The 55,074-nt window shown below is 39.7% G+C and overlaps 1 protein-coding gene across 1 annotated transcript; it reads right to left on the bottom strand.

Annotated features, from left to right (window-relative positions):
- Positions 1–13,311: 13,311 nt before the first annotated feature.
- Positions 13,312–35,713, bottom strand: LOC131293629 (lachesin). The gene is made up of 10 exons (XM_058321706.1): positions 35,659–35,713; positions 27,640–27,743; positions 27,041–27,248; positions 25,085–25,243; positions 21,762–21,890; positions 21,522–21,659; positions 18,671–18,820; positions 17,192–17,245; positions 13,603–13,683; positions 13,312–13,472 (listed from the first exon to the last, which is right to left on the bottom strand). Exons 1-10 carry the CDS (start codon positions 35,711–35,713, stop codon positions 13,312–13,314), a joined length of 1,239 nt encoding a protein of 412 aa, XP_058177689.1.
- Positions 35,714–55,074: the final 19,361 nt, after the last annotated feature.

The raw sequence follows: 55,074 nt of genomic DNA, 5'->3' as shown, positions 1-55,074 counted from the left end.
GTGTCTTTTTGGGCTAAGAAAGCTTTTAAAAGATTAAATCAAATATCATGGATTTGGAATAGTATAGAATATTATTACTCATGCATCAGTCTTTCTTAATTGACTATTACAATTTGCAAGCTACTACTATTTACTTAGAGAAACTGGTTTGAAATCGCGATCATTTTATGTTTGACAAACTTATAGAGAAATTGTAAAATTCGTCTCTTCTTATAAATCATGGAAGGAAAAACTGTTCGTTGTTTATTAATTTTCGTTCAAAAGGTTTAGTTTGACAAATGCTTATCAATTTGCTTTTAATGAATGTTACCATCATTTAAAATGATCCTATTTTAAAAGGGTGAAATTGAATTCATTAATTCATTTTCTATTGAAACAATCAATCAATTAAATGTTATTATTGACGGGGTTGTTTAAACTAATCCAGGTGCCACATAAAAAAAACTGAGCCATTACGTAAATACTAAACAAACGTCCAACGCAGGAAGAAATTTTTTTTGAATTTTTATATACACTTTTTGGAACGTTCGATACTAGCCAAGAATGTAACTACAAGGAAATTGAAATGGTAATTAAGGAGTTAGAAACCGATATACTTTTTCAACCATACGCACCACCCTGTGGCAAAGCGTTGAGGCGTTGTTTTGAAATGCGGGGCCATTTAATTGGCTAATTAAAACAACAAAATCTAAATGGGATAAATAATCAATCACCCTCGCGTGCACCCCTGCCCGAGCCACGTTGCATGCGATGCGTGGCACAATTAACGTTTACCCTTTTCGCAGGCCTTCGTGCTTCCTTCTCGTCTACACGAAAGAGCGAGTTGGGGTGTGTGAAAACGAGAACAACTACTTTACGTTTCATCGCGTTGTACGATCAGTCATGCACCGTTGTCCTCGCATTAGCGTGGCGGCCGTGACGACCTGGGGTAGGATTTAGGGGCGGAAGGTGGGCTTATTCTTCCACCGCACCTAGTGTCACAATTCACACGTGGTTCCCGTTCGTAAACGATTTTACCCGCGCTTGAGACAACAAACAACGTGGTCCGTTCGGTGCAGCTAAGCGAAATCAGACGGTGTGGAGGGAATTGAGAATGAGAGGTGGGAGGTGGGAGGGAGGAGGGAGGAATTCCACCCGAGAGGATCGCTTAGGATCGCGCAAAGGTCAGCGATACCCAGCGGTTGCACCACAGCGAGCGAACCCCAATCCGGTGTAATGCTAATGAAATTAATTAATCACAGCGTGACAGTGGAAATAATTTAAAATTCCACTTGATTTTATCAATGCTGCCCGTTTTGCTTTGGCTCTCGTGCTTCAATGTCGGGGGAATGGCGATAACGGGGCGTCTGCGGTGGTACGTGGTTTTCTACCGGCTGTACTGGAATTGGTTCTATGTTGAGACCAATAACACACACTCACATTCAGCCAGCACACGGCCAAGCGGAAGAGGGTAAAATTTATCCTTCGAGGTGCAACCTCGTTTATCCATGGTAATTTCCATGCAATACGGCACCTGCGAAGCAACGCCCTCGCAACTCACACTTTCCCAGACGTATTGGCGTGTGGCTAATGCGCGAATGTGTCGGCACTAGGGCCATTTTCAAAACAAGGTAATTTATCTTCAGCCAAAATCTACCCTCTATCTGTAGAAGCTTCTTAAAGGTGCTTAAAAGGTGTACATAAAACAATTTAAATGAGAAATGTTTGAACGTTGCTGACGAAGCCAACCATACTTGACCGATGCGTTTCCGATCTATCCATCTCGAACACATCGTTGAGCTAACCCGTCGCACATCACTTCCGTTGAATTGAACAAAGATGATTCTATGATATTCATGTTCATAGCCATTGGATCTTCTCGTCGAGGGTCCGATAATCGGTTCAAACACAGCCTTCCACTGTCACCTTTCGGAAGCGGATATTGGATAAAGATATTTATCGCACTTCACAAAAGATTCCCTTAGTAACACCTCCGACCTAGACACCAATCGATTCTCGGTCACGCCAACCATCGTACACGTCACAGATGAAACGAAATAACTCATCAAATAAACTTTCACATTAATTCACACTCCCACCCGTCGTTCCCTTCCACGGACGCCATTTTGCCATGTCGCATTTCTGTCCTCGTCCTCGCTGGCATTGGATCAGTGTTGACAAAGCTATCCACCAGACCACGTTCCTGCCGAGGGACTACTATGCGGTTTGTTTTGCATACGAGTGATAAGCCGGGCGAGTGATACGGTTTAGTACGAGCACTACAGTGAAACAGTTCGTTTGTTCTACAACACGGCAAACACCATGTGTTGTGGTACGCCTGACAATAGTAACATCGGGGCGCGTGATAATCTCACATCTTTTGCGCCGTGGAGCACAATACCTACCTCACGTTGGGTTAATCGGATTGTTTAACTGGCCAAATTATTAATAACAGTTACTGTTTACAGGTTCGATATTTTTCATAAGTTTATCAGTGATACTGCACGAGTTAATTTTGAAATGAGTGCTAAATTCTGTCCCATATTATTATTTGTTTTTTTTTATGGATTCTATTTACCTCTTTTACTTGGCAACGTAAATATTTTTTTTAGTGCTAAACGTATATTCCACATTATAATCAGTTTACCTTTGAATTTCATTCCCTTGTAAATAAAACAAGTTTGCTTTGGCTAATGTTCTAAGTGTTATACATGTTTCGTTTAGATACAATTCTACCGTGGTTGGTGTTTTGCAGCTGAAAATAAATTTAAAATAAATATGTTATGTGTTTTCGTTGTTTATCATCTAACAATAAGTCTTGATAGATATATATGGTCCAAATATGTTGATTTTATATTTCATTCCACTGTTTAATATAAACACACATTTAGCCTAATGAACCGTTGACACTTGCTTTCCCATCTTGTTAGTTCTATTTAAACTGATTAAATTATTAACATAAAGTTTTATTCGGACCAACAACAATTCCGCTGTGCTTTTAAAGTAAACATTCACCCGGTTTGTTCATTTAGGAACCGTCCGTTGTAACACTGCTTTTTGTACCATTTTTGGTAGCTATTGCTGAAACTGGGACATGGCCCAGAACAGGTACACCGACTCTGTACCATGGTGCTCCACTAGTGTTTTGCGTTATCAGTGCTGATCAATATTCCTATAAAGTTCTCAACGATGACTGGGATTCGCACTGATTATTTTGATTAGTATTTCAGAATTACGTTGAGTCCCGACTCAACTCAGTCCAACTAAGCGTCGAACCGGATTAAAGCCAATCAATCGCAAATATGAACAAATACAATGGTCTTGAGGAACGATGATGTGCGATGAATGTGAAAATAACGCAATCCCCTAACAACTGCTCCGACCGAGCCGAAGACGTGACGCCACGTAAGCGTTCGAGGTGTGTGTTTCGGCGCGAAAACTTTTCCGAGTGCCGACCATAGGACCCACCGCAGGCCTCCGGATGCGATGCCCGCCGGAAAGCGGTTCTCGGTGGTTCCGAAAAGATGCCGCTCGCACATTGCGCACACATTGCGTCTTGGGCTTTGAGAAGGTCTTGGTAAGCGGCCCCGGGAGAGGGGGGACACGCAGTAGCAGCTGCGGGAAATGAAATTAATTTTATCGGTTTCTGATACTGTGTTGCGGAACTGCTCCGGGCGTTTCGGGGGATGGGGATGCAAACATGCCCACCGAGGCCCACCTTCAGAGGGGAAGGGTATGTCCGACCGACGATCCGTTTGCGCATCGAAGTTAGCGCGACTCCCGGCGGCAATAGACAGCATCGGAGGTAACTTCGGAGGCCGCAATGGCGGTGCAGCAGTGTCGACAGAAGTTGGGCAGCCGCCCAAACTGGTGGCCGCTCGCGCGGAGGAGCAGCGGTAAATAACTAGCAACGCCACCGGAAATTGGATTCTCATAATGAAAGCAGCTCGAAGACAAAGTTCGTGGAAGTTGAATTACCGACGCGCAAACGAGCTAATTTGCTTAACAGTGCGGCTTGATATTTCGCTCGGAGCCGACAACAGATCCGATCCGATGGTTGGATGGATGGATACGTCCCGTTTCGTGACTTTGACGAGCAGCGTATGCTCGCTTGTTTACTCACTCCGCTGGTCGCGTTTTCCCATCCTCCAAACCTTGGACCCTGATTCGGGACTTCCCCATGATGCCGTTGTCTTTTACTCTTGGCAGCGAATTGATATGCTGACATGAGGATACGTTGTACGCCAACGTGCGTAGCCAACTGCCAATTACACTTTTACACAAACGTCAATCGCTGAACTGCATCTTAACATTATCATTTTGCTTCCCCGGCGTTGGCTGTAATCGATATACTACTGTGGGCCCATTAACGGTTTATTAGAATAGTCTTATTCAGTTTAGGATTCGGCTATGCTTGATGAACCATAAAACGATCAAAAGTATCCTACGGATTGTGCATAGAGCACCACGAAGTACCGATTTGTGGTCGATAGTTTATTTTCCATTGATTTTATGAGTTACGTTGGTATTTTATCAGTTCATTCCTGAGGGTACCTAAACTGTAAAAAATAAGCTGAATGCAACATAAGGCTTCTGGAGGGTAGATGGCAATGCTACGCTAACTTAAACAGTTAAAGGATTTGGATGTATTTGAATTTTATTATCATCAAAATCATCAAGAAACTTCTTCATGAAAGATCTGATCTTTCTCCGAGGAGAGATTATGTGGCCTGCAATGCCCATAACCTGCTATTCAGGTAGTACCAGTTCCTTCGGAAAGACTCAAGATCAGGATGTGGATTAACGATTTTTATCTCAGTGTGGTGTCTTCCTACCAATCAAAGAATTGATTGTAATGAACTAACAATTGCAAAATGCTGCCCAAAACATGAACGATAATAAGTTTTGACAGACTTTTCTCCGACAAAACGCAGCTAAACGAATATATTACACAAAAAATGTGGATTTTAAGTATATTAATAAGATAAGGATAGAAAAAATAAGTCGTATATCGACAACACAATTTAAAGAAGAGGTTAATTAAAATAGTAAACATTCCTCAGAATTGAAATATGGTGTAGTTTAACTGAGATGAGAAAGTGTTTAAAAAGCCCATTAGGAACAGCGGAACAACTTACTCTAGACTCTAGAGTATCCGTAGTTAAGTATAAAATATATAGTTATGATGACAACATTATGCTGACGCAAGGAAACATTCCAACGCAGCGCACCCACGGTCAACGCAACATGATCTGCCTTCATGTTGCGCTACCCCCAATACCAGCTCTAGTACCAGCTCCGGCATCTTCAACACCGAAACATTAATCAGTTAGTTACCGTCTGCAACAGAAGATAGTTCTAATTCCAAATAAACTTATAATTATATATCAATGATCAATGTATGTTTTATACATGAAAATAATTGATAACATAAATATCCAGCACCCAAAACCATAACATTTTGTTGCACTAAATTAGTGTATGGAATTTGCACTGCTTTGCCCGGGTCTGATTCGGGCAGTTTTTTGTCGCACGTTTTATTTTTACTTTTATTACTCGTTGTTTATTTCGAGTGTACCTGCTTCGAAAACTCGTTCTTAGATGTTTGTATACTTTTATTATTTTATTTATTGAACCAAATTTTTGCTTATTATCGACAAATTAAAGCTAGTCACAATCACAAATAATGTGTGTGCAAACTGATCATCATTTAATAAAATTTTTCGAAAATATGCAGGAAAACATAATTTTTTCTTTGTTCTTTCATAAAAAACTATACAAAAATGCAAAAAAAACAGTGTGACAAGTTTTTGAGCCGTTTTCTCAGCTTGACTGGATTGTGAAGGGGTTAAAGACTAAGCTTCGTGATTCTCATTTCAATTGAAGTAATTCAAACGTAATATCGTTCAAGGAAGATATTATCAGAGCCAAGAAAAATGTCCTTGAATCCTGCTCACCGGTAACCGTACATTGTAACACAAATTGACTTATCAACGTATATATGCAGAAACTTTGTTTTGTATTAATTGAGTAATTTGATTTGTTATTACTGACGGAAAAGCAGCAACAATCTAGCTGGGCCCTTAAGCATAGGAACAAGAAACGAAGCGCGTATCTATCGAATACTTTTTCACTAACCAATCCCGGTCGGGAAGAGGGCCAAGGGATTTTAGTGGTCACACGGCTACCTGCAGTAAACTCCCTGAATATGCGGGAAGGCCGTACCTTAGGGTTTCGAAGCGATGCGCTTGGGGTGCCAATTTTCCCACTGGCCCAGCGTTGCTCACCAAAGCTACAACCATTTCCATTCAACCACAACCATGAGCGTTATTTCGAGCTGCACTTACTTACGAGCAATCGTTTCATTTCCCCCTCGCATCACGGAACGCGCCGAATCGGTCGGGCACACTCCCACGAACGAGGAAGGTTCCGAGTTCATGGAAAATTCAGCACCATCTTCTAGCCATAAAAATAAAATGCTCCTTCCACCAGTGTCCAGGCTCCGAGCGCGTGTTAAACTGAACGATATCGAACTTTCATTGCCTGGTTGGCCGGTCTCCGCCAACGGTCTTTGGCCAAATTGATCCCACCGAGGGCTTCCGCACACCGTATCGGGAATAAAGTGCTCAAACACTTGCCACACTTTCGCGAGGCGTCACCCGGGGGGAGACGAAACCTAAACGTATGCCACAACCTGCGGAACTGCAAAATAGAAATAGTGGCCTGAAATATGTAGTATGTTCCGGGGGAAAAAAAAACCTGCAACAGAAAAAGAAAACACAAAGAGACGAAAAACCTCCGAAAGATGGAGCATAAATAAATAATGCATTTAAACCGTTCCTAACGACAATCGCCAACTACCATTGCTTTGGACAACAACCGAAGAACGGAGGTTTAAGTTTTTCCCGCTTTTTTCCGCCAACTACGAACTGTCACCTCTATCGGTGCATATTTTCTTCTTCTCTTAAGCTGCAAATATGTCTCTTATCTCGAAATCAATCGTCCTTAGGAATGAGTTTTTTCGTCTGCTCGTTCGTTTTCGTTCTCCCATTTCCGGTAGTATGGAATGCAAACTGGGATCTATCGGAGGAGTCGAAGGAGAATGGCCCTTTTTTATGTGTTATCCTGCCATATACTGGTATTTTGTCTTATTTTTCGCTCTTTTTAATACTTTTCGTTCTGTGGCGATTCGTTCCGGTAGGTATCCAATGTATTATCAGCACCGACTGCAGTGGCGCAAAATGCAGTGTAATGTAGTAGAAGCATCGGGCGGTACAAGCCTTACCTTTGCGTTTCTTACCGTGAAGATTGTTTTTAAATTGTTTTGAAAGACGATTCCATTTCATTTTCGTAGTTTATATTTTTCGCCGATTGCTTTTTGACGATTTGATTCAATCTTCTATCATCACATTCTTAGTCCTGTCTTATTGCAAGTTGCTGAAATTCTTGTGGATAATTATCCACTATAAACAATGTGATGCAAGTTGCGATCAACACAAATATTTTGTGAAAGTGAAAAACAATACTTTCGAAATTTACTTTAAATTTCATCTAGTCGATTCAACAGCCTTTTGCTAAATTTGCTTGCGTTGAGAAACAAAAGGTTGATTGGAACTGGATATATTTTAATAAGTGGCACTCTTTTTGTTCATTTCGTCTGATTTACCCATTGTCTGCTTTCACAATTACGTCTATAAATATTTTTTATTTGTTATTGTTTTACTTTATTGTTACTGTACTTGTGGTTATTTGACTGTTACGGTTTTACCACAGAAAAGATCAGTATGCATATGAGGAAGTAATTGATTCTGTGCGTAGACTACAGTAATAACAATCAATGTTTTAAAGACTGCTTGTTATGTAGTGTAGTGAATTTTTCGAAACAACTACTGAATTTAGGGAAAAGTATGGGAAACAATTTGCTAATTTGTAAACCTGATCATCTTCTTTTATGATTAATTACATGATGTCAATTAAGCGACCATTATAGAGAAGTAGAAGAGCAAACTAATTAGGTAAAGTCTTTTTTCAGCCAAATAGAATATCGATTTTACATCAAAATGGTCCGACAAAGATTCAGAGATGCCGCTTCAAACATGTGAGGTCTGCATGCAATGCAGGATTAGCCAGATATTTAGTAGACTCTTGTACAAGATAATGACAAATAATGAGTACATGAGAACAAATTAACAAATCAACAAATATGATTCAGAAGGGTATATTTAATGAGTAACTGACACTGTAAGCGGAATGGAAGCAAATACACTTGTTGCAAATTGTATGTCAAACATTGGTTAAATAAATTTTGAAGTGCTTATCAATGTTAGTTTGTTGTAAAACACGAAGCAGTAAAAATATGGTTGACAATTTTTAACACAATTTTTCAAATTAGCACACACAATTTATAAATTATGTATCAATTGTTATATATACCGATAGCGTGATGCTATTCTTAAAACATATGTATTGCTTAACGACGTTATTTTTCACAATATATGTTACTGACGTCTCTGGAACACATATTTCTCATTTGACATAATTTGACAAATTATAATAACTCAACTTGAACGAATTACTGAGACACTTTATCTTGATTGATAAATGGTTTCCATGGTACGTGCGATTATCAAGTTTTTTGTTCCAGTACTTCCTTTCCTTCGATCTATCAATTGGTAGATAATTTGGAAAATTTGGGAATAACAATTGGAATATTAGGAATTTATTGTAAGATTTATTTACAAATAATGTACATAATACTTTTTTTATCTGACACAATATTTTAATACTAATTCCGTGGCTCTTACGATATTAATTTGATACTTATCTTGTAAAATTCTAAAGATCGCATTTTCTCTTTCAGATCCCCCGAATCGTGCAAAAAGGGCCTCCTGACCTTTCCAGATAGAAAATGACAAACCAAACCTGGTGAGGCCCACAATTTTCCAGAAGTGATTAAAAATATATGTTTTCCTCCGTAGATCTATCGTCGGAATCAGAACCGAAACCTGCCAATGTAACACGTGTTGACAGAGAGGAAAGCGTAACATTGGCATTCATAGTTCCTGGAACAAGCAAATCTTCTGCAAAATGTCAAAACATACACTACGGTAGAAAAGGGGAACGCCATGCACAGCGAAGACAGATGGAAAATCATTTCATAACACCAACTTAATATATTCATTCGCATCAGCGAAAAGAAGCAGACGAATCGCGAAGCAGACCGGGCATGAAATGCGTTATGAATAAATGAAAAAAAGACCCCATGAAGGCGAGGTCGGTTCGAGGCGGGAACGGATAGAGAAAGAGTTAAAAAAGTATGTTTTTATCGTGAATTTCATGCCAAACAATCAAAAAACGAGTAACGACAAAAGTTGCTACGAAGTGTGTTTACGCAAAACAATGCGGAAAAAACTATATTTACTGGAATCAATTCCGTAGAGTCAATCAGTTAGAGCAAACAGGCACGTCCACGGCAGCCTCCCTAGAGGTGTCAGAATGGAATTACTCAGATATTTCTGGCGAAATTAGCTGGTCATCGTGCTGGTGGGAATGTTTATCCAGCCAGTGCGTTTTAATTAATCGTGCATTGAGCACGACATCAATTTTGTCCTCCATAATGCTTAGTTTTTTGTGCTGTCAGTTCATATTCGGTATTTTCAATAAATGAGTCCACCCGTCCATGAAATAATTCAATCAGCAATATGCTGAACTTCCTCCACCGGGAAACTTTGCATTCCCCCAAAGTCCCCGATTCTCCCGTTTCCACCCAGCATCATTTCCTCTCAATGATGTCCCGGGTCCGAGCCTAACAGGATCCAAACACTTTGCACTGCATAAAAGAGAATACTGTGTGAATTTCAGTGAATATATTCTCCCAACGCAACTTGGGAGTTGGCAGCCTGTTGAACGATCACGACTCTGTTTGATTTTCCATCGCCATTCTTTCACCGTCACTCCCTTCATTCCTCAAATCAGCAGTAAGTGTATTTTTTATCCAGCCATCCTACTGCACAATATTCATCTGAACCACTTTTTTGCCGGTTGTTTTGCATTACCATTTTCTATGTATGGATATTTGTGTACACTGACCACGCACATAATAAAAAAGTATGTTCTACGAGCAAATGATAAACGGATGCTGGTCGTCCGGGTCGCCATCGGGCTGGGATGGTGGAAGGGTTTTGCTGCTAACTCGTTTTTCAATGGGTGATTTTCACGAAAAATCCGATGGTGGATAAAAAAACAACCACAAACAAATGGTTGTCAGTGCAAGGTACCGAAAAAATCTTACTGAATACTGCGGGATTGTTCGATCGTTGAGTGAATAATTGATGATTTAGTTAGCAAAATCCGTGGGCTTCTTCCTGCGTTATTTATAGGATCGGCTGCTTTTTTCTATGTTTTTATTTCTTTCGTCCTTCTTCCATGCATTGCACACTTTTGGCGGTAATTTACATTACTCGCAGCCATTCGTAACTGACTTGCTTGTATGGCTATATTAGCAGCATCCGTTGCGAATTCATGTTGATCTGTGACCGGATACACCGCCCCGAAAAAAACCGGACAGCATGTGTATTGCGATGTCATGCAGAGTGATTAATGTGTTTTATTATCAATGCCAAGCATGGGTTTCGTTTTTTACCAAAATACTTGGTTTGCTGAAAACATTTGTTATGAAGGTGTCTTCACTAAGGTCAATAAAAAGTTACTTCCCTACAGAATTTGTTTAGTGCGATATCCCCAGTTATGATAACTTTTCTGTTAAAACGGTTCACCATGCAATATAAAGAATAATCAACTTTAATTTATTAACAATTATGGTGTATGCTTCCAATCAATTTCTTTTGATGTGTAGAACAACACATCTGCTCATTCAAATCAGTCAATTTAATGTTTTGTTTTTGTCACTGAATCTGATCGGCTGGTTTAAGAATGGAATATCGATAAATTCAGTTAAATTTGTTCTTCATATTTTGTCAATATCTTTGGCGACAAAATTGGCTGTATATTACCATTAAAAGCCTCCACAACAAGTAAAAATATTATTGCTCGCGGCATTGATCTTATGATCAATGAATGATGAATTCAATGATGATTAAATATTCTCAGAAACATAACTAATCTATGATGAAAGCTTAAATTTGTTAAAGAAAGATTTCATTGCGTGTGCCTTCAACAGAACCTCGTGGCAAAACAACGTTATTCATATTAACAATCCCTGAAGTGGATGAATGCTTTGGTTCTAAGCTGGGACACAATTTTAGCTGGCTCTCATTTTAAAAACAAATATATATTCAAAACAATCGTTCCGTCTCATTCCAAAGTTATCATCCGACTAGCGCTTGGTTATCTATCATATAGAAAATATGTTATAGATAAACTAGGATAAAACTAAAAACAATTCTGCCTATTCCGGTTTTGCTGATCTTTTTGATAGTGAACTAATAAAGCGTTGACAGCCAATGACCCAAATAGTGGATGACTGGCAATTCGGAACTTGCTATGAAACTCTTATTGTATTGAACGAATAGTAGGGAATATAGTAGTGGTAGTAGTAGTTGTTGAAGATTGGCCTAAAGAATAATGCTTAAAAACAAGTGTTAGCATTGGTTTAGTAAACAAGTTTTATCAAAAGTTGTTGTACTGCAACTGTTCTTAAAATGCTTCGCAATCAGCGTGTTAATCATGTTCTTGGTAACAACGACATTATCGTTGAACATCTTTCCTTAAGTAAAAACTATCGAAGATATAGAAACTATTGAGTTATTTCACAAAATCAACACATTTTGAAAAACATCCACAAATTAGGCTTCAAAAATGGAGCCCCGTTATTAGGAAAAGAAAGGTAAGTGTGTTGTAGAACAGCTTCTAGCTGCTAGAATGTTAGTTTTGCTTTTTCTTTTAAACATAAGACTTTGTTTTAAACAAAATTGAAGCATGAAAAGTGTTGGTTTAATTGACATATGCTATCATTTAACTGGCCTATAATGAAGAAGCAAGGTGAATGCACCATTATGGAGGCGCCTAGTCTTTCACTCTATCGGATAAAAACGACGAAGTTGGTTTTGTATTTTCGGTAATTTATTCTTATTTTTATAAGAATCTAAAATGAATGCACCTAATTTTTCAATGACAGATATACTTGTTGGAGTAATAGTTATTTCAATATCCCAACATGCTCTGAAATTATGGGTGTTTTAGTGAGAAACACCCTAATGCCCTAATTATCATTAAAAAAAAAGAACACTTCAAACCAAGAACAAACACATCTATGTTCAATATTAGATTAATTGGAAAAGAATTGCATAACTAACTGCCTCTTAGAACTAATTACGTCAACTTAAGTTGTTCTTACCAACTACATAAGGCTTGTATAAGTCATATTTAGTTTGTTCAACATCGAGAAATTATACTTTAAGCATTAACAAATGTGTTAGATAACGTTTACGGTGTACCTCAAAAAAATAAAACACCAATGAACAAATTGCAAGAAAGTAAAATCTATTTACCTTTGAATTATACTATTACGAATCAGAGTTAACGGAGAGCTACACACAGAGCAAGAATCATGCCGGTAATCTAAATGAACATTTATAAACAATTCACAAAACTTATTTCGAAGTAATGTTGAAAAGCAATTGAATCTATTGTTTTATTCCAATAATTCACAGTTCTATCCAATATAGCTATCTTTGTTAAGCATTTATATTCCAAATTTCACTCTGTCGATGTAGTTTTTCAGATTCTTTATTCCCAATAATGTTTCTTTACATATTACACCTGACCTGATAAGCGTTGTCGAACACTTACATTGTTTTCAGTTCTTAAAGCTAATGAATCCTTAACAATACTCATAGTCGTGCAGTTTTGTAATCTGCCAATCTCAGATTATCTGATACAGTCATCCAAGCATGTTTAAATTATTTAATTCTATTTAAATCAGAACTAAACTGTTTCCTCTTTACATTTAATATTTTTCTGATCTCTTTATATTATCTAAGGATATGTATCGATGTTGTTTTTGTGGTTTGTATTGGAATAATGCTACTATGTATAGCAGTATATGTACATTTATTGGATATTTGTACCGTTTAGCGCTTTTTTCCCTTTCATATGCTTTTTATTGACTACATCAGATAACGCACACCTTTTCATACGTGAGTCGTTACATACAAAAACCAAAACACAGGCGCTTACGAAAAGTTACACTACAAGTAAAACATGTTCAACATAACAACAACCGCAGCGAAGCACAGAATAAGTGACCTTTGCTATATGATCGAAGAAACATGGCTTCTCTTCGCCGACAAGTCTATCTAACTATTATATGCGTCATGCTGACAATATTCCGAGTATGGAGCTCATCAAAACAGGCGTTATCACTATCCACAGAACGGAGCAGTGCAGTATCGTTGGAACTGAGGTTGCCATATTCAATCCTGTTGCAGATATTTCATAGCTGTCATCATTTCTGCTGCCACCGAGTATTAAATCTGCCAATTGATGTTAGCAAACCATTGTCAAAATGTTATTGCCGAAGTCGTGCAGACAGGAACATGAAATGAAAGATAAAAAGAAATTGATATTTATTTCATAATTTTCATAATTTAAAATAAGTCTTACCTTTCCTTTTGCTAGATCCATCCATATCATCATCCATGAAGTCGTTACTCTCGTGAAAATTACTCCCTTTTCTTGATTTGGCTACAATAAAATGAAAATATTAAATTATGTTTCATTTACAAAAATGCGTTGTATGAAATTAGTTATTTATATTCAAAATAATAATTTCTAAAACATTTGAACATTGCATGAACACAAAGTTAAAAGAACCACTAACCAACCAAAAACAATACACCGACCAGCCTTCAAGGATAACCTTCTAGGCAAGCCAATTGGATTTGCTTCAGTTTTCACGACCATTTAACGACACGCACAACCATTTCCTCCGATTAAATTCTCCCTCCAAGCATTTCAGATTTGACTGTTGTTTTCCTTTTCAGCAGCAATATATAAAGAAACAGAATTTCATTCACTGCAAAAACAGTACGGACAGACAAGAGCACCAATGTGAACCGAGGGTGAAAGGGCTAGAAAAATCCCCAACAGACTAGTCCCATGGGAGTAGTTTAGAATTGCCAGAAAAAAATAATCCCAGAGAAGACGGAAACTATTTTCAAACAAAACCGACGTCTCAAGCATTTCTCGGAAAACCAATGCTAGCAGCAAACGACGGATTCGGTGCACGGATAATAATAAAAACCTTGTGAAAATCAGCAAACGTTTGATATGCACATGTGTAAACAATTGCACAGTGTGGCTCGTACAAAGTACCTTTTAAAAAATTTTTAGGTGTGCCTACATTCTCTGTGGACTAAAATATAATACTATAACCCCCTTATAAGGATAAAATGCAATTGGTTGCATTACGAAACAGTAACAGGTAAACAGTCTACTTTAATCATTTCATTTCTACCTTAACTATGTCGGATATTTTAAATATAATGTAGACATTTGAATAAAACAAATATCTCTTCTTTTTATAAAACAAAACGTGGTATCCAACTCTTTGTAATCGATCTATTCTACTATTGTGATAATTCAGAAGAACAAATGCTTAAGTAAATTTTACAATCTTTTGATAGAAGATTTCGTTGCTGAATAACGATTCAACGTTTGGAGAAATAAAGAACCGCAGTGGAGGATAATCATTATTTAAAAATATTTTCTCATAGCAAATTTTGTCCTCAAGTAAGTGCCCATTGACCGAATATCTTCTGAATCTGTCGTAAATTTTTAAACGGTCATAGGTTTAAACGGTTTGGTTTGTAACATGTTGCTTATAGCTCTTATGGTTATGTTGCTTATAGACAATTGTGTGAAGCAAGGATTTGCACAGCACTGTATTTTGCACAGCTTTTCTTCGCATGCCCTGTTACGTATTGACTCTTCTTACTCTGCAGAAAACAAACAAACGTATACCCAGACGACTATGGCAGCGGACGTGTAGATATGTGTAAGTAATACTGACGGAAGGCCTTTGTGACCTATGAAGTCGTAAAAAATGCTCCACATGTGTAAAGCCGTGTCTAATGAGTATTATTTCACAAATGAGGTTTTGCGTATTTCCTCAGCTCGGCTGCGGGAACCCGAATTGACCCCACGGTGCCGTTTCACCCATACAAGCCGTTGTTGTTACGCGACCAAGCAGACAAGCAAGACGGGGCAGCTTAACGTCGTCACCCACCAATCACAAATAACTTGTAACAATCCGTACCGCTCAACTTACGTGCTCCTAATTGTTAGCCATCATCATTTTCGGACCGATTGTGTGTCCTTCTGATTTTCTTTTTCCGACTTGACAGCACAGGCAACAAAAATAAAAGGGCGATATCTTGGAACCAGAACGTATCTTAGGGAGGGGAAAGATTGCGCCAACCTTAGTTTTTAGGCGGCATGCTTTTACAAATATAATTAGAGCATGGTGCCTAGTTCAGGAATGGTTTTAGACGCTACAGGTCATCGAAATGCTCATTTTCGGCTCACTTATATGGTTGTGTATAACGCATGTAACGCTTTTAGATCATCTTTGATATTGATCTCATATTTAGATCCTTTGCTTAAATAAAAACGACGATTTATTTGATCGTCTCCGACCAACAAGCACGAACGTTGTTAAACTGCTTAGACTGAGCTTCATTTCGTTGTCGTAGACCTAATCGGTTCCGATCCGATTGAATGGTTTCATATTTCAAAACGACACGGACGACTGTCTTACAGACATTACAAGCCGCGCAGGCCACTCACCCCTCCGTTACCACAAGCAAACAAACAACCAATCCTCGAAGGGTGTAACGCTTAAACGCATTTTCTACTTGACATTGACACCCTCCCACGGCGGAGAAGGGGTTTGAACGGGAACCTCACCTTCGTCGAGGTTTTTCGACCAACCTTCACCCACACTCCTCCCACTCAGCCTGTGACGGAGGTTAAGGGTACGGGCACATTATTTGTATCACTGTTTCATTGCCAAACGGTGGCACAGCAGTAAATTTCACCGAATCCCACCGACGATGGCCTGCGAGGCCTTTGTTTCGGGCGGACTGGATTGTGTTTCACTTTCGCTATTCACCAAGGAGTTGGACTTTTATGCGCCATTTTACTTTCGCCCAATTTCTGCACCGATAACCAACGGAGGCACACATCCGGCAGTTCGTCAGGGAAATAAAAACAAAGCAAAAAAGGGAGAAAGGCTGATCGCTCGACGCCTATTGCTGCTGGCCCTTTATAGTTTGGGCGCAAATCGTTTACACGCCGGCCTCTAATTGAAGACCAGAAACTAATGACTTTTGGCTGTTTGGCTTGTTACGTTTGCGTATGTGTGTGTATTTGTGTGTCGATGTTGCCACCACAGAGCGCATTTCATTAGTGGCACCATATTTTTCCACATAAATCCCATAACACTAAAGCACAACCGACTTTTTATGAACTTCAAAGAGCAACCCTACTTTTGGAGCAAAGGTGAAGCAGCTTAATCCTCTCGCGAGCAGCCACGACGATTGAAGTCAATAAGAGGCACCATATTTGCATTGTATCACACACATAGGCACACGCACATAAAACACGCGTCCACATAACTGGCACACCGTCGGAAAAGTGGCGGCATTTTCGCAGTCAGCAATTATGTTTTTATTGTGATTAATGATGAACTTCTGTGGTCACACCGCGGGGCTAATGCGTTCTGGCGACGAAGTAAAAATCCCCCGCCCATGTATAAATAGTAACAAATACAAAACAGAACAGCGGCTAAAATCGACATTTGCACGCCTACCCCGACCCATCGTGGGGTAATTTAAACACACACAACATTTCCATCCACTTCCATGACGGATCCACAGGCCGGAAACGCGCCGAAAGCTGATCGAGGAATAATTGTGTGGAATTATTACGCACCTAACCTGGGTGGGGATGGCTGATCAACTGGTTGATGGCTCAATCGCGGCAGTGTTTATCATCTTTCATCTTTATTCAGGTAATGACTATTTTAACGCTGATTAGTGTGACCTCTTAGATGGAGATTAAAGAAAACACTTAAGTTGGTTGGGTTGCAGAGGGTGACAAATATACAAACGAAAAGTCTCAAGTACCACCATGCAAACTACTTAAAATAAGTAATGAAACAACTAATTTTAAGCGTGATATTGTAACTTACTTCGTCGCTTGCCATCGGTTGATTCCACCGAGTTGATTGCACTTCTTGGTAGCTCTGTGAAGGTATATGTTAACAAAACATGAATAAGTAAGCAAATGAAAGTATGTATTCTGCCGAGATGTGTGGGGCTTTTAATACCGTAGAGTCAAATTTACCTCTATATGTTTAGAAGAATTGTGCCATTTAGAATTTTATAAATACTCTACGTTACCTCATACAATTTACGAGAAAAAACATGCGCATAACACGCTGAACATTTGTCACAACAATTTGTTTGTAGTTAATATTCAATTATTCTGAATAGAATACAAGTTTTAAGTTATTATGGAAACACAACAGCTTTCTCGTTACTTACTTTCTGTCGTAATTCGATACAACTATGCTCCTCTTGAGCACATTTCAAAGCTAAGCTTAACAGATTTTGGTTTCAGACTCATATAAGTGCTATATTTGATATCATCCCTAATCGTTTGTAAACCATGAGCGTAAGTAAAAGTGTTCAAAAAATGCTTAAAATGGGGATCTGAGACAGCTGATCGGTAGCGCCGGTTAGAAAATTGACCTATGAGCGCTGGAGCTCACCACCTCGACGGTGTTGGTTCGAATCCCAACCGTGACCGAACCCTCTCCTGTACGAGGCTATCCACGTACACAAAGGAAACAGTCTTGTAAGCCCTTAACGGGGGCAGGCATGATCAAAATACGATCGTTTCGCTAAGAAGAAGAAGAATTTTAATTGAAGAAAACTAGTTTCCATGATCCAATTCATAATAACAAACGAAACTAAAATATACTGTTTTTACTTTTCACATTGAATATTAATTTTTTCTTTTCCATGGAAATGAAGATAAATATTTTGAAAATTTATTTGAACACACCTTTGTTGAGTGGATTAGAAAGTGATTATGGTATAGCAACGAAAATTTAAAATAAAATCGAACTGAGCTTTGATACATTTTTCCCTATTCGATTACGAGACGTTGTAGTCACATAGGCGATATTACTACACCTTTCCCTAGTTAAATGATCAGACGGTAGCAAAGTGGGAGAACGGAGCAGGCCAGACGCCAACGGCATCACTTCATGGCTAGTCTCTTGGGTCGTTCAGAATCGAACCGGATTAAACGAAAGTGTACCGCTATTCAAAACAAATGCGAGACACAAACACAAATTTCGTATGCTTCGATGCGTTCGAGCTCAAATTCGTAATACCGTCGACGTCCCCTACAATCCGACCAGTTCCAACAGCATCGAGCGAAGAGCCAACGATGCTCGGAAAGCGGACGGTGAGGTCGGAGAGATGAAAAACACAAATAGCAATGCCGTTTTCTCGATCCCTACCGTACGGGTGACAAATAAAAGAAAACACACGCAAAGGATTGCTTAAACGAGCCCCATAACAAGGTTTTCCGGGCACAAACCCCGGCTTGTCGACGGATGACTCGGTGAGGCTAAAGTGGGGATATCCGGAGAGCTTACTGTATAGTTTGATGGTGCCGTCGGTTTCCCCGAGGGAATTTTTGGCGATACATTTGTACGCGCCAAAATCGGCCTGGCTCACAACCTTGATGCTCAGCTTCATCACCACCTTGTAGGCGTTGTCTATCAGCACCGGCTCGTACTTGCCACCTGCAGAGAGAGAGAGGTAGAAATGAGAAAGACAAACGTCAAAACTGCTAGTCCCGGGTGTGAAGGTGCGAATGGAAGACACGCTATCACCGCTGGCTTCAGGAGACCGTAGACTGCAAACTTTTTTCCAACTTCAACTACGATTGCAACGAGCGCTCGTTAAATTTGCATAATTATACCGGGTATGAGCTGTTGGAAAGGTTTCTGCTTCCCTACGTACGCTGGTTCTTAGGAGAGGGTCTTTTTTGCTCCTAAATCGACTAGAACATCCCTTAAACTGTCGGAATCTCCCCTCCCAGGTAAGGGAAAGTCGAAAATCATACCCGAAAGTAACACGGATAATTCTTTGCCAAGTCAAATGCCTCCTCCATTCGGAATCGACCAGGATCAGAGACATCTTTTGCGTTTCGCTGACTATAAATATCCGGTTCGGAGCCCTTTGCTTTCTCGTGCACTCTTTGCCCAACGAGACGGAGCTGTTCTTAAAAAGGGATAATCACACTCCAAACCAAAACGAAACCTGTGCCATAAGGAGAAATTGCAGATTTCAACAAATTCTTACAACCCACAACCACGTCGGCTGTAGAACATACCGGAACAGATCCTTTCCGTACAACACAGGATACAGTAACGACGTCCACGGGAGAAACTAATAATGTGGTATTAACCTAATTTCAAGCCAATTAAGATATTACTTTCTACACAAACTCCCACCAGCCAGCAAAAAACCCACGACTGGCGTGTCCTAAAAAACGCCGTGAACCAACCACCAACGCTAAGCCGCAACCAATCCGACCGACCGGTTTCACGAAGGACGAGGAGTATCGAAAAACATCGAGGGCATAAATTATGCTTATCAATTCATTTATCCCCAATCCTGTCACCTAGCAGCGCCGTTAACTGTCTTAGGGAAACTCAGCGAGCGATTTTCGAAGTTTTTTGTTTCATATCGTCGCTTGCTTTTTTGATCGACTGGTGAAGACTTCGTTGTTTGGCCAAAAAGTGAAACCAAACCTGAAGGGTTGTAGTTGGAGGATGTAGAAGTGGATTGGATTTGACGAACAGGATTTGTTTCCAATGGGAGAGTGACAAATTAATATGACTTTATGAAATGTATCAATCCGAAAACTAAAGTATCTAAATAAAACAAAAAACACTGTAAATAACGTGTAATTATTCAACAAATTATGTTTCAATGATTTAGCAATAACAAAACGTTAGATTTATAAAATGATATACGATTCACACTTGGCATTGTAATTTTGGTTTTTTATAATTTTTGTTTAGTTACATGTAATTATACATGTTATAAGCTTTATAAGGAACATTGCTTCAAAGATTACACCAGGTTGGACGCGATATAATAATTTATTTTATTTATTTTATCTAACTTTAACATTTTTATCATGCAACCGTAAAATATAAGGTAAATTATAGAATTTTCTTGATTTTATAAGAGTGAGCAGTCGTACAAAAGTGGTGTAAACCTTCAGAGTCTTGGATTAAAAACACACCTATACCAGCCATCTTACATAAAGAAACCCTCGATTAAGTTGTAAGGCTAATTAGGCTAAATAACAGTATTGAGCAGGTCAAATACATTTTTTATCAGTACTTCTACTGACAAATGTCAAGAAAATATTAGATTTACAAAACTGTATTTTGTATATATTGCATTGCACTGAAATAGATTTGTTCAATGATTTTTTATTATCCCACTTCCCTCAGGGTATGGCTTTTTATGTGTCAAACTCGTCATGAGTGGCATTATGCAACCCATGAACACAAATTAAACTATTATCATTTTTAAAATGTACACTTTATAAAATCTCTTTCGTCACAAACATGTCACTTTGTCGCATCATACTTGCACCATTTTTAAAACGTAAATCAACACACGTATATCTTGAAAAATCAGATAACCTACTCGTGCTCCTTGTGTGTTCATTCCTCTGTCAGGATGTTCCTTACGAATGAAAAGGTGCTCAAACATTCAAAATGTATCAAACAACATCCTACCTTCGGGTTGAAATCTGGAAATTTGCCTTCCCAACCAGGCACACCGTCACGGCCCAAACATCGATGCATCGACTTTTACGAGCGCAGCAGCACGTCGCCGGTAATGGAGTGTTACGGTTTCGTTTTTCCGCACGGAACAGCATGGTAGAAAACAAACAACGTTTTCCCTCGCTCCTTACGAGCCAACACAACCATTAGCATTTGTACCGTGCGCTCTACCCTCCGATAATGGGTAGGGACATCTTCAAGAAGCAACCCTCGACGGTTGGGAGGGGAAAACATTGTCCTCCGGTCTAAAAACAATCGCACAAAACAACACACGGAGCCGTACTCGTGAAAGCAACTCCACGTGTGAACGCATGTACCAACAAACCCGCCTTCCAAACGCCTCACCATTCGAGCGTGGCACGTAGGAAAGATATAATCAAAGGAACGTGATATGTAAAAATTACGATAAGAAATAATCTGACGCAAGCTAGAATTGTAGCCTTGTACTCGGAGACGCTCGCGGAGGCGGCCCTTGTTTGGTGTGATTTTTGGCAGATATGAGCAAAAGTTGTGCAATAGGAGCGGATTCTGAACGGTAAGTGAATTTTATCGAACCTATCCGGCTGCTCTTGCTTTTCTTCCGACGATTGTTTGATAATCAGAGCATGGATAGTTGTGCCGGGTATATACATACCTTGCGGGACGATGTCACCCTTCTCCCGGGTCCAGTAGTTAATTGACTTTGGATATGCCTCCGAGTGGCACTCGAGCGTCATCCGCTGACCTTCGACGGCACCGACCAGCTGGTTTGGAACCCAGATCATTGGTGGAACTGCAAGTAAACACGCCAAACGGTGAACGGATTCATGCGTAACCACCTCACTACGGTGCAGCTTTTCCAGATGGCTCCCGGAAATACTGCCGACATACTTACAGTGCACGATCAACATGACCCGCTTGCTCACGGTTGGCGGGACTCCGTTGGAAGCGATGCACAAGTATGCACCCATGTGCAGTCTGTTCACTTTCGGTATGGTGAACGTGGGCCCTTCGACCGATGACACTGCAATGAAGGAGAGATACCAAAAAACAGAGAAACTCAAATAAATAGCATTCGCATCCAATGGTGTCCAGAGAAAGCTAGCGTTGGTTCGGTTCACAAAAATGTGCACCAGTGGAAATTGTCACAAGATTACTGGTCCGCTGATTTACTTCCAGCGCTTGAGCTTAAGAAAATCCCATCAGCACCGGCCAGCGGAATACGTAACCCTTTTGGACTACGACTGCAAACAATACAAGGAATTCGGAAACCACCCAAGACGAGCGCTCGCTACGAGTTGTAACCGAAGGTGTCCTCGTAACACTGTCTCCTCCTTCAAAGTTCGCGCATTTCCGCAGCAGGGCCGTGCCTTGGGCAGAGCTAAAGAAGACTTTCGGGTAACACGGTACGCTGGCCCGCATCATTTCGGAGGTGCGAGTGTGAATGATAAATTTTCAATTGGGTGGAAAATTGGATCTGGGAAATAAACTTGTCATAAAATTAAATTATTTTTTCTCTAACCCTTTTTCCTCCTTTCCTGTACCGCTCGTTTCTCGCATTCTGTCCAGTTAGTTTCCGAAAGCGTGCTGGATGAGGGGAGAACGCTGGTGACCTTTGGTAACTGAACCAGCACCTTCACTATGAAACAATTGACACAATGCTAAAGTGTGATGATGTCTTGACAGTGATGGACAAGAAAAAAGCTACCTCGATTGTGTGGAAAATAAAAGTAAAAAATATTTTGCAAAACAAATTAAAATCAAACATGCCATTTGAAGAGGAGCACGTTGAACTTAATTCATATTATATAAGTTATATACATTTTATAACATTTCCAACATTCAAATACTGTGAATGGGAGTAGTTTCGACACATATCAACCGAAATAACTTTCATAAATTGACTTCTTCATTTCATTGGATTGATGGTTTTATGAAAAAAATCGTGTCCATGCTTTATAAATTGTTATCAGCTTAATTGTGTAAGTGCTTAACTATTAACAACTCGGATACAACTAGCCCTGTTAGCACCAGAATACAACTTCGATGTCGTCGGTTCGAATCCATACATAAACCTGACATCCCCCACTTCAATTGAGTACACACCAATCACATACGCGAAGAGAACACGGTTTTGTTCCTCTTGTGATACAAATTTTCTTGTTTGAAAACTTTCAAATTCAATGACATACACGTATGCAATTTTAGGTCATTGTAAGATAAAGACGGGTTTTTTAACGCGCCCCATCAACTTGTTGAACTTCTCGACATTTTCGTAATTTTTACCGTAATAAGCGTAAGAAGAGAGTTCACGCTCTAGATTGTTTCCATTTTTCCAACTCTTCTCTCCAATTTCCTTTACAACTTTTCTATGATTTATTCAAAAATATGTTTATTAAGAGACAAAACGTGGCCAGCGAGGGCGATTCCTTGACGATCCTTGTGCGCTAACAAACCGTTACAAAAAGATACCGGGGAAAATGAAAACTCGCTAGAAAGATGAACCATCCAATTGTCAGCTAAACCTCCGACCGTCTTTCCCATGAGCTACACGCCTTTTCTCATCGTTCATGTCAAGCGATAGGCATCAACAGCATGTCTGTTGGCGGGACGTTCAAATATTAGCAAAAGCAATCGAACGACAAAGCGAACCGCGATGACGACGACGACGACGACGGCGATGACTGAAACCGAACTGAGCGAATCATGTTTGTTTAGCCTGCCGTTCGCTTCCTATGGCTGTGAAAGTGGTCCAACAGTATGGGTCCTTGCTTCCTGTTTAGCGTTACACAAATAAAGTCTCCAACAGTGTAAAGAAGCTCAACAGCTATCGGTATCCGGCGCTGCACGCTCGATTGACACGTGCTGTGCGTTCCACGGAACAACTTCATCGTAGGCCGTATCAATAAAATGGGAAAGTTATTCGCCAAATTTCGGTGCCACATTAGCGCAATCATGCTCCCCTTCCGAAGCCGATTTTTCCTTCATGCTTTCATGGACCTATGGTTGTACACACCATGTAGCTTGTTTATTTGTTTCCCCCCTGTTGTATGTCGGCTCGACTTTCCCACGTTTTCCAAATGTTGGCGAAACCCACCTAGTCTGGTGTACCAAACAAATAATTCATTTGCACCAATTCGTTAGAACGGTCGCTGACCGTTGGGAACTCTGATTTGAGCCTCGGCGTATTGACAGCGATTAGGCCGACTTTCTTCGTGCTTGTTCCAACCAGTCGAACTCCCGTTTCAATCAAATCATGATGCTAACGCGAGGTTGGGTGAATGTGTATCATTGTTTATTTTCCGTAGCACACTCCAAACGGGCTCAAAGTCTGCACTTCAAAAGCCCTCGGCCTCTGTAGGATGGCTCCCAATGCGGGGTACTAGGGTTGCAAATCATTCGCTAAAACGAGTTTGCTTTAGGATGAGGTAAAACCAACATAAGTACGCTAGTGTGCTCCTCTGGCTAGCCGTACAGCGTCTGACTTTTCCACCAAACCCGTAACGTTTTAAAACGTAACGAGCTATTATTGAAATTAAACTCTTTGCTCCCGAATCGTATTTCATTCACCGGACGCAATAGATCGAACATCACACAACGTCGGAAAAGTGCGGAGAACAACTGGATGGGAAATAAAACCTCGCCGAGGATAAACAACCATTTGGTGGCGCGCGGGAGGTAGTGCCTCCAGCATGGGTCAATAAATAATATAGTCCATCAAATATCATTGCCTTTACATCTCGATGCTCTCGTTGCTTGCGCAGTTCCCCTGCGATTCCGTCAATACTCATCGCTCATTCAACATTTGTGTGTGTGTGTGTGTTTTTTTTTTTTGTTCGTGCCGATCTACCGTCGTTTCTTCCAATAACGCAGTTGCTTTGGCACAGGAGGTTACACCTTATTCACGAAAAAGTGAAAAGTTTTGAATTTAATGGCTTAGAGCATAAAAAAGTACATGCTGGTGCAGTTTGAAATTTATTGCAAAACCTGGGCTTCGCGCCGTTTGTCCCTGCTCGGCCCCCCTTTCCGGGGCCAATCGATGAGTCAACTGTTGAATCGAACACTCTTATGCTCACCGCACCACATATGTGCAGGGAATGGTTTATGTGTTTTTTCGGCAAACAGCATCTTTTCGTGTAAATCATTGAGTAGATTTTAAGCACTTTTATCGCTTGCACGGGAGCGGCAAGAGATCACACCAAAGTTTGAGGTACTTACCTTGTTCGCCGTCTTGGAGGGATATGTTATCGCCCGCCTCGCGCCGCCATACGATCGCTGGAGCAGGTGAACCGACGGCAGCACATCGAAGTGTCACGTTACTGCCCTCTCGCACCACCATATCGGTGCTGGTTGGATAGTCCAGAATGTCCGGCGGCACTGAAAACATACGTTGCAAAGGATATATCGGAAAAAAAGGAAAAAACATGAATGATTAAGAAATCCACCAACTGTGAATAAATTGGAAAATGACTATGTTGCATTTCTACGTATGACGGTTTTCACCACTTTGTGATTAGTTGTTTGAAAATATTTCTTAGTTCAAGCAAAAATTGCCCTGCTTCTATTTAAAAGAAAAATACGAATAACTTCTTCTTTGCGTAACAACCGTATTGCTCATGCCTGCTTCCGTTAAGGGCTTAAAAGACGTTTACCCGTGATGTACAGTGAATAGTCAGTCCTCTCGTACAGAGGAAGTCGTTTTGGAATTAATCGAAATAAAAACGAATGAATAAAATATATAGATGTCAAACAACAACGGAAAGTGAATGATTTTGGAGTTATTGTACACTTAAAATTTTGAAAATATCGTATAAAGGAAGATAGGAGATAAAAACAACTACAGTTAGAAAATGGATCAAGCTATCATACAACCAGTCACTAGTACCCATGTTTTTAATGGCATTGAAGGATAAAGTTGATTTTCAACTAAATCAAAACTTTGTAGTTTTTCATAATTTATGCCCATTTCCCCAAATATGCTAAATGATTTACGATTAAATTTTTCTGTGCGCGAAGATATGCGTTATTTAAGAATTGTTATATTCGTAATAAAATATAAATGAAAATAAACTTAATAAAAACAATTTAAAATTGCACAAGCAATTGTTAAAATACTATAAACCAAAAGAAATTTATAACCGGCCACGACGCGTCATTTTCCGCGGTCGTCCGATGTGCAATTACGGGCATTGTAGTTTCGGCTTTCCACATCGCCTTAACATTTTTTCCTCACGGTGGTCCTCCATTTCGCGTGTGCTTGCCGCCAGACATCGAGGAACCAATGAGAAGGAAAATCTACACAAGAACTTAAACTTTCCTTATCCCTTCCCTGGCCTTTCCAAGTCGCCAAACTCACTCGCTACAATGACAATGCAAAGACGTTGCCAACCACACTGGAAGGACTGGCGGAAGACAGAGCTAAAGAAACATTTGTTTGGTGGCGACCATGACTTCCGATTCCGGGTGCCGGAATTGTTTTATTGTTGCCAAGAACTGTGACGCCCAATCTCGCGTCCCCGTAGCTTGGGGCGGAAAGCATTAGAAACTGTTTATGTGTATTCGCCTTTTCGCTTCGCTTTCGCCCGAAGCCGTTCGCTTTTTCCGATGCAAAACTTTTACCAATTCGTTGCCGTTGGGCTGAAGCAGCCGCCCTATGGCGAACGGCCCACATATCGATGGCATTAGGTGACCAATTTAAATATCTCGTGACTGCCAGTAGTAATTCGTAGCATAAAAATAGCGGTCCGTGCATTTAGCTTCCATTCATAATTACGATTCTCGTTCGTTTTCGAAACTTCACGTTTCGTTTGCATTCGCGGGGCGACCGGTAATGGGAGCACTTTTGAACACATGTTCATTCCTTTCCGATGGATGCATCGACTCGAACAAGCCAAAACCCTTGCGGTGTCCTTGAGCGAAGCGATACAAAAATGTATGCAAATGATTCGCTAGAAAATTGCACCACAATTTCAGCTCAATTGGCCATCTTTTCCTCTTGTCCGAGGGATCAAACTACAAAGCTACACGCGGAAACGAAGGCAAATCATAATTATTCCCCGGCCACCGGCTACCGGCGCAATCATCTTAGCGACATACAAACAAATTTAATTGTAATGCATCTGGCAATGCGATTCATTTCGAACACCAACCCTGCCACTAGCCGCTCTTATGTACCTACTACATCCAGATAGCCCATCTGGCTCTTCATCGGATCCGTATTGATTTGGCACATGTACCAGCCCCGGTCTGTTTCACGGATGTCCTTGATTCGTAGTTGCCAAGTTTTCTTCTCGGTGTACGTGATAGCGATGCGCTTGTTCTTCGTTATGACATGGTTCTGAATCGTGAGAATCGTCTGCGTGTCCACGCGTAGCCATGCCACCTGTTTGGAAACAGAAAAGGGTTAAATTGGGAAAACAGACAATTAAAACGATACATTCAAAAGGAGGGACCGGAATCCATTTGTACCGAGTTTCATACATATTTTATAAATAAATTATCACTAAAAGCATGTTAAAAAACAAACTTTACAGCTCAAACTACAAAACCCTTGCTCTGCATATTAAATAACCACATAATATTTGAGCATGAAATAGTCAAATCGAAGAATCGGCAAAGCATGGTCTTTTTTCTAAGCTAAAAAGTATAATAATATTAAGTATAATAAAACAGGATCCGGCAAAAATTACGCATTAAGAATAGAAACGAAGAAATATAAAAAATATAACGTTAATCGGATGGATACACAATAAAAGAGGTCAGTTTTTACACACCTTATAAGAACCTAAATCGTGAACAACGCACGTAAGTGTTGCGTCTCGTCCTACAGCCGCTGTTACGTTGGCGATCGGTATGCTGAATTTCGGGTCCGTGATAACTGTGAGAATAAAATGAAAAGTGAAATAAAAATCTATTATCAGATAATACAACAACAAGCAGAACCAGTCAAGATACATTCAATATTTTTACGAACCTGCTTTCCAACAGCTCAGAAACATAACCTAACCAGACCTAAGTACGGCTCATGAACGAGCACACTTCAACAATTGAACCAGTCCAACGATCCACTGCCGTTAATTAATTAAATCAAATCCCGAATGGAACGGATACACCCGTGCAGCCTACCGGGCGTGCATGCAACTCTTTAGCGACATTTCCAATGTACGGCCGTTCCACTGCCAATGTTTGCAGCGAGCGTGCAGACATAATGTGGGGTAAGTGCCTCGTCACGCAGCTGACAATTTATTAAACCGTCTGGTGGAGAATTTAAAACAACTAATGAAAATCGACGTATAAACGAAATAATTGAATGCCCGCTGGATCCCACCACAAGAATAATGCATACATCCGGGGCTGGAATGGCCTCGGAGCTTAGCACAAGTAGCAAGCAGGAAACATCACACAACGGGAAACTGCCAATTTCTATCCTCTCTGGAACAGCAGAAGAGCTTTTTCGCATGTTCACATTCCAATATTGTGAAAACTGTTCCTACCCTCGGGCTATCACGACGAGATACGCAATGCAATAGAACATTTGACTCTATTTTCCTATGGTGACGCCTTTCCATAACAACCAGTACGCACCCTGCCCGTGTGTTGGTTTTCTTCTCTAAATAAAGGGCCAAATGGATGAAGTGTACGTTGTTTCAGTATCAATGTATCGGTACAGTGCAAGTTTCTTTTTTATATATCAGACTTAGTGATTCATAAACAAACATTAGAACTATTAAATTCTTTTCCTAGTCCAAATCATTCGAACCAGCAAGATATGTCTACTATCCATATTGCTTGAATTTTACAAAAAAAATCCCTGTAGAGTTTCGTTAACATTAATTTACTGATTAAATATTCTTTTATGCATTATTAGAACGGATCTGCTCTCATAGCCTCGGTTTTTAAGGAAATTGTCTCGAAGAACACTGTAGAAGGGTTTTATATTCTTGCCTGTATTTAACATTTCCCAGATTTCTTTTATCAGCTTTGTAAAATTTAGTTTTTTTAAGAAAACCCCAAATTTGTCATCCTAATCAGTTTTAGTTGCACAATTAATTTCTCGCCAGTTTTTTTTTTTTTAGTTGTTCAAATTAATTTTGAATATCCAAATCCTACTTCGGTTCCAGCAAGGTATGTTTTATACATGATTAAAATGTGTTATGCAGATGACATTTATGAGATAGAGAATCCGCACTAAATAAGAAAGTTTTCACTGGCGGAAAAGCAGAAATTGGTACTGAAAAATAATTGTAAACTAAATTCCCTTGCATAACATCACCCCTTCCATTCCCAGCAAAAATCGTGAATGTTGTGGTAGTTTTTTTGGAATTGGCTTTCCAAATTATTTTAATTAAATTCAATATTTATACATTTAACTAACTAACTCAAACGGTCTATAATTTATTCAATTTTTAGTTTTGTTACAACTTCAGAAGTTCAAGTACAGGTGTCGAGTATTTAGTAAAATATAACAAATGAGTATGGTTTCCCCAAGTAAATTTTTTTTTTATTATTCATGGGTTTTGATTATGGAGCATGAACAACAGAGATCCTCCGAGCCAAATTTTATTTTGATAACATGCTAACGTAATATGTTTCCTTAACATGTTCGTACCAATAAATCGTAACAGATATTTAGAACAGATTACTTTTCCAGCTTAACAAGGATTTTATGTATTAGATTATTGACCAATCATGTATTACACTCTAGATTCTAATGATGAGGTTATATTGGATTGTGGTAGCTGAAAACATGCAAGGTGTCCGGATTTATTACATATTAAATGTTAAACAAACCATTTCCTGTTTTGGCTGCGACTTCAACATAAATCATTCTTCTTTTACGAGCAAACCGGTAAAATAAAACGGAGGCAAAACTGACCATGAAACGATCGTATAAAATATGGAAAACAACTACATATTTGATAAAACTAGCTCTTTTTCAAAGAGTCAGCTTTAGGATCGTTTCGTCTATTACTACGGTTGTGTGAAAGTAGCTAAAAATTTATGAATGCAATACTGCATGCATTTCCGGTAGCTGTGGAGGGAAAACAGAAACGTACACTCAATCCAACATCCATCAACGGTCCTTTGTGCACCTGGTGCGAACATTGGCCGTATCGTATTATTCCACACCTTGCAGCGATGGCATGTATGCGAGAGATCACCAAAGACTCAAAGGTGCAAAAACAGCTATATATAATAAACTGAAAGGCAAAAATCTGGTCTCAATTTATGTAATGGATTTTCTCTGCTCTTACTATTTCCGTTTATTTTTCTGTGCTAGCTCATCCTCAGCTGTTCATTTGTGTGTGCGAAGCAACCGAAAGGCTTTTCCGCGTTGCAAGAACCACACCACGTCCCAGCGGAAAGGGCTGTGTAGTCCTTTTCGAGCATTTGTCTGTCAGTTGTTTTCAGCCGAGATTTTTCTCAATGTACCATCACCCTAGGCGGTACCTCCCATGCAATGGAGTTCTTATGACCACGGCAACGCTCGGCACACCGGCAACGCTTCGGGGTGGTGTTGGTGTGCATGCATACATACCGGCGGTCTCACGTGACCATTCACCAACGATCCTTAAACTGTCCGACTAACGTAAAGGTTTTGATGTGAGCGTCCTTCCACCGGGCACGAGATCCTCACGAGCGTTCAATGTTCGGTGTGCGTTAGTTTTTAATCCTTGCCGCAAAACTTCACCCTAATCCGGGGCAGTTGGATAATTTCCTTTTTTTTGCTCTCTTGCATGAAGTATGCACCGATGGCACTGGTCTCTTCACAAGAGCAATTTAATAAACGACCCGCACAAAGTCGGGCTGTAAAAATACTTCGAAAGAGGCGGAGTAGAGTTCCCACAGCAAACTCTTAAATACCTTTGGAAAATAAATAAAACCCATCATATTAATTAAACTCCCACGTGTTGATTTGTTCTTACTGCAGCTTCTTGGGAAAACACGTACGAACCAGTGTTGTGGGTGCATTTTTAATCTTCGCTACTCCCACGCGTGTTATGTAAAACATTTATCATAGTAATGAAATGTAAATGGCCTTCTTCAGCTATGTCACTCTTCCAAAGCCGCGCAATACACAATTATAAGACTACATGAATTAATTGCAAATGGCCGGTTTTCAAGAAATTATAAAAACAAATCCTTTAAAAACAATAATTTGATCATATAAATCACTTTATCATAGAGTTAGGATAACAACAACCATCAATGCAGCATAAAATCAAACTTGTTAGTTGAAATTTATCTTGTTGAAATTGAACTTGTTTTGAGATTTTCAACAATTTAATGCATTTATTTGAGGCTACTAATTAGTGATAAGAATAACAACTCTTTTTAGAGATTTAAATCAGAGTGAATAATCATAACGATGATTCGAATCTTTAAGTCACTCTTTTGTGAATTAAAACGTGTAAAATGATTTATTAACCTTCGAGGTGATTTGAAACCTTAACTGGGATTCGAATCCCAAAAGAATGAACGAGTGGGTAAAAGAGTCACTAGTCGCCATAGAGATTCGAATCCCAAGTTGTGATTCGTATCCCAAGTTGTGTTTCGAATCTCAAGTTGCGATTCGAATCCCAGTTTGGGAATCACTATATGGGATTCGAACCCCAAAAGAATGAGCGAGTTGGTAAAAGATTCGCTAGTCGCCCATGTAGTGATCCCAAACTGGGATTCGAATCACAACTTGGGAGTCGAATCACAACTTGGGCTACTAATACTCTATGGCGACTAGCGACTCTTTTACCAACTCGTTCATTCTTTTGGGATTCGAATCCCAGTTAAGGATTCAAATCAAAGGGAGTCACAAAAACTATCTGTTAGGTTTTAAATCGTTCATTCAATATTAAGATTCGAATCACTCACTCATTCTCACTCAGAGCTCACATCACTACTACTAATGATCACAAGATTGACATTTTAAAAGATAAATATCAAGTGCAAACTTCTTCATCTTCTTCTTTATCTTCTCCTTCTTCTCCTCCTTCTTCTTCTTCTTCTTCTGCTTCTTCTTCTTCTTCTTCTGCTTCTTCTTCTTCTTCTTCTTCTTCTTCTTCTTCTTCTAGGCGTAACAACCTTGGTTGGTCATACCCGTTAAGGGCATACGAGACTTTTTACCCTATGTGTACGTGGATAGTCAGTCCTCTCGTACAGGGGGAACAGTGTAAACAGCCCTTACTAATAAATTAGAAAAGCATAGTGACAATTTTTCGTCAATATACATGATACAATAACCTTACCAAATAGGATGAAGCGTAGAATGTATATAATGAATATGTATTTAGTGTATTGAAATCAATCTCATCAGACGCGATTTGAATTTGTTTTTAATTTCATCCGCACTGTCAAAATTTGAAACAAAACGTTGGAAGGAAAAATCAATTAAATTTAAGCAAAACGTACCAAGATGAAAATACAATAGTGTAAGCTGCTTACTGAAACGATCGAACTTGAACAGTTATACATGATGACTCCGTGGAAAAACAGTTGGAAATGTGGTGAATGCTGTGTGACTTCCAACTGTTTGCAAATTTGACAACTGGGACACTAACCACTAGCCACCTGAACAGTTCTATTTTTGTTCAATATCCAATAAACATCCAATCACGTTAGTCAGTAGCCTTGCAAGTGCCAATAACAATCACTTCATTCCGCGCACTGATGCATGTGCTCATTATTAGGTTCAGTGACATATTAGCTTAGCTATCGACAACAGCACGAGCACTGGATCCTTTCGGCCAGCGACAAGTCCCGTTTACAGAGCGACTCATGTCCCCATCTTACCGTGGCCTTGCCTACAACGCAAATAGAATCTTACCAACGCCTCTGGCACAGGCAAAAGCCGTAGGGTAGGTAGTGCCAGTACGTTGTGTCTGTTAAATTAACTCTGCACGTCTCGAAACAACTAGCTGACGCTACTGCCTGTCGCCAGTGCACAGTCCGAAATTTCCGTCCATCACACATAGACAGCTTCAGCGCTTGACCGGTTCGATGCACAAGCTGTAAATTATGGATTTATCAGCCAGCGGGCAGTGTGCAGGGAAAACCACGACAATACATCATCTGCCCAGCTGGCGAGAAATGCCTTTCACACACTTCAACGAATCCGCCTTGGCTCGAGAAGCTACCCGGCCGGCAAGGGTTCGGTATCGTGAAACGCACATTGCAAAAGCCAATTTACTTCCGTGTGTGATGCCACAATCATCCAGCCAGACGCCAACTACCACGTGCGACCTTTTGAGTAGAGCGCTCATTAGCTTCTACCACCTAACTAGCATACTCCAAACAGCAGCATGACTGGATTCCTTGGCCCGAGAAGCATGCGTCACCAGTCGAAATCAATCCTCGCCGATAGTGATCGCGAACTCACGGAAGCATATTTTGTACACATATCCTGACGAGAGTTCACTAGAACATCCATGAATGCCCTCCTCGCCGTACATATAAGAGGAACACAAGTATAGAAAGGGACACGGCTGGAATTGGGACGTTGCAGATTATTTACAGTCCTCTGGACAATTAAACTGCCGACCCAAGAGTCACTATCACTAGGCTAAAGCATCAAGCGAATTGAGCACAATTGGAAATGCCACATACACATTTGTTTGGGAAAGTATTGGCTAGCAGTGTTGTGCAGCGATTGATACACTCAGATTCAATTTGTCCATTTATTTTACATGTTCATCGGTACAATTTCTTTTCCACAATCAAACGAGCCGCGCATGTGGTCAAAAAGAATGAGCGGCAGAGCGGCAAGCTTAAAACTGGGCACGCACACTGAGCGATTGTTGTGCAAAATGGTCAAATCAATGCTAAATATTGATCAGTTTATACGAACTGGTAGAATATGTGGCAAAACAAGCGCGTCTTAAATATTCTCATACTAATGCAAACATCGAAAATAAATCTGAAATCTAAAATCGAAAATGTCTTTGAAATAAACAAATAATGCAAATATCAATAGTTTCATAGCACTAACATTACCCAACAATTTAAAAACACTATCTATATATCCGATTGTTGGGAAAAGATTCCTAGATAATCAAAACTATAATTGAATAATCGACGTCCTCTCATGTTCCTTGTAAATATATCTATGTATATGTAACGTAATGACTGTCCAACATGTATATATTATTAAATAGTATATAAAAAAAGTTATTGTACATTCCTGAATAAATGTTTTTTATAAAACAAAACAAAAATACCGCCACTCATTTGTTTCCCATCTTCAAATGGCATCGACTTCAATGCCGTTGCATGCGGTACGCACGACTTCGCACCGTAAATTAGAAAAATCACAGCCTTGAACTGACTAACAACGAAGACACCTTTTCAATGTTTTAGTTCGAACATATGTGATTACCCAAAATAATCGACATTATCATCCATTCCATGCATTTTTGTGATGCTTGACTTCACGATATTATACAGAACACCCCTTGTATGTAAATCATTCCTCAAGGTTCACAAGCTATCTTTTCGAACATTGGACATAAATAGGACATAAATTTCATCGGAACAGATCGGAAAAGTCTTGTTATAGTACATTGAGTATGGTCTTGTTTGAGGTTTTAAGATCAGCGGTCATTTAACGTATATTTTTTGAAATAACATTTTCATGAAGTTCCTACAAGAATCATCCAGAACTCCACTTACTGAATGTCTTATCACAAATCTTTGTCGGTAATCAACCGTTAAATGGTGCGATACGAACAATCCAATGTGAATTTTAAAATTCTTCTAAATGGTGGATGGGTGCTTGCTTTCCAAAAATGTGATTGTTTAACGCAAAGGAACTTTTTCATTTTTTATTTAGGAAAAGAATTAATGATAATAATCAAACTGTAATTGAGTAGCGTAAAATAGTGCAATGTAATAAAAACATTATGCAAAAGTATAAACTGTAGCATCTGAACCAACTTCAACTCTATGGAAATTGTATTGGACACGAAAAATGATGAATGTATAGAATAACACTCTAAAAGTGCTGACATTGAAAAGTTTTTGTTATTCGTACTACTTGACATAAAACACTTAAAATTTTTAAAAACTTTCAACTTCCTTTTCTTGCAACACTCACATAATTCTAATGCATTGTTTCGTGTCTGCTTAAAAACCTCTATCAATACTGATTGAACCTGGACAATGAAAATAGAGTTTATTTACATATGACAAAAACTATATTTTCTCTTAATGCATGTACTCCTAAACCTTCTGAAAGTCAAAATAAATATCTTGCAACTATTTCAATAAATGAACCATATGATAACGGCCCAATGTGCAGTGAGTAAATCAGCATCAATTGAACCATGTTTTTGTAAAACCCAAATGGCGTCCACGTATCGACCAACATCCGATACCGATAACTGAGCAATCTGTCAGGAGCACTTGCACCGACTGCGATATATGTTGATGAAATAGTGCGAATAGTAATGTTTTAATCAAATATTAACTTCCTAATGACAGCGAACAGAACTTTGCACTTTTCACCATTACGGAAAGCACAAGTTTGCGAGTCCAATTTTTAATGAGAACCACAATACTGGTTCGATATTTTCATTTCAAACAAGAAATATCTACACAAATGAGAACTGTACATTAGCAGCCATGAAAGGAATGTGAAAATGTCCCCTACATAGGAAATTGTAATTCGTTTAATAGTGTTCATGTGAGAATTTGATAATCTTTACTACCAAAAATATTAGCTACGCTAGCCCCATCCGGCCAATCTAACTATGCCATCTAATTTCCCATAATTCTAACATGTTTTTATAGATAATGCTTACCAGTAACTTCTGAGAATGCTGCCGGTGATATGACATACACAGAGATGCAGAGCATAAACCAAAATGCGTTTCGGCTACAGCGAAGAATCATCTTCACAATTTTTGTATACACTGACACAATAACCGAACTTCACTGAACTGAAAGCACTTTGGGATTTCCAGAAAAAAATCCTAACTGTATCATTTTCCACGGCACATTAAAAGAAACATTCGCAACGCATTGGGGAGTATTTGATTGTAAAACTTGTTCATGTTGTGTTTCCTGGACGTAATAGCTCCCTTCATATTTAATGCATTTTTAAAGGATTTTACGTCTGAAAGGAAATGTTTGAAAACATATGATGTCACTGAATAGGATTAGCAGGAAAATGAAGCAAAACATTTATTTGAAATCTTTATCCATTGTCTTAACGATTTAGGCCAAGATAGTGAAAAATTAAATAGAAAAGCAGGTAAAGTCTTCTAAAGGGCCGTAGCTAGTCATCGATACAATGATAATATGGTAGATATGGTATATAAAAGGTTTCCCTTCTGTTCCATGCTTTTAATGTTTTTTGTAACTGGATTCTGTCCAAACTCTCTTCCTGGTTTGTCATGCATGTCTAGCAACACCCATCTAAAGTTCGAGGTTGAAGATGTTAACAGTTTTATCCATTTGCACATGTTTAAAATCATTGCCTGTTGGATGTCGTGTCGTTGGCATGTGTTCTCCTAAACGTCCCTTAATCGGCCTCAAATTTGCCGTTAGAGACACACTACGGTGCCGAGCAAGCTATATGAAGCCTCTGATGGCAAAATAAGCTTTCTGGGGAATGGCATGCCGTAGTGCTTCTTTTTCACGTCGGCAAAGCTGTACGCTTTTCGAAACAGAATATCATCACGGTTGAACGAAGATGAATGCGTTGGCAAGATCCGACGGCATCTCACACCATTTCAGGTGTTAAACATCGATCCGCCATCGGATCGGTGCATCCATTTTCCGAGTTCGAGGTCGTAGCCGGTTCGGGTGACAAACGCGCCCGGGGCGGCAACTGATCCATCGGTAAAGAGGATGGCGGACAGAGCCCACTAACAAGAAGGTCAGAGTCGAGGCCAGAATGGAGTTCCCGGGTGAAACGATTCAATTCGATCCGAGCCGATAATCGTTCGCTTAAGGGCAGCGAATCTGTCCATTGGCCAGCGGAGCGGGACTGGATGGGTTTGGCATGAGCAAATTCCCTGGCTTTCTCTCGGATCAATCCTTTCCGAACCTTGGCACACTTCAACGTGCTCCCTGATGAGCCAACGACTGCTGCTGCTGATGAGACGAAGCTCACATATTAAACGAAAACATCAACATAAAACTGGGCGATCCACTGTATGTCCGCTGCGTACGAGCCATCCACACCTTGTTGACCGGCAGAAGTAGACAGTTTGTGTACGGTGGGGTGGACATGGGTGTCACCGGAGGCGATGGTGTTGAAATGAAGTTTGACACTTGATTAACGGCAGCATACCGGGTGAGTTTTCCGAACAACCACCGTTCGATACACGATAAACACGATGAACACTCCGCCGGGCGAACTTTGTCGCCGCAATCACCGAAAAAGTTGCAAACATTCGGCGGTGTATCGGCGTTCGACCGAGGGAGGCCAGCGGGAAGGTAGTTTTATTGCAACTCCCAACGTATGCACCTTCAAAGTTGGGAACGCTAACTCAAAGGGAGCACGACAGTAAAATTACACCACAACGGAAATGTTTGTTGGCCCGTTTCATTTCGACCGGTTTACGGGAGGACGAATTTTCGAAATGGTTTTCGCAACAGCCAAACCATCCAAACACTTCCTAAATGTGCCCAAACCGCTGCCAATAAAAACTCCACTTCCAACCAATTCGTCAGCAGGCTGCAGTTACAAGCCATCTCCCGGGGAAAACGGTGCCGACTTGCACCTGCACGCTGCACTTGCCAACGAACAAATTTCACATCAAACACTCACATACACACACATCGTCGAACGGGGACTCCCCTTGGCGCCAACAAAATCAATAGAACTCGAACGGGGAACTTCGTTTGTCAGCCGGTGGTTTCGCAACTTGAAGCACAAATTGAAAATTTCTAAAATGAATATTAATGCTTTAGCTACTTCTCGAGCACTGGTAAGAGTCGTGTGTATGTGTGCGCACATGTGTAAGAGTACATGCATTTGTCGGCGGTGCGTGGGAGTGAGCCTGCATTATCGGATGCATACGAAGCCTGTTTTTATGCATCTTCAGCACGCATTGCCAAGTATATTTAGCGCCACTCTACGCCTTGCCAGCCACCGGCGGTTGTAATGTTAGCCAGCTCGTTTCAACCACCCTGTCAATCATAAACATATATTGCTAACGGTCTTGTGTGGTAAGCCCCTTTTGGCCGGCATGTGTGAACCGTCGGAACCGTCGGAGATGGGAAGGAGGAATCGTGGCTCAATTAGATTTGGTTGGTTTCATGAGAAATTGCACCCTAATTTATTCGATAGCGAAAGCGACCGATTTGACTATCAGTTAGGAGCCGAAAGCTCGCTGTTGAGGGTGGTAGGAAGGAACTGGGATCAATACTAATTATTTTACGATTCTTGGCAGGATGTTGCTAATGAACCGCGAAACCCACAAGACAGGGCGATATGTGAAGCTTTCCGTTCCATTCGCTCGAAGATATTTGGCACTCAAACGTTTGTTTAGCAGTTATGCCAAAAAGCGGAGGAAAGGTTTGAAATTACTTACATGCATATCATAATTGAGTCTACGATCCAAAAGCTTCAAAACCAAAACAAAACATAATGCCTGCCCGGTTCCTGTAGCAGCCCATTGCTGTCCGTTCAAACTCTCGCAAAAGCAGAAATTATAAGTCGTCACGCTCCATCGCGTCGACATAAAATGCAACGGCGAAAGGCGGCGCGCTCTGTTAGCAGCAAACTGCAGCATCAATTATAATCCCACATGCAAACCGGACAGCGAACACGGCAACGACAAACGGGTGAATTATTCATAATCGTTTTGGGGTTTGAATATTTCAACAGATTCCAAAACAACATTGGTTTCAGCTACCAGCTTCGTACACCGCCGAATCGGCAACCGAAATAGCAGAAAGAATAACCGTGAAACATGAACCACAACATTCACACCGAGAATAGTTCCGTTTAGCTCAACTCAATTAGCAAATGCAGCAAGACAAGATGCGTGAATGTTTACGCGGGAAATAGGAATAAAAAAATACTCCATTCATAGCAATATATAATTAGGTTCTGGGGATGAATTTTACAGCCTGATGCACCAGAATTGCAGACATAATCATGGAATAATTACGACCGCGTAACGGGATAATCTCAGAGATTCATTAGTTTGATGAATCTCCGTCAGGATGGAAAAGTTGCTCTCCGGTGACTAACATGCATGAAAAAATCATACCAAAGCTGTCATTGTCACTCAAAACACAACTTATTTTCTTCGTACCATAATCACATACGAAACGATAGTTCACTTCTCACAAACTCTCTTTGTTGCAGCTTTTAAGGAGGTTTAATTGTTTTAGCAATTGCACTTTGATAATAGTGATTGCACTTATATTTTCTAAATGATTTCGTTTGTGTCTGTTATAAAACTGGACGAATATATTCATTGTGTTTTAATAACGTTTCATTGCACGTAGAAGAGCCGATGCAATGTTTTTTAGCTAACCTTGCTGCACGCCACGTGTGGCGTATTGATTGTAAATTTTGAAACAGAAAACGTTACTGCACTCTACTGTACACACGTGTTTCTTGCTTGGATGCATTCACAACATAGAATCGATGCATTCTGTTGTGAAAAACGATAGGGTGGCGCTTCGTAGAATTTGCTTTAAAACTTTGATCAGTTCCAGGAAAATACCAACCGCGGATGGGTACGTCGGCTTCATTTTCTGTGAAAAATTTCAAAGGGTTAACAACCGCAGTTGAAGCTGGCGCCCGACAGACCGTCGTATTCCCCGTTCCATTTCGCGTCGAAGATACAACCGCGGGGCCTTGGCTGCCCTCTTTCTCCATTTTCTGTTCCAATTGACAATAATTATCTGTGATATAGGCGTTTACCTTAAACTTGTGTGTACCACACCGCAATTGGCACAGCCTGCCAGCAATATTATCGATTAAAACCCAGCCACAAATAGAACCGAACGAACAAAGTTTCAGAATGCAAAAATCAGCAAATTGCACTAATGCAAATGTGAACAGGATCGGTACAGACATTGGTAACACCTGGCATTAGTGCCAATAGTGTGATATTTCCAAATTGACAGTGAGCTGATACAACCGCTCGACAAAATTATCGTTCAAAGTTTTCAATTTGTAAATGCAATTTAGTTTACATTACAAAAAGTGCCCCCGACGGAAGGACTTTCAAAAAGAATTTTTCAAAGGGAGGAGGGAGTCGTTCGAAAAATGGATTGAAAACCCGAAACAAGAATATGACCTAAACCGCCATTTGGCTAGGTTATTGACGCCTTTCCGTGAAAGTTTGCAACATAAAAAAATAACACTTTGTTTAAGTACATAAGCCTCTGTCTGCAGTTCGATTCATAGTTTTAGTCCACGACACTTCTAGCACACTTGTGGTAATGCGATATTCATACACACACACTCTGGGCGTCTGGCTGGAGTCACATGTGAGGCGTACAAAAACAAAAGAAAGCCAAACACAAAACAACCATCACTACCATGGCAAATGAGCGAGTGGAGAACTGAAGCGGTTGGGAAAAATTCTTAAGAAATTCTAGAAAGGGCTGGGGAGTTAAAGAAAGCGCCCGGCGTTCGAAGTAACAACCATTTTGCTCCTTCCGTGACCACACGGCGAATCGCGAGCGAAATGGAAACCCGGCACAAAACTTTTATGATGGTTTGTTTTAATTCCAAACAGCACCAGTCGTCACGGAACGGTTTTTCTCCGCTGTGGAATATAATCAGCGCTAGCACACATACGGAAAACGACCGGCAAAAAGCAAATCTTCGGACCCACGCGCGATCAACGGTAAAATCAAACTGAACACTGCCTGGCCAATTGGTTGCTATGATTGTTTGCTAACTGTGTTTCCTGCCGTCCAACAGTGGTCAACTATTGCCACCATACACAACAACCAGCACCAAACGACTGGACTGCTTTCAGCGCCGACCAACGGATGAAATGCAATGTCGCGTGTTCGAAGGAACTCAGATCGTTTGAATTTGCTGAATGAGATCTTCCCATAACTACGTCCGCTGGTCACAGGGCGCATGTGTGTGGAAAGGATACTCAGTGGTTGTCTAAAGAAGCTATTTTTAAAATCATTAGAATAATTTCTGAATAAAAGAATGTTCTATAGATAAATTCATGAAACATAAATCAATTAATTTAAATAATTTTAAACCATTGAGAATAAATCAGATTTTTCCAGTGTTCGGGTACGACATGTTCAAAACATTGAAACATCTAACGAATCTTTCTGTTCCCCTTTGCAGTGCTTCACATCCTGAGAGCCCTCTTCGCACACTCATATTCCAGGCCTTCCCCGACTAGCTCCGGCGTAAATTAGATACAAATCTGCTAACCGCAAACGAATTCACGTCAGTTCGCTCGGTGAGGCGATTTGAAACACACCGAATGCTCGTGGTGGATCGAATTGTTTGTTTTTCAAACACGACAACCGAAAAAGACGCCACAAAGCGACGTGATTTTCTTGCTCTCGATTCAGAAACCACCCGATGTTTCCTACGTTTATCGATTTTAGATATTTGAATTTTTTTTATAAATTGCCAGATTTTTATTATAAAGTCACTTGTTCTTCTTCCATTGTTGAGTGTGATTCAAGTAATGAACTTAATTATCGGAAAAGCATTCTCTGTCTCGGATAAAGCAACAAACAAATAATAAAACACACTTAAAAATTACTACGTGCCTGATACATAACAATTCTCAATTTTAGTAATAATCATCAAATTTATTTTCAAATACAGCTGTCATTTCTGCAACATTTAATTTAACAATTACAAACATCTATAACTTGCTTTCCACAATTTTCAAATCCTGATTTTACGAAGTTCGTATCCTGTTGGTACGCAGATCGTTGTTCTGTTTCGTTCCTCAAAACAAATCCTAACAAAGACAAACAACATGATTTTCTACTACTTTCCAATCCAATTTTCACGATTTTTATTGGTACGAACAGCCACTGTTTTATTCCGTTCCACAAGTATGTCGTCTATACTGCCCATACTCGCATATCAGTCCCATTTGACTTTTCATCACTTTTGAGTTAGCCCCATGACTTATCTTCATTTTCAATATATTTTCCAAAAAAATCTCAAAGTGGCCATTTAGTGCATGCTAATGTGAAAAAATACCCAATTGAATGCGTCCCATATTGAAAGTATCCGCACCAACAGTTCCGTATATGATTACTTTGCTTAAATTAAAGAAAAGTCCTAGTTATTGAAACTTCAACAATTTTGTAAATTAAAGTAATTAAAATTATCAACAAATGGTTGTAATTCAAGTGTTTTCAACGAATTATACACTGTTAAAGCGCAAATATCCGTATGGAATGAAAACCCGAACATCGATGTTTTGACGAGCAAGGTAAACAAAGTATGCTATAAGATGGGACTGATATGCGAGTACTTTTGCTTTCGCCTTCGAAAGTACCCTCTATATCGTGTCCCATCTAGTTTATTTTCACCATTTTAACTTTAAAACCGTGTATTTTATATAAAATGTCATTTTCAGCGAAATGTTTATGTTTCAATACAATAGTTGTGATCAACCAATCATGTATTTTGTATCACCAATAACAGCAAAACAATATCTAATGTAAAAATGTTCAATCGTTATTTTATCAAAATGGTGATTTTGCAAATGGGACTCATATGCGAGTATGGGCAGTATACTTATAAACTATATCATAAAATATCGTTCGTATTATAAAGTTCAAAAATCGATCAGTGTTCAAATATGATAATTCGATTGTCGGGTAACAATTTTACTTCTAATAACTGTAATTAGTAGTTGATTTAATGAAATTCACTCAAGTATGTATATTCTTATATAGTTATATTGTATATTCTTATAGCATGATCAACTTTTTTTAAATGAAAACCAAAATATTGTAAGTTGTTCAGTTATGAAATACAATACAATCAATAACTTTGTACATTTTTTAACCATGAAAAGTAACTATTTAGCTTAGTTTACTTATTAAATTATGAAAAAGTTACTTCGGAAAGCCTTATGTGTCAAAAAGGTATCAAATTGGAAATGATCGCCGTTGTTAAAACAGTCAAAGGAGTTAATGCGCGTAATGAAGCTCTCCTTTAATTGCTCGGTATGCCATTCATTGTTTGCCATGTTAAGCTTGGGTGAGTTTTTCTTCGTCATTGAGATAGTTCCTTCGATATCATCAATGTCACTTTCCTCTAAAAAAAATTCATCAAGGTCAAACTGTAGCCTCTTTTACATCCTTGCTATTTTGATACTCAACCCGATCGATGTTAAGTGTAAAGTAACATTTATTGCTCAATAGTACCTCCCAGAAACGGAGTCCTCGTTGTGATGGCCGTCCGTTGTGGGTTCAGTGGCACCAACATGTCCTTGTACCCATCGTCCAATTATTAATGCACCAATGGGAAAGCCGCCTTAGAAGCCCTTCAACGCCACCACGAAACACTTGTTTACAGCGATTTAGACTGTGAACAAGCCGCGACGAACAATAAACACGGCCACCATCGCCTCTTGTCGGCTGCCGCAGGGCATTCCAGTCCGCTTTTCCAAAAGATAGAATAAAAACGGCTGCACACAACATCCATGTTCGGAAGGATGAATAGTGAAAAGCGGCCGGTAAAGTCGGGAAACGACCGGGGATTAGCAACACCCAGGCGCGCCACGCGTTGTTTGGCGCCCACACAATATAAGTGTAGTAATACACGCTTAATGAGCCGTATAACTGTTAAATCTCATTACTTTTGCCATAGCGAAGTGTTTTTACAGCCATCCGCGTTATTGTTTTGTATGAGTGCGAGGCCACCCGCTCCCGGGGGGCCTCATAGAGCAACAAAGCGAAAGACGGCACGCGCGACTTGCCATTGTTTCGCGTTCGTCGCTCGCCGGCGGGTTCGGCTCGATTGTTTTCTTCCTTTTTATGTTTGTTTATACATTTTCTCGGTGTCTTCTTCTTCTTCTTCTTTTCCGATGTCCTGTCCCTCGTTCAAATACTTGTGATTGCGATCTCACCATTGTTTCCTTTACCTACTGCAAGGCGAATTCATTTGCTCCGCTCTGTCGTAACGAGAAATCTACATCGGGTCGCAAGCCTCGAGAAAGTATAGGTACTTCGCGACGAGAACAGTAGGCATGACATTTCTTCCCGCGTGATTAACTCCTCTTCCCACCCATCGTAAACCCCGTCGGACGATGTTCCGACCCCCCGGGCTGAAGCAGGGTTGCGGTCCTTTTCACCATCACGGTCGTTGCCATTGTCCACCAGCACGTAAACACACTCACACACACCCACCAGCTTACACCCTTGGTGGTCGATATAAAGCTAAGTGTAAGCATGATTGTTATCGCCCGGTCGGAATCAGTGTTAAGTACTGGATGACAGCGATGAAAACATTGGAGGGCACGAAAGAACTCCCAACCCGTGGGATCGACATTCTCATAAAATGTACCCACCACAAATGCAGACTCCTCACCACTCGAACGGGGAATTCAATTTTTGGTCAGGGATTGTGCGTTTCGATTGGATTTGGCGGAGATCAGGCACGAATCAATCGAATGTGTACGGGTCGGTAGGTTTACGATTATTTCGTTTGTGGTTGAAATGGAATTTCGATGTTTGCCTTTTTGCAACGATACCGAATAAAATAAGACGTTTGTATCCACGGAAAGTTTGGTGCAGTATCATCAAACAAAACATAATTAGTGTAATTCATTTTCCAAACAAATACGAAATGATGATTATTCTTGAATTTGAGACATTAATTCTTATAGTAAAGCTATCAGCATTTTCTGTTTAAATTTTTATTTCAATTTGAATTGAATTCTTGGTCCATATCATACATCTCAGAATTTACTAAATAGACCTAAAACGAGTTTACACTTAACCTTCTTGCATTGCATTCAATTGATATTCTTTTCTAATCCACCTATAAATTAATAAGCAGATAAAATAGACATTCTACGAACCATATAAATTCAGCAAAGGTTTTATCCACTTAGCTCTTTGTATATGCCAAGCTTCACTTACACTTACAATGTAAGTCTTACACACAAAACACTTCAATAGCAAAGAAGTAAGGTGAGAAAGTTCAAAACCAAACTAAGTAGACCCATTTCATACTCAAATTGTAAAATGGGTCGTCTCAATTGAAATGAAATTTGAAATTATTATTATTAGTAAATAAGCGTAGAAGCGTAGCATAGAATCAAGTATATCATCGTGAATGAAAAATTAGAATGGAAATGGAAAAATGGGTCAACAGAGTTTCACAACAGCTTAGTGTAAATTTTCATTCTACTTGAAATATACATACATAAGTCAGGCTAACAAAAGAGCATAGATTATCACTAACAGAATATCATTAAATATTTCTACTAGTACCAAAGTACGTACACAAAAAGGTAATTTTTTAATAACTATAACGAACTTATAGGAAGTTCTTCGATATAATGGAGACCAGAAATGAAGAATAGGATAATCCAACGCAATCAAATTATTTTGTTTTATTATAAGAATCAGTCATTTTATTTGCGGCTTTTTCTTCTTTCTAAAGCAATTGTTCAAGTCATCATCGAAATACTGAATGTATTTATTTCTACTTACAGATTGTTGTGCGATATTTACATGCTTTTGAGTTGTATCCCTGAATTATACTAAGTTGAATGTTAATATTGACACTAAGCTAACAGAGCTACAAACAATGAACAAAACTATAAGTTACTCTATTTCTCGCAATAATATGATATCCTCCTTATTTGGATTGTTTCCAAAACCCTTGAGCTCCCTTGGTAAAAAGAAACTGTTTACCTCATAACCACTTAATTATGCCCAAATCATCGAGATCGTGAACGGATTACTCTACACCCATTCCATTAGCATCAAATGGCACCTAAAGAATAAAACCTGCCTCCATTCTAACCATGCCGTAAATGGATAATCGTTCCCAGCAAACCCCCGCGCGCATCCCCTCGGTATCGTTATTAAATCAAAATTTGTAATTTTATCGCTCAATTTCTACCGCCACCGGAGGCGGGAAGGTGACGTCGCGTAATAAATACAAATGTATATCCGTCCATACCAGTCTGCAGGCATGTTTCCGTTGGGGCTTGTTTCAGGAGCGTGTACCGTGGCGTGCTTGGCAGAGGAGATGGGATAAATATTTATTCTACATTACGGCTGATATTATCATTATTACATCACGTCGTAAGTTGGGTGTCAAATCAGGTCGTCGAATCGTACCGAATGGGTATATGCTCAGAGTAGAATACGACGGCAGAACCTCAAGAAACATCGTATGGAGTGGCAGAATGATTCTGTCGTGTTCGTTCTTATTTTTTCTATACCGTCGACGAACCCCTTTGCAACTCAAGATGCACGCGACAACGGTTCGGAGGAACGCTGGAACGATGACGGGTTCACGAAAAACATTTTGTTATTCCAGGCTGCGCCATCACGGTGGCACGGAATATACCATTTTACCCGAGACGCTCTAGATATAGCCATACAATTGGCTACGCAACTTTGCAGATTCGGGCGAGAAGGGAGCGAGAAGACTGTGGAAACTGGAAAAGACCTGAGACTCAGCGATGGTACAGACTTTCATTAACACATTCGATAGCTTTTCACTCGTTGGTTTCGTCTCACGAAACGATATCCACCGTTTGCTATTTATCCGCCAAAGATGAAGAGAATGCTAATGTACCGCGAACTCGCACCATTTCCGACTTTACTCATCCTCCGGCAGCGGATGCTCAGTTCTATTGTTAAGGAAAATATTAGATTGGAAAAAAAACCGCAACTTTCTATGTTACCAGCCATATCAGGTCATAGTTGGGGTTTTCTAAGCATTGCATAATTTTCCCACTCGCATCCAATTTGCGGACTTCGATGACTCATGGGGATAATCAATCCCAATTTTTCGTGTTCATTTCTTCGCCTGCCAGTCGATACGGAGAAGGTGGTGTGATTAATGTTAGCTCTTTTGCCGAGCGGAGACGATTCATGGTTGCGCGGAAAATTAGTGCCCACCTCGGGGGTTAGGATTGCTTCTTCAGATATCCCTGCCCCGATAGGGTCTCACCCAGCGGCGTTTGATCACAGTTGCAAAATTTGATAAGCACCAGTTGATTGATGGAACATAAGCAATCGCATTGACCGATAACAACGGTAGCGTGGAGTCAATGGTTCCACGACACTACCGAAGGAACACGTGTGTGATTAATCTCATCATAAAATCTATTAATTACCGGCAAGTGAATCAATCTGCGAGATGGAGAGTGGAAATTTCATCATTTCGGACACCCGGCTCGGACGCCAGGAGTCCATTTCACCTTACGTAATGCGATGTGATCGGTTCGGTAACGGTGTTAATCAATATTCTTCGTGAAACATCATGCAGTTGTGCAATGTTCTACTAACACTAGCACCATTATGATGTATCGATCCTTGGACCTTTCCTTCCTTCTCCTCTACAGCTTTCCCTGCTGGCGCTTAGAAGATTAATTATACGACATCAAAGTAACAATTTATGAACAAGAAGATTTTACCGAGAAATTCATTTCCTATGATGAATTTATTATCTTCTTTTATTTCTGCGAAAGAGCCATTAAATAAGATCCTTTTTGATGCATTCCAATAATTAAAGTTAAAAACATATTATTGGAGTCGGTACCTGAAATCTCGGGAAAGTACTTTCACTAACAACATCAAGGCAACAAAACAGTAGGCAAATCTTACTTCAATGTATAAAGACACCTTAAATTTTTCTTACTTTTAATTACTTTTTAATAGGTCAATTACGTTTACGTAGCGGAATCGCTAAAAGTCATGTCTTGCCATAATGTTTCCAATGCTAGCGTTAGGCTGTATGTGCCCGAAAGGCGAAAAACAGCTAGCTTTACCGAAATTGGGACCAACAAACGCTCGTTGGGACGTTAGCTCTCAACTTCTCGGGAAGCTTCAATACATGTCGAATTTGATGGCTGTTTCATTGATTGCAAAGACTCTTAGGATTTTTTTGTTTCTGGACGAATGGTACCTTCCGTTGCGCGAAGAAATAATTTTTATTACTTCCTATCACGTTATACGGCACTTAGGCTTTTTTTAATAGACCACCAAGTATCCTTCGGCAACGATATAGAGCAATAACATTAAAATGCCGGCAGTTTGTCTACAATCATTCAGTGGAAGTGGAAGAAAACCCTTTACTTTCAACAAAAAAAAAATGTTTTTGTTGGCAAACAGCTTGGTATAAGTAAAGATTTTCTTAGTTAACGTTTTACATGTTTTTGAACGATAGAAAAATATATTTTTCCATAATTTTATAAATTGTAATCTGATACAGTTCGGTAAACTTATTTTGAACTATTTTAAAACACCAGTCAAATGTTCATTTGTTTTGTTCAAAACGAATAGTGAATATAATATGACATGAAATGTTTTATCATAACTCTTCACAGGTTCTTATCTAACACGACCCAACTTTCACATTCTTTGACAACCCCCTTTTTGTGAAGGTGGAAAAGCTTTTCAGTTCCTGCTCCTCCTTGCTGATCAGGCGAACACTTGAATGAGAATGTTCTTTAACTCAGGAATCAAAACGGTGAAACTATTTTATCCTTGACGTAGTACTCTGCCTGATGTTCCTCGTTCCATCAACACTGGCATCCCCATCAGCATAGTGCAACTATTTATGCTTAGTTTATTCAAATTAACGGTGAGGGTTACCGAAGTTTGCGGTTGACACCTGAGAACTAACCTACGCCAAAAGGAAGTCATGTTTTAACAAGACACATACCGGCATCATGGTTTCCAGCTCCGGGTCCGGCTATTCGCATCATGTCCAGGGTAATGTTTACAAAATCAGGACACCATCTCCGCCCGACCCAACTTCAACGGAACGACCCAGGTTTGCACCGTCGTTAGGTTTTTGCAACCAGTACGCAAGCCTGGACAGAACGAAGGATAGTTGAACGTTGCGGCAAGATTCTTCGAAGTCGCTGAGCTTTGCCTCACTTTGATACAACGTGATGGTCTGTGTCACCTCCACCATCTCTTCCTGCGATTGACTGGTCTCGAGATCGCCCATTGTTTCCCGGAGTGAATTAATACTTGCACTCTACGTATGTATGACTTTCACAACATTTCTCTTTGCTCAACCGTTCTGATTTTATATGTCCTCACTACGTGCAACTACTTTCCCTGCGCACATCATCACCATCAACGTCACGCACCTGCTAGCAGGGCGTCTGTGAAACCGACGATAGCAGCAGAACCGCAAAGCAGCTACGATGGCAAGGATGGGAATGTGCGAGAGATCGAAATCTACACTGAAACTAATTATTTGATTTAGCCCATCGTACAATGTAAATCGGCGTATCAAAATGCATGAGAGACGTCGGGTGAAATTCATTGTCATTTGCATTTTGATTTATTTACGTTTTGCCAGAAAGATGCCGCCCGCTTCCTTGGGCCCGTTATGTACATAAATAAAGGATGCCACGAATGCTGTGCTGCTGGTCGGCTAAAATGCAAACCCGTGGAACTTATGCCCACATGCTGTTCATGTGCGTACAACTTTCGCTCACTGTCTGTGTCCCTCACTAGCTAGCACGGCCAAAGTTAGCTGCTATGTGCACAAACAATTAACAAAAAAGGTTTTCTGGCCATCTCGGAGCCGCTCGGTAAAATCCACCGCAACTACAGTTGTAGTTCTGTTGTAACAGTTGCTGTTATTTAATTAGAAAACAACCTTCAACTTTCCGTTCTGATACACCAACTGCACTAATGATCCTAGCTTGATTGAATTAAAATTCAGATTCCAACGAGCTTCCGTGTGAATGAGGAGAGTTCCTTGCAATTGACTACAAAATAAATTAATTAATTGGTCATAGTGTTGCTGTGCTACATTGAAAATAATAAGCAATGCATAAACAGATATCAAATCTGTTAAAAGTTGGGAAAATCAGCAGCCTGGAATAACCATTTCGAAATTTCTTTCATTATACAATAAAGATTATTGTTGCAAGTAAAAAGTAAAAAAGTACAAACTCTATGCAATTAAAAAAAAACCTATGCCAAATTACACATACAAAATTGCTATAAAATAAACATTGATTTAGTCAATTTTTGAGGTAACTTTAAAATGTGATTTTTCTTCATGTCCCGCATATTATTATTTATCATGTATAAATCATTTTAATGTATCATGTAAGATGAACGCGAATTAAAATCTAATCGTAACAAGATAAGAGTTTTAAACAATATAAAAATTATGGGGAAAACATGATACATGTATCGTGTACACGTGGTATCCATATATTTTAGTACATAACAACATTGGCGTATGAAGTTCATGCTCGCTGTTTATTCATAGAAATCATTCCGATTCCCACAGCAACAACGAAGCACGTTTCAATCTAAAGTAATCACTATTGCTTTCGTGCCAGTACAAATTGAATACTGCCAACGAGCGGTATCAATCCCCGATCTTCATTGCCCTTAATCTCACTTTGAAGCTCCTGTGTGGTTTATGTGCAGTAATGTAGTGGATTTTATGATATTGATTTTTGTTTTTACTACGCGACTAACACACGACTGTGGACGATTTTACATCGCCATAACATTACCTTTTTGTCCAATTTATACTCTTATGTGCCAGGCAAAACTCTAGTCGCTGGTAAATTAAGTATCCGAACCTGAATCAAAAAGTAGCGACAGTTGAAATGCGCGAATAAAGTTTAACCAGCCAGCTGTTAGAGGTCATACAGGGTGATGTGTTTTCTTGATTCTCCTTTCTTCACAATGAAATGATAGCCTTCACCTCACCGAAGTCAAACAGACCAAGACGTGTGGTTGTGAAATAAAAACCCATAAAACGAGAATGTGTTACACGAAAGGCTATCTTCACGCTTCTAGCGCGCCCCGTCCAGTCAAATGTCGAGTCTTGGCGTAGGATTCACAATAAAAGAGAGCAGCAGATCATGCCCCACGTCTCGCAGGGCACGTCAGGCGTCTCATCAATACCGCAGGTTCATTTCCAGGCAAACGTTGGCCAAAATCCTTCCACGTCCTGAACCATCAACACACGCTTCCCAAGGGGGTCAGTAGCATGGAAATGTCGTCAAATGAAACTAGAACGGCTCCGTACGCATTCAGGAGTTTCTTCCGGCTCGGACGCGCTTTCACGAGCAGGCGAGTTCCACACGTGCCCCGTCGCATCTTCGGGATGGCGCGAAAGGGCCGCTCTGCCCTAGCACATGTCTCCAAATCTCCACGGAAGCAGTAATCAGAGAAGACAACGATGAATACATACCGGCGGATTGTGAGCTGATGCATGTTAAACGGAGTCTCGCAGTGGTTGTTCGAGAAAATTGTTTCTTTTTATATTCGCCTACGTGGGTGAGTCTTTTATTTGTGGCAAATAAGCAAATCAAACTTTTCCGAGATGCCGCTTCTACATTCTGACTGAACTCGACTTTTTTTACCAAATAAATAAAATTTGATTATTTCACAATTTGAAACATGCAAATGTTGTAGTATGCTAAGATTATTTGACAAGGTAATCTGTATAAAAATGATGTGAGCTTAACATATTGCAAATAAAAGATGTTCAAAACTATAAGATAAAAACTACAGTCTTACCGACAACCTGTTAGTTCAAACGCTGATTTGAAATAAATTCTAAGTCTTGATAAATCATGAAAACAAGGATATAAATCTGATTTTAATAAAATTATACTTTCACACTGCAAATGCAAAAATGATAAATTAAAACTGCGGCTAAAAAAATAATTTTTATTTTAGTTTACCTTTTAGCTTTACTGAACATCTATCACAGTCTAATTTTACTAATTTTGAAATTGTTAATATGGATCATTGCATATAAGTACATACTATGACTTGTAAACGACTTTAAAGATACCATTCATTAGGAACAATTAATTTTGCTCCCAGCTCATAAACAAGAAATGCAAAGAACATCTTGTGTTAAGTTTTGATTGTTCAATAATAGTGTAGGACAAACATTTTGTGACAAAAGTACTTTTCCCATATCGAAGCATTTCAAAACTAATATGCACATAACCCAATTCTTACGTAACATTATTTGAAGACATTATTGGTTGTGTAACTCATAACCACATCAAACAAGCTTCAACAGAGAAGTTGTAACCATCGTGGTCTAAACGCCTCTTTCGAACGCGTCTTTCGAAAGCGATTTCGCTGAAAATAGTAGCAGTGGTACGAAAAATTAATTTAATTTTCCCATAATTCATTTCGGGATATATCTCTTTTATCTAGCGAAAAGTTTGTCGTCTTCTAACCGCAGTGAAATCGGTCCAGGTCCCATCCCCAGGCCACATGCGCCCCTTTCAGCTGATTTCGTATCAGGCAAATTGGCATAACTGCAAAGTGTTCCTGGGCCATGCCGGAGGTCAGAAGGTAATCGTTTCCGTTATGGTGCCTACCGTTTCCCGATTCCTCAATTCCTCGACGATGTTGTCACATACACACCCTCACCCGAACGCACACAAACCCAGGGAAAAGGATGACTGATTCAACCGGCTTAGACAGGTAACTCAGTTGGCCATTTCCACATTCCCTTCTTCCGGAATCGGAATTCCGGTAGCAAAAACCTATCTGTCCTTAATCGCGTTGGCGCTATGTGTTTTCTCTGGGCTAAAAGGTAGGAACGTCTAGCCTGAATTGTTTTGTTGCTTGTGGTTCTATGTTGGTTTTTTAGAGTGTGACATGGTATTTGGCCTTTTTTCCTCATACTTTCTCATTCGACAGCGCATCTACCACCCCGCTGAGGTGGTGGTTCTTCGACAATTCTACGCGACAAACCTCAGCTCTGGCGTACGCCTCAGCCCGCGAACCGAAAAGGGAGACCATTTCATTTTGGAATTAAATAATAATAAATCTTCCGACAGGCAACAACATTTGCGCATTTTCCCACCGTAGTTTCATGGAGTTTTCGACGGTGACCGTAAAAATAATATAAATACTAATATCAATGCAGCAGGATACTTAAGGCGTTCGTTGCCAAACCGCATAATGCCAAACGAACCGATTCGAAGCAGACTTATTTTTCGGTTCCTGGGACCAGAATTCAAATCGGAAATTATAATCACAATTAAAAGGTGAAAATCTCTATACATTGGGTTCTTATGCATTCAAATTAGTTAGCATACTGACCGTGCTAAGGCATCGGGAGTGTCAGCCAACTTCAGCCACCGTTTAGATTTGGCGCGCGAAAGAAAATAAATAAATATTTCAACGTCTTAACGCTTAGCCGGCCGATTAGGTGGAGAAGTTTTCGTACTTAACTTATGAATAATGCATTTGCGACTACTCAAGGGGATGAGGAGGGCCAACTGCCGGATTAAACCCAGATTTCCGACACCCAGAAAGAGAGTTCGTTTCTGTAACAGCTCAGCTCATCGCATTTCTCTCGGTCACTTGTAACAATCTTGTCAGCTCAATTTTGCCAAGGAGGGTGTCTACCGACAAACCAAACACACCAGACCTAGCATGGATACATAGAAGTATCCAGCTTTGTGTCCTGCTTTTCTTGCACAATCCACACCAGCGTTTCACCATATGTTTCTAACAATCTATGGCCATCATCAGCCCCAGAACTTATATGATCCAAGGATTCTAATGAATATCAAATACCAATTTACATAAGCACACAGGACTATTCTAAATGGGGTGAATATGCTAGATTTCTCCCATAGCGCTTCTAATGTTTGTAATCTACAAAATGGATTATAAAATAGAAAGATGCACTAGTCTGGACTAAGTAAGACATATTTTTTTGGTTGATGAGAAAAACTTGAAGTATTTTAACAATGCGTCCATCAGCGCCATTAAAAGCATCGGAAAACAAATATTAACATTTACTTTCACGACCAACCGGAATAGTCGTCAGTGAAGACTCATATGCGTACACTGGTGTTTTACGGAATTAAATACTAGTTAGTTCCATGGAATATATCATCCTTTGCTGTATCAGATGATTCGGTAGCATGAATTTAATTTGAAAATCAAAAGCACTCGCTCCATAGAACCGAACCACGGCGAACCCCCCAATTTTCCCAATAACACATCGCATGCTTGTTGCCGGCTTCTAGCAACAAAATATCTAATTAAGTTCTCGCATTGTACACTAATGAATGGGTGCATTCTTTCATTTGAAGTATGTTCCCCTTAGGCGTTCGTTGACACGATTCGTATGCACGGCTATACTTTCGATCGAAATTGTATTTTTATTCGATCGGCCTTCCTACACGTGATATTTCTACTCAACAAATAATTATAAGCTGGGCACAAAAGAAAAACTTGGATTTATTGTTAAAATATTTTCAAATAAAAAAAGTGATTCTTTTTCTATTGCATTGCATTTGTAACTTGCACACTGTTAATAAGAAACTTTAAATAGTAATCCTGGCACTCAGGTGTTGGCGATTAAAAAATCTAAAACTTCCGGGGGTAATATGCAACTGCTTATTATGCATATGTATGGCCAAATACTCCTACTTTCTCATCTGATTGATTTTTTTAACTAACTAGGCTTTTTTACTTTTGTTTAGCCAGTCCTTTCATATAGGGAAGGATTTCACTGTTTGTACTTAATTCGCTCTATAATGTATCCATAGTTGGCAAATATATGAAAAATAATTAATAACAGCAATACAAATTTCCATTTTGGTGTTGAAAATATATATAAGTACATTCGATGATGTTAATCCTCTTGTTACTTGTCTAAAGATATGAAAAATATTGTTAAAAAAATTCTTATAAAATTTCTTTGAATAGCTTCCAATAATTTTTTTTCGGCAGAGTCCGTAATGTTCCGCTATTTGGTCTATTTCGTCTGTGATTAATGACTCGAATCTGGTTTTGGTAAAAATATTGAGTATTAATGATGTTTTGGTAGCATTTGGCATCCGATATTTGATAAAAACTATGTTAGTGATGAAATTGTCCGATGATACGTTTGATTCGCAGAAATTTGGGATACATTCGAAATAGAAATGATTTTCACATAAAGAGTTTTCTTAACTTATTTATAAAGAAACAAGAATATCCACTAAACCATTGAATGGAGATAAAATAACCGGTACACACAAATAAAATAAAACTCGTGAAATGCTCGTGATGTTAGACTAAAT

This window comes from Anopheles ziemanni, chromosome 2, assembly GCF_943734765.1.
Source record: "Anopheles ziemanni chromosome 2, idAnoZiCoDA_A2_x.2, whole genome shotgun sequence".
Taxonomy (NCBI): Eukaryota; Metazoa; Arthropoda; class Insecta; order Diptera; family Culicidae; genus Anopheles; species Anopheles ziemanni.
This window is presented reverse-complemented; position numbering and strand designations above follow the sequence as displayed.

Coding starts and splice junctions, on each gene's coding strand:
- LOC131293629 (XM_058321706.1), bottom strand. CDS start 35,713: ATGCTCTGCATCTCTGTGTATGTCATATCACCGGCAGCATTCTCAGAA. Junction 27,744..35,658: donor AGCATTCTCAGAAGTTACTG/GTAAGCATTATC, acceptor TTATTCTCACAG/TTATCACGGACCCGAAATTC. Junction 13,473..13,602: donor TGGATCTAGCAAAAGGAAAG/GTAAGACTTATT, acceptor ATCAATTGGCAG/ATTTAATACTCGGTGGCAGC.